General features: G+C 37.8%; 1 protein-coding gene and 1 pseudogene across 1 annotated transcript; one reads left to right on the plus strand and one right to left on the minus strand.

The window, feature by feature from the left end:
* Window positions 1-20,278: 20,278 nt before the first annotated feature.
* LOC107792941 (uncharacterized) lies at window positions 20,279-22,717 on the plus strand. The gene is made up of 2 exons (XM_016615206.2): window positions 20,279-20,539; window positions 22,167-22,717. The coding sequence occupies exons 1-2, from the start codon at window positions 20,414-20,416 to the stop codon at window positions 22,419-22,421; spliced, it is 381 nt and encodes a 126-aa protein (XP_016470692.1). The 5' UTR covers window positions 20,279-20,413; the 3' UTR covers window positions 22,422-22,717.
* A 4,873-nt stretch (window positions 22,718-27,590) lies between these two features.
* On the minus strand, window positions 27,591-35,908 carry LOC107799877 (isocitrate dehydrogenase [NAD] regulatory subunit 1, mitochondrial-like; annotated as a pseudogene).
* Window positions 35,909-64,984: the final 29,076 nt, after the last annotated feature.

Genomic DNA, 64,984 nt, shown 5'->3' on the forward strand with positions numbered 1-64,984 from the left:
AAATTTAAATCTGAACCCACTTTGAAAACGGAATAATATAACGTTTGAACTAGTCAAGATAATATCTTGAATCCGCCTCATAGTTTGGGTGTTGATGCATGGTTTTAGCGCTTTTGGGGAAAATTATGAGGAACCTTAGCAGGGTTTAGAAGAAGCAAGGAAAGAAATGAATTGCAAGGTAGTTTAAGCAAAGCCCACTTTGAAAACGGAATAACCTAACGTTTGAACTAGTCAAGTTAATATCTTGAATCCGCCTCATATTTTGGGTGTTGATGGATGATTTTAGCGCTTTTGGGGAAAATTATGAGGAACCTTAGCAGGGTTTAGAAGAAGCAAGGAAAGAAATGTGTATACGGTCGAAATAGATTTCGGCATTCGTACGTCTGATCGAGTTCGAAAGATAAGCGATCAGAGTGAGACTTCGAGATGGGTTCCGAAGATGGTACAAATAAGCTTCTAACCCAAGGGGCCGATCAATGTCGAGTTCGATATCATTATCAAACTCGAATCCAAATCGAACTATGATGCAAAGTAAAGCTATCAAGCTTATGATCCAGAGACTAGCCAATATTGATCCCGAATCAATTCAAGGGTCCAAGTCAGAATCGAGCTCAAGCCAAGATCGAGAGCTCGAGTCAGAATCGATCTCAAGCCAAGATCGAGAGCTCAAGTCAAGATCGAGCTCACAGACAAAAGCCGTTGCAATCCCACTAGAGGAGAGAATCTTGACAGGAATTGTGGAAAAGTTTATTTATCATGGACCTCCCACTGAGTATTTTAATTATATTTAAAGTAAGATCCCTCTACTATAAATGGCACGGTTATCATTTCTGTAAGGGCAGTTTTTTGAGGGAGCTCACATTGTAATTCAAGCACTATATCCTCTTATATTCAAGAGTTACTCTTTTCAGCCTCATAAACTGATTCATCTTGCTTAGTCCTAAAAATCGTCTTCTTTACAACTTTGTTTATTTTGCATTCTTTGCAGTCCATATTTGATATTTTCTTTTATCCTTACGATTTGTATTAAGCTATATCACATATCCTTAGAACCACGTATAAATTCAACTCTATCTGTGTTTCGGGTAAACAGTTTGGCACCCACCGTGGGGCTAAGGATAACAGTGGTTATTTGATATGAATCTAAAAAAAAATATGTCATTGTGTTTTGCGCTTGTTTCCAAAAATATCTTGAATTTCGGATTAGCTACGACTAACCACCTATCAAATGGCTTCACCAATCGACAACTGAGCCGGCCTTCAAGACGAAAATAACAACTTGACACCCAGTACTGAAAGACCACTTGTTAACGCCGTTGGAGCTTGAATCGGAGCGCCAATAGATATCAATTCGCATGTAGCCATTGAGGCGAACCTACATGCTGAACCCGAGAATAGCATCCATGGTGGCACTCGGTCTGCAGCTCGAGATACCCATAACTTCAAGGAAAACGACGTTAGCTTGCGTATGATTTTCGAAATGTTGCAAGCCCAACAGGCAGCAATAGCTCAGTTGTAGAGCCAAACCCAGCTACAAAGCAGGCCGGAGCCCAATCCACCTCGAGAAATCACCCACAGAACAGAGCCAGCCATAGTAAAGTCAAATGAGCAAGAATCGGGGACTACTCCCGAAATTGCTAAATTGCTCGAGGAACTCACAAAGCGAGTCGAAGCCAACGATCAAAAAGTAGAAACTTATAACTCTAGGGTCGATCAGATCCTGGGAGCTCCACCAATGATAAAAGGGTTGGATTCGAAAAAATTCGTGCAAAAACCTTTTCCCTCGAGCGCAGCCCCGAAACCAATACCCAAAAAATTCCTTATGCCCGAAATTTCCAAATATAACGGAACGAACGATCCCAAATTCCAAATATCGAATCTGTGTTGTTAAAAAGATTTGGAGAGACCCTCTCGAAGGGGGCAATGATTTGGTATCACAACCTACCACTAAATTCCATCGACTCGTTCGCCATGTTAGCAGATTCTTTTGTGAAAGCACATGTCGGCGCCATAAAAGTCGCAACAAGTAAATCGGACCTCATCAAGGTAAGACAAAAGGATAACGAGATGCTGAGGGAGTTCGTATCTTGTTTTCAAATAGAACGAATGGACTAGCCACCAGTCACAGACGATTGGGTTGTTCAGGATTTCACTCAAGGTTTGAACGAACGAAGTTCGACAGCTTCACAGCGATGACAGCATAACCTAATCGAATACCCAACCATCACGTGGGCCGACATGCACAATCGGTACCAATCAAAAATTAGGGTCGAAGATGATCAATTGGGGTCTGAACCCGCTGTTCGAAGGGATACTAATCAAGAACGAGGTCCGATCGGGGATCGATACCAACCGTACAACGGAAGCCACAGGGTCAGTGAATTGAGACATAACCTCGGGCAAAATAACAAAAGAAGTGATCGAGGTCAAGGGTCCCGGGGACTGATGAACAGAAGTAGGTTCGATAGGCCTGTCGGATCTAAGGAAGCACCTCTGTTATCGGAATATAACTTAAGGGACCAGTTTAATTGGAGTTTATTCCACTAAAAAACTGCAATTGAACTCCTCAATATGAATTTCGAAAATTCACTAACACTTATTTTAACTCCCCATGTTAAGATCACAAATACCAGTTAATTAAATTAAATCACTGACAATTTAATTTAATTAACTAATTAAATCTTCTATAATTCCGCTTAAAGTATTATCAACTAATTAAATTGTTACACCCTATATTTTTGTACGTAAAAATGCGTCGTAAGCAAACTAATGTAGGACCAAAAATGAGATAATATTTAAAAGTATATAAAGTAAGTTAATCATGTTACCTATGAGGTTACAAATATTTAAGATCATGAACAACAAGTACAAAGAGGGTTGGACAGTTCAGAAGCTAAAGCAATTGAATAAAACAATGTTTCGTCGAAAGTCGACAAGTTGGGAATGTTATAACATGTACCTTTGGGGTGAGACTAGGGTGATTAACATGATAAGGAGATTATGTTATGATTTATATTAGTCGTATGACATCCGTGTGTTATGTTTTAATGTCAAGCGAGTGGTGGAACAAAAGTCGATGAAAGTCATCACAAGTTACACTCATAAGTTTTACTGAAACTTTGGGTCAAATGTAACTGCAATTTTCTCCCAATATACTTAGAGTTATGGGGTGTTCCACCCATAAAATTAAATATCTATGAGTCTATTTTCCAATGCATTAAACCGTTTGTCAATACGACATCGGAGTAGTGAGATATGGGCATTTTTGCGATACTGCGCAAGCTGCTAGGTGACAAGTAGGTGTGTCACCTACTTGCTTAAATGAAAGCCCAAAAATGGGCCATTTCGGGTCGTCCAAAGAGGCCTTTTAAGGGCCTATTTTCTTCATATATTAGACTTAAAATAGAGCATAATAACCAGACATAAGCTCTGCAAAGAATCCTCCCAAAAATTTCCCACAAACCCTAATTGATTTTCTCTCCCTTTCAAGTTCTAATTGGAGGTAAAACCTAGAGTTTGAAGAACCAAGATAAGAGCTGAGTTATCCAACAAATAAGGTGAGTTTACTGCTCTCTTTCATCCAATTTTTCTTCTGTAAATTCATGGTAAGTCGTTCTATACTTGTAAGAACTCACGGGACGGTGATCGGAAGCCGTGAGTTCGAGTTATTCACTTGTAGCGGACTGTTTTGTGGACTGTTTTGTGTTGCTGTTGGGCTGCGTGTTTTACTACTATTTTGTGGAGTTTTGGAGGAGGAAGGGGATTTATAAACACCATATAAATGTAGGGTGGTTGGCTGGTCGTTCGTCATAACATTTTCGGGTCGTTTGACACTACTACGGTGGTCGTTTTGTGTACGAAGAGATTGGGGTGTGTTGGGCTGTTTTGTAGTATTTGATGGTGTATATAGGGCTGTAAAATGATGTATATATGTTGTTATTGTTCTGTTCTTGTATTGTTGGTGTTATCTTGAATTTGGAGGAAGTAAGGATTATAGGGGAGATGCTGCCCGTTTTAATACAAAATAAGTTTGTCGTTCGTTGTGCGATAGTTGTACCTTTCGTAACTTAACGATAGTATTATTATCATTCTTGTAGATTAAGGTGCAAAGAGGTGAGTTCAACTTGGTGATTGGAAAGATTGTGATAAGGTATGTTAAGGCTAAGCCCTTCCTTCATTTTGGCATGATCTCGTAGCTACATGTGTTAATAATGAGACATAAAGAGAAGTTCGTATTCATGAATTTATTCACATTATTCTAGTCTCATAAGTTACAATATTATTCCTTATCGAGACTTCATATTCAGTTTAGTTTTGTCTTTATTCAGTCAAGAGAGCAGAGGGTCTATATATATATACAGTATTACACTATTTTTACCACCATCGAGCTATAATCGGTGGGCAAGCCCCTATTGGGCAACCTCTGATTAGATGGTAAGTTATATATACCGAGCCTACTGTGGCCGAGCGCCTATGGGCGAGCCCAGGATGGCCGAGATACAGATCCCAGTATGGCCGAGCGCCTATGAGCGAGCCTACTACGGCCGAGCATTTACACGTACCGAGCCTTATAGGGCCGGACATTTATTTTACTTACTATATTGAAGGAGTTTAGTCACTATCAGTAGGTAAGTATATCTCCAGATCATCTTTGACTCCCAGTTACTTCCAGTTATTATATTATCAGTTCAGTTTTGATTTTCAGTTATGTTATTGCCTTACATACTCGGTACATTATTTCGTACTGACGTCCCTTTTTCGGGGACGCTGCATTTCATGCATGCAGGTTCAGATAGACAGACGAGTAGACCTCCTCAGTAGGTGTTTCCAGAGTTTAGCCTGATCGGTAAGCTCCACATCCTTCGGAGTTATCGGGTCTAGGTTTTTGTGTGCATCTTATGTATGTATTTATATATATAATATGGGTAGGTCGGGGCCCTGTTCCGATCATAATATATCTATCAGTAGAGGCTTGTAGACATATCCTGTTGGTTAGTACAGTATGTTGGGTTTGTAGGCCTGGTATGTATATTTGATGGTTTGTCAGCTGTAGTAGCTATAACGGCCTTTTCAGCCTAGCTTTATATTGATGTTTAGTTAGCGCTAGTTTCCATTCAGTTTTATATTTTGCTTCGCAAATTGTCTTGTAAGGTGGCCCCATGGCCAAAGTATGACATTATGTGTTCAGAGTCCCTTAGTCGCAATTTGGTATGCCAGGTTAGGTGAGGCACCGGGTGCTTGTCTCGCTCCTAGGTTCGGGGCGTGACAAACTCCTCTACAACCCCTCAGGGACCAATGCTTAAATGCACTAAGACATCGATTGTGAGAGAAACGCGATCTCGAACTCAAGATTGCACACCCATAGGAACTTTGTCCTTCAATGATGAAGATGCAGAAGGAGTCATACAACCTCATAACGATGCACTGGTAATATCTGTACGCATGAATAAAACTAAAGTTAAGCGTGTGTTGATTGATCCAGGTAGCTCGGCCAACATCATCAGATTGAGGGTCGTAGAACAGCTCGGCATGCAGGACCAGATCATACCCGCAACCCTGGTTCTAAACGGATTCAATATGGCAAGTGAAACCACCAAATGCGAGATAATTCTACCAATAAACGTTGCCAGAACCATCCAGGAAATGAAGTTCCACGTGATCGAAGGCGACATGAGATACAACGCTCTTTTTGGAAGGCCATGGATCCACAACATGAGAGTTGTACCTTCGACCCTACACCAGGTCCTCAAATTCCCAACATCGAGATCAGTCAAAATAGTGTACGGAGAATAACCAGCCGCAAGAGAAATGTTCGCCATCGAGGAAGCGAAACCAATATCCTCGCCTTTGCCAGTAAAGGTATCGGGCTTAGAAGGGAAACGAGATACCAAATAGCAATCACAGATATCGGCTTTGACCCAACCAGATAACCAGAAGATCGAAGAAGATGATGATCAGAGGATCCCTCGATCCTTCGTGATTCCCGATGACTCCGACGCCACTAAATCAACGATTGAGGAACTGGAGCAAGTCATACTAATCGAGCACTGGCCCGAACAGAAGGTATACCTGGGAACGTGGTTGAGGCCCGAACTCAGGAAGAAACTTATTCAATTTCATATCGATAATATTGATTGCTTTGCCTAGTCCCATTTAGATATAACAGGGATCCCACCAAACATAACGACACATCGACTAAGCTTGGACCCTAGGTTCAGACCGGTAAAGCAAAAGAGAAGATTCCAGTCCGAGGAAAAGCACGCATTCATAAAGGACGAGGTAACCAAACTTCTCAAGATAGGGTCCATTCGGGAGGTAAAATATCCCGAATGGTTAGCCAATGTAGTTGTAGTGCCTAAAAAGGGAACAAACTTAGAATGTGTGTGGACTATAAGGATTTGAACAAAGCATGCCCCAAAGATTCCTTTCTGCTGCCCAACATCGATCGCATGATCGATGCCACGGCTGTCCACGAGATCCTCACTTTTCTTGATGCCTATTCCGGGTATAATCAAATCAAGATGAACCTAGAGGACAAGACTTCATTTGTTACCAAATATGGAACATATTGTTATAATGTGATGCCCTTCGGGCTAAAAAATGCAGGGGCTACTTACCAACACCTAGTAAATAAAATGTTTGAAGAATAAATAGGTAAATCAATGGAAGTTTATATTGATAACATGCTAGTTAAGTCCCTGCGTGCAGAGGACCATTTGACCCATTTGCAGGAAACGTTCGAGATTTTGATGAAATACATCATGAAGCTCAACCCCGAAAAATGTGCTTTCGGGGTTGGTTCGGGCAAGTTCCTTGCCTTCATGGTATCAAATCGGGGAATCGAGATTAACCCTGATAAAATCAATGCCATCGAAGACATCACCATCGTGGACAGCGTGAAAACTATACAAAGGCTAACAGGACGGATTGCAGCCTTAGGCCAATTCATTTCGAGATCATCAGATCGAAGTCACAAATTTTCCTCTCTACTCAAAAAGAAGAACTATTTCGCTTGGACCCCAGTATGCCAACAGGCATTAGAGGAACTAAAACGATATCTATCAAGCCCACCACTACTTCACACTCCAAAAACAGACAAAAAACTTTGCTTGTACTTTGCAGTATCGGAAATCGCCGTAAGCGGTGTCCAAGTTCGAGAAGAGCAAGGTACACAATTTCCCATTTATTATATAAGTCGGACCTTAGGAGAAGCAGAAACTAGATATCTGTACCTAGAAATATTGGCACTTGCACTGATAAGCGCCTCTAGAAAGTTAAGACCGTACTTGCAATGTCACCGTATATGCGTATTAACCACTTACACGCTTCGTAATATTTTGCATAAGCCCGAACTATCAGGCCGATTGGCCAAATGGGCTGTCGAACTCAGTGGATACGATATCGAATATCAACACCGTACGGCCATCAAGTCTCAAATTTTAGCAGACTTCGTGGCTGATTTCACGCCAACCCTCGGACCCGAAGTCGAAAAAGAACTCCTGTTGAAATCGGGTACGTCATCGGGGGTATGGACCCTTTTTACGGACAGGGCTTCGAATGTGAAGGGGTCCTGAGTAGGCATAGTTTTGAAGCCACCCACGGGTAACACTATTACGCAATCTATTAAAACTACCAGGTTGACTAGCAACGAGGCCGAGTATGAGGCCATGATTGCAGGTCTCGAGCTAGCTAAAAACTTGGGAGCCAAAGTCATTGAAGCCAAATGTGACTCTTTGCTGGTGATAAGTCAAGTAAACAAAACCTTCGAAGTTCGAGAATATAGAATGCAAAGGTATTTGGACAAACTACATGTCACTTTGCACCATTTCAAACAATGGACTTTACAGCATATTTTACTAGAGCAAAACAGTGAGGCCGATGCACTTGCAAATTTGGGTTCATCGGTCGAGTAAGGTGACTTGAGCTCGGGGACTATCGTTCAACTCTCGAGTTTCGTGATCGAAGAAGGTCTTGCCGAGATAAATTCTATGAGCTTAGCCAGGGATTGGAGAAATAAGTATATTGAATACTTAAAGAACGGAAAGCTCCCACCGGACCCTAAAGATTCAAGGGCCCTACGGACTAAAGTTGCTCGATTCACGTTGGCTTCAGATGGAACGCTATACCGAAGGACATTTGATATACCATTGGCAGTATGCTTGTATCCAGGAGATACCGATTGCATCCTATGTGAGGTGAACGAGGGCACTTATGGGAATCACTCCGGTGCAGATCCACTAGTCCGACAAATAATCAGGGCAGGGTATTATTGGATCGATATGGGCAAAGATGCGAAGGAATTTGTTCAAAAATGTGACAAATGTCAAAGGTTTGCACCAATGATCCATCAACCCGGGGAGCAACTTCACTTAGTCTTATCCCCATGGCCATTCATGAAATGGGGAATGGATATCGTCGGCCCTCTGCCATCAACCCCATGTAAAGCTAAATTCATTATATTTATGACTGACTATTTCTCTAAATGAGTTGAAGCACAGGCGTTTGAGAAAATAAGAGGGAGAGAGGTTATAGACTTAATCTGGGATCATATCTGATCATGCCCAACTATGCCTTGTAAAAAGGACTAAGCGGTCGCTACAAATATAACCCGATTCAAGTCCGGAGTCGAATCACACAGGGAACTAACCTATTTACTACAACTTTAAATAATGCTAATGATAAGCTCAGACAACTTCCGGATGCAAGAGTTTTATAAATAATCAGTAAAATTTATTTAGCTAAGGAAAAATGACAATAAAATTAGCAATAATCAAGACTAAAATTGAATTCAAGGGTAAAAGGATCTAGGGCTATTGATTTCCCCAATTGCCGGATTAATTCTTAACTCTTTAGCTATAATCTCTCTGTAATACTCTATGAGGATTATGAGTTCCGGGCTACCGTAATTACCTCTCAATCAATTACGATAATTTACTAGAAGCATTCTCTCGAACTACTCTAGTTAACAATTTATGCAACTCCGAATTATCCCACCAAAGCTTCGTTATTTCTAACCCCACTTTTAAATTCAAGTAATTAATCTCTTAACTTACCCAAAAGTGGTGTTGTTCAACAACAATCTAACCAAGTGTTCTTTCTCAAGCAACACAAGGTAACTAGACACGATTAATCAAGGGCCCTTTCAATTAACCACAATACAATACGTAGTTGAACAATCATAGAACAGACACGACTCAATTATAACAAAATAAAGTCAAGACTTTATCCAACAATTGGTTCCATCAATCCTAGATAATAGATTTAGCTACTCATACTAATGGAAAATAAATCACTAAAATAATTCACAATCAACAAATAGAAGTATGAAGAAGATGATGAAAACTCTTAGAAATTATTTGTCTTCTCTCCCTCGTTCTTGCCTCTAAAATCTTCTAAAAACAGATATCCCTCACTTCTAGGCGAGTTTAGGTTTCATTTAGGTTTAGGTTAGTCGCCTAGGAAATTACATAATTAAACCTGCGTGTTTGGCTTTTGTCCGCCCGTCCGCAGCGCGGATTCGACCGCGGATCCGGCCGCGGATTTCCACATCCTCACTGCCATGAGTTCGCGGACCAATTCGCGGCCCACTTCGCGGCCGCGCACCTGGAGGGGGTCATCTCGCTTGCTTTTCTCGCTCCTTTTCGACCGGTCTAACCTTCGATTGGCCTTTCACACTCCATGTTAACTCCAAAACACTCGTTAGCTCCCTTCTAGCTCGGAGTAGCTCCTGCAAAGCATCAAATTATTAATTAGAGTATTTTGTTATCTTTTAGCATTCAACTATCAATAAAGTGAGGCTAAATTAGAGTGTAAGTAGTCTCTAAATTGCATAAATATAGCCTACTATCAACACCCCACGCTTAAACCATTGCTCGTCCCCGAGCAATCAAACCACACTCTAAGAGGCCTAACTTCACTGAGTGACTTCCCTACTCATCACACCAAGAATATTTCACATAAATTGAGGACGTTAGTGCAATATCTACACCTCAAGAGTTGACTCCCTCTAGCCACGCAATGTTCTTAACCGGCTTACTTATTCTAATTCATAGGTCCAGACTTACCTCTCCTTCATGAATCAAGTGCATGCTCACAACAAAAGAGACTCATTTCACAATCAGTAAAATTCACACACACTGAGGAACTTTAAAAGGAACAGAATTCACTCACCCTCAGAAATGACATTCTTGTGCCACAAAAAATGCACCATAGGCTTGCCCGTAGTGTACGACTCTACTAATTGAGCTCACTCAGTCTAGGATCAAGTAGGACTTTATTTGGATGTAATGTAGGCTGTAGGTTGGGTAGGATATATTTGGATATATAATAGTGACTACACCTCCCTAAGCACTTTAATACATTTATTTTACAATCAAGTCCACACCTAAGTTAAACCAATATTTTTCATCTTTAACACCACATATACTACCCCTACACTTCTTCTTTGAGCACAATCACCTTAAAAGCCACCAAATAATTATTACCGTTCAGCATGATACACTATTAACAATGTTCTTCTCTTTTTATTTTTCACAAGTGGCTTTTCCAACAAGATATAACTTTTTCCTTATTTCCCTAGTTCCACTTAAAAGCTCCATCAACACCCTACACTTTATCCTTTGTAAATTCATAGTATTTCAAGTGCTTACGAGAGGTAAAGGGTTAAAAAATGGTCAATTCAAACAAGGGATAGGGCTTGTAATGTGGTTGCCAAGGAAACAGGATTACAGGCTCAACGGGGTTAACTATGGTACATAGCAGATAGGTGGGTGGAGTATGTATATATATGGTTAGACAAAGAATTGCCTATATCACTTCCTAGACTAAACAAGACTACTATTTCGCTTTGCAGACACACGGGGCAAGTTCTAGGCGTTAAATGTCGTGCACAGAATATAACAAGCCTCACACACACATGGCACATGACTCATTCCAGATTAGATCATCAAACACTCAGATCAAGGTACTTCAGCCAAATTAAGAACATACATTTTAAGGCTTTCTTACAAGAGTCAACAAACGAGCCTAAGCGTCACACTAAAGTAACCGCTATATTCAAGGCATTACGAAATCAAAAGAGGCTTCCTATTTTAATTCTGCCCATAGCCCATAAGTTCCTAACTAAAAATAAAAAGCTAACTACACCCAGTTCAAATAAAACCCTTGAAAAAGAACCGTGGTTTAAAGAAAAACCAAGGGGGAATTGATACATTACTACAAAAGAAATTCTTTTGGGTTTTTTTTTCCCTTCGACTTTAGTCCCTCAAGAAATCCGTCGAATGATATCCATCGTCGGGCCAAGTCGAAATTGATTTATACAAATAAACTATGAAACTATCTACATACAGCAAAGTATCCCCCACCCCATACTTAAAAGGATGGCATGTCCGCATGTCACACAAAGTAAAGTAATGCAAGGTAAAGAAACTTCCCTGGTGGATCAGTCTTGATCGGATACAGTGCCAGGGTCAAGATGACATGATCTCCCCAGTGCACGCGGCCAGCCCATGATTTTCTTTTCTAACTTCGCATTTTGGGTAGCCAAAGTATCAACTCTAGTCCCCAATTCCGTGACGGAAGTGCGCAATCCTGCCATATCTTGTTCTAGGGCTGTCATTCGCATGATCTGTCTGCCCTGGGATGGTCCCTCAGCTGCGGCAACTTGTTCCTATGGGGGTGAGGCAGGTTCAACCTCCTCCTGCCCGTCATCTCCCTCTTCCGACTCATTGGAATCGTCACTATTAGTTGCTGCAGTCCATATTTGATATTTTCTTTTATCCTTATGATTTGTATTAAGCTATATCACATATCCTTAGAACCACGTATAAATTCAACTCTATCCGTTTTTCGGGTAAACAAAATGAATTGCAAGATAGTTGAAGCAAAGCCCGCTTTATTTGCTCCGCAAATATTATAACCAAAAATACCTTCTTTCTTTGCGAGATTCAAAAATAGAGAACGCTACGAAGCAAAAGAATCTGCTTTGCTGATTGAATTCAAGTACACTTGTAAGAGAATTTTCGTGTAACTTTATGTACTTATACATCTTATTATATGATATATATTAATGTCTCTCTTTTGAAACGAAAAAAAGAAAAGAAGAAAAGTTTGTGGTCAGATGAAAATGCATGAAGGATGCCTCCATGGCCAAAATAAATGTCCGTCCATTGAATGCAGAAAAGCTTTTACTGAACAGGTGTTGAACTTTAGACAAAAGTTCAAATGCTTGCTTGACTTTGGAAGCTGTAGAACTTCTTAATGTATAGCTTTTTGGATGTTGGCCGCCTCCTTTTTTATTTGCAACTTATCCGGATATGAATTTCACTAATATGATCAATTCAAATTTGTATCGCGTACGGCCTACTTAAAGAGAAAACGCTTTTTATATTGAATTTCTCCGTTGTTAGTGTTGGGCTCGACTAATCCAAAGATACTTTTACTATGATACGATATTGTTCGCTTTGGGAAAGCCTGTACGATTTTTATCAAAAGGTCTCATACCACTAAGAGATACATACATCTTATATGTAGTCTTCCAATATTTTCAACTATCAGTGTGGGACTTTGTTTGCACACCCAATAATTTTCTCATCGAACTAAGTACCACGCGATCCACTACCACGATCTATAGGTCAATATACGAGATTTATTGTGTGTCACTCACATCGTTAGAGTACTATGGCAACCGTAGTCTACAACTAGCTTCTTCTTGTTTGTGTACGTCTCTGAGCTCGTAAAGGGAACTAAATTGAGCCCCACACCATCACTCTATCATTATCATACATACTCGTCTCGTGAAACCTGGGAATTGATACTAATTGTTGGGTTCAAATATCCCAAAAATACTCTTAACATAGTGTGATATTGTACACTTTGGACCAAGTCCGTACGATTTTCCTTAAAATGCATCACACCATTACCAACAACAACAAACCTAGCGCAATCCCACAAGTAGGGTATGGGGAGGTTAGTATGTACGTAAACCTTACCCATACCTTCAAGAAGGCAGGGAGGTTGTTTTCGAAAGACTCTCAGCTTAGGAAAGATAAAAGGACGGGCATCAACAATCACACCAATTCTAAAACCGAAGAAAAAATATAAAGATACAAAACTAAAACTGAGTATTGTAATTAGAAGGACGAAACGAAAGCAACGACAAGTAATCACATAAATCAAGAAATACAAAACTAACGCTAACTCGTGTACTAAAACTACTGTTACAGACATGGACAACACTAGGCGACCTATTCTAACCCTTTACCTTTATTCTCAACTTCCATATCTTTCTATCCCTGGTCATGTCCTCAGTGAGCTGGAGCAATGTCATATCTTGCCTAATCACCTCTCCTCAATACTTCTTCGGCCTACCTCTACATCTCCTTAGGCCCTCCAGGGCCAACCTCTCACACCTCCTCACTGGTACATTTGCGTCTCTCCTCTTCACATGTCCAAACCATCTAAGTTTCGCCTCCTGCATCTTGTCTTCCAAAGAGGTCACGCCCACCTTATCCCGAATAACTTCATTTCTAATTTTATCCAGTCTGGTATGCCCGCACATCCATCTCAACATCCTCATTTCAGCTACCTTCATCTTTTGGACATGGAAATTCTTGACTGACCAACACTCAGCCCTATATAACACAATCGGTCTGACCACCGCTCTATAAAACTTACCTTTAAGTTTAGGTGGCACATTTTTATCATACAAAACACCTTAATCGAGCCTCCATATCATCCATTCCGCCCCAATACAATGTGTAACATCCTCGTCGATCTCTCAATTCCTTTGTATAACTGACCCAAGGTATTTAAAACTCTCTCTCCTGGGGATGACTTGAGAATCAAGCTTCATTTCTCCGTCCACATATTGAGTCGTCCCACTGAACTTGCACTTCAAGTACTCTGTCTTGGTCCTGCTCAACTTGAAACCTTTAGACTCTAAGGTGTGCCTCCAGATCTCTAACATCTCATTAACACCATATCACGTCTCGTCAATCAGAATAATGTCATCTGCAAATAACATGTACCACGACACCTCTCCTTGAATATGGTGGGTCAGCACATCGATCGCCAATACAAATAGAAATGGACTGAGGTCTGACCCCTGATGCAATCCCATCATAACTAGGAAGTGTTCCAGTCCCCTTATACGGTCCTTGCTCGAGTCTTAGCTCCATCATACATGTCCTTAATAACCCTAATGTAATCAACAAGAACACCTCTAGCCTTCAAACATCTCCACAGAACCTCCCTTGGCACTTTGTCGTAAGCATTCTCTAAGTCGATGAACATATATGTAAATCCCTCTTCCTCTCCCTATAATGTTCCATCAATATCCTAACAAGATGAATAGCTTCCGTAATCGAACAACCTAACATAAATCCAAACTGGTCCTTAGAAATATCCACAATCCTCCTCAACCTCAGCTCCACCACCCTCTCCTAGACTTTCATAGTATGGCTTAGTAACTTGATACCCCGGTAGTTGTTGCAACTTTGGATGTCACCCTTATTGTTATACATCGGGACCATTGTACTCCATCTCCATTATTCGGGCATCTTCGTCGTCCTAAAAATGATATTAAATAACCCAGTGAGCCGCTCCAAACCCGTCCAACCCAGGCTCTTCCAAAATTTCATCAGGATCTCGTTAGGGCCGGTCACTCTCCCCTGCTCATCTTAAACATAGCCCCTTCATCCTCCTCAGCTCTTATACATCTACAATACCCAAAGTCCCGACGACTCTCAGAGTGTTCTAAGTTGCCTAGCTTAATGTTCCTATCCCCCTATTCGTTCAAGAATTTATGGAAGTAAGTCTGCCATCTATGGCGAATCAGTGCCTCATTTTACAAAACAAAATTAAGTCTGCCATCTATGGCGAATCAGTGCCTCATCTTACAAAACTCTACCATCCTCCTCCTTGATTCACTTCATTTGGTCCAGGTTACGGGCCTTCCTTTTTCGCACCTTGGATAACCTGTAAAACTTCTTATCCACCTCTCTACCTCCGAGTTCTTCATACAAGCATTCAAATGCAGCGGTCTTGGCCGCAGTAACTGCTAACTTCGTTTCCTTCTTAGCCATCTTATACCGCTCCCTATTTGTCCTCTTCGCCTCCTCGTCCACGCTCTCCCGAAGCTTAAGATATGCCAATTTCTTGGCCTCCACTTTACATTGAACCTCAGTACTCCACCACCAATCCCCTTTAGGACCACCAGAAGAGCCCTTCGAGTCCCCCAATACCTCTTTAGCAGCATCCCTAATGCAATTTGCAGTCGCGGTCCACATACTACTCGCGTCCCCACTACTCTTCCGTGCTCTCATAGCAGTAACTTATCTCCTAACTCATGTGCTCTGTCATTTGTCAAAGCTCCCCACTTGATCCTAGGTAGACTAACCACAACCATCTTTCTACACTTCCTCGTGTTCTCCAAGTCCATGACCAAAAGTCTATGCCGAGTCGTGAGGTTCTCACTCAGGATGACCTTACAGTCCGCACACAGATCTTTATCAGACTTCCTTAAGAGTAGATAATCAATCTGGGTCCTGGCCACCGAACTCTGAAAGGTGGCCAAGTGTTCTTCCTTCTTCGGGAAACTAGAGTTAGCAATCACTAAATCGAAAGCCTTACCAAAATCTAGCAGGGACGTACCACCTTCATTTCTAACTCCGAAATCGAAATTGCCATGCACATCATCGTAGCCCCCAAACGTCACTCCAATGTGGCCATTGAAATCTCCTCATGTGAATAGCTTCTCAGTGTGCGGAATACTACGCACAACCTCGTCAAAATTCTCCCAGAAACGCCCTTTGACCTCCTCATCCAACCCCACTTGAGGGACGTACGCACTAATCACATTTAGAGTAAAACCCCCAACAACTAGCTTAATGCCCATCAACATGTCGTTCACCGTCCTAACCTCCACCACTAGCTCCCGAAGATCCCTATCAACCAAAATACCTACCCCGTTCTTGCTCCCCTCCACGCCTAGAGTACCAAAGCTTAAACTCATCACACCATTAAGAAATCTATATATCTTATATATGGTGTGTTTGGTATAACGGAAAATATTTTCCAAGAAAAAATATTTTCTTGAAAAACAAGTAGTAATCTTACTCATTTTCCGATGTTTGGTACGCAAATTAAGAAAAATAACTTCGCAAGACTATTCATAAATAATTTAGATACAATAAACATGAAGCCATAAACTTTCGAACCAATAACCTTCCTAACCCATAAATTTGATAAATTTCTGAACCGCTAAACTTTTGAACCCCTAAACTCTATAATTTCTAAACCCGCAAACTTCCAAATACATTAACCTCTGAACTCATAACTTTGGAACTCGCAAAATTTTAAACCTGTAAACCGAAAAAATGAAAAAACCAACACTGAAAATATTTTAAAAAAACAAATTTGCCTGGGGGTGCAGAAAAACGAAAAGAAAAAAAAAGAAGATTGAAAATTACAAAAAAAAAAGGTAAAAACAAATTGCAGGGTAGGGGGTGACGAAAAAGAAAAAAAACTGAAAGCTGGAAAAAAAAACTTTTTGGAGAGGGGGCGGGGTAGGCGAGAGAAGAGGAGGCGGTTGGGGTTAGATGTGAGAGTAGATGTAGTTTTTGAAAAATATTTTTCTAACTTTTTATAAAAAAGTTATTTTTCTCCAATTTCAGAAAAATATGATATCTAGAAAAATATTTTTCAAATTATTTTGTACAACTAAATAATAAAAAATGAGAATGTTTTTGGTAATACCAAACACACACATAGTCTTCCAGTCTTTTCATCCATGAATATATGACTTTGTTCACCTACCTAACTTTCAAATACTAACCCGGCTCTCTTAGTGCTTGAACCCGGCTCTCTAATCAATAGGGGAGAATTTTATCTATCTCAACTGCACGTGACTGTTGATAGGCTTGAAAGTTAAACATAGGGGGAGCATTGAATCTGGTTTAAATTCCGTGAAGAAAAGCCTCTCGCTCTATCTTTCCGCTTATCGCTTTCAATGTAAAGTAGTACTGTCGGCTCACGGAAAAGAGACCTCTCTGTCTCTAATCCAATGGTTACGATTCTCATAGAATCTTCTGACCGGCCAAGAATCCCGATTTTAAATGTCCCCTTTCTATTTTCTAGTGTTCAACTGTTGTTATGTGTAAGAGGAATTTATTGCGTTCAATTTTAGGATAATTTATAGTTTCGTACCAACCATGACTTTTCTATTTCTTTTGTCTTAACGTATTTAAAGATCAAGTAAAATGAAAGAAAAGGATCAACAAAAGATTGTGATAGTTGAATCCAAATAATTTTAGCTAGCATTTTGACATAGATTTGATTGAAAATTTAAAAAAATAGTTTTTAAAGTTATGTTAAAAAATAATTTTTGAAAATTAAAATTGTGAGTGAAAGAAATGATTTCACACATAAACTGCTCCAAACCAATTTTTTGGAAATTAAAAGTGTTTGTTCAAAAAAAATTCAAAAACTGATCAAGTTTCATGAACAAATAATATTTTTAAGTTTTTTTTTAAAACAAAAAAAAAATCTATATCGAAACGAAAACTTAAGGGAAGCACTCCTTAATCCATGCTAAGAATTTATTAACTCAATTGAATCCATACATATAACATTATATGTTCCCATGAATATTTTTCTCTCCGTTTTAATTTATGTCATGTAGTTTCACTAAACAAATTTTTTTTAAAAACAAATACCTTTTTAAACTTGTAATCTTAAAAGCTTAAAGGATAAATTTTTTTTTGTGCCTTTCAATTTGTGTGACTTTAAAAATATTTTCACTAATGATAAAAATAAGTAAAATCTTAAATTGTTTTCAAATATAAAAATATATATTTATTTTTTTAAACAAACAATCACAAAAGTATCACATAAATTGAACCTTTTAACTCATTGCACGTAAATAACAACTTAAGTTGCAAGGCATTATTCATGATAATAGATAAGGAGCAAAGTTGAGAACGTTCTTGTTCCACCTTTTGCTGTGTTTTATAAATGTACGAAATGACCATTGCGTTTCGATCCTTTCACGTGGATACAGGAAAATTAACTTAAGAAAAGTTTGAGAAATACTATAGTTTTGCTTTAGTTTTAAGGGCAGAACAATATTATTTTTATATAAAAGATCTTTGGGTCTTGAGGGAAGGTCTATCATAAATAGGGCATAAAATCTGTGCACACATTATTTTTTCCAGATTTTATATTGTAAGAATATACTGAATATATTATTATTGTATAAAAGATCTTCCAGTTGGTTGTTAGTGGAGCTTCTTAAATCTTAGCTTACTTATTACACAAAAGTTGAAATAAGGAATGTCAAATTTTGAATTTTAATGAGAGATGAGTGTAAGAAAATTTATTCACATCTATCATGAATTGGAATTGAGATAACGATGTACAATTTAATTGTGATATACACATAAAAGTTTATATTGAAAACGTGTGACGCAGTTATATATTGTTTGATACAATTAAGCACCTACTATAAAATACAGTATTTCTTATAAAAATAACCTATGTGCAATAAATTTTTGCAATCTGGACAGATTCAGGCTGTTTAAGATAGTAATTCATTTGTTTTTTTAAAAAAATTCCTTTAACATCTGAAAGTATGGAAAATTATTAAAACCCATCCTATATTTGTTAGAGTAAGTCATTAATTAATTTATTTATTTTCTACTCTCCAAGAAGCAAGAACTAATTAAATTAGGAAATTAATTTACGATGGAGAATTTAGTGGGTAGCAATAGTCAGAACGAATTAAAAGTTAAAACAGTCAAAAAGTAGAGGTATGACTCGAAGATGATTCGCCGAAATAGGGAGCAAAAGATAGTTTTGTGTCTCGAGGCTCGAGCTAACTCTATGTTGGCGCACGCCATAGTTTTTGGATTTTTATTAGGAACTAGAATAAAGTTTTCTCCATATTTGACTTGACTTATACTACACAAATCATGAAAGTAGCCATTAATATTTATAATAGGATAAATTATCTATATCATATTTTTTGAAATGCGATTCTTCCCTGGACTTTATAGGAACGCGGAATGCATATCTTGTGCACTAAACTGCCTTTTTTTATTCGATGTCCGATATTTTCTTTGGACCCCAACTAAATTCGAATTTGTACTTGAAAGTTTCATATTAGAGGATAAAACACTCTGTAATATAGGTGATTTTATAATCGGAGAGACCGAGACATCTAATTAAAAAAAAATTATTTAACACTCATCACAACCCTTATTGGTAACTCATCACGCCCATAAAATTATACCGACAATAAGCATAAAAAATAAAACATGACAGTGGCGGACCCAAGTGGTGGCTAGCGGGTTCAATTGAACCCGATTTACAAAAAAATAATATTGTGTATATGTATAAATTAGGATTACAGCTGTGTAAATTTTGCATAAATATTTTATTTGAACTCACTTGACAACTACTATTTTAACACTAAATTTATATACTTATAAGATTGAACTCGCTTGCACAAAATCATGGGTCCGCCAATGACCCAATGCACACGAGTATTCCCAAGTATCGTGGCGAGGATCCTTGTTTACTTGTCAATTTCAATTAAATAATTATTCACAATAAATATTTATACTAATATAATAATATCATTTACTACAAGTAATTAGGACAGAAGTGAGAAGTGACATAGCATACATTTTACGTTCACAAGTAATTGTTGGATATCTTTATTATGGGAATATTTCAATTTATAAATATTTATGTGTAACAGTTGGATATCTTTATTATGATATCTGAAATAGATTAATATAATCCCATTTAGATTTTGAATACCGATCAAAATAACCTTCGGTATATTGAGTAACTATTAAGATTTATTAAAATCAAAATAAAATAAAATGATAGTGTACATAAATTAGAACATGTTTGATATGACAAAAGTCATTTAAAAAAAAATATTCTCTATGATTTCTGGTTAGTGAACATAAATTGTTTTTTGCAAAAAAAAATATATTAATGAAAAATAATATTTAAATATGAGTTATAAAGCCTGATAATTGCAAGAAAAAATGACTTTGGCTTATAAAAATTTGATGGAATTAATCTTTTAAAATTCGTATTAAATTAAACTAAGTCATACTTATTTGAAAAAATTAACATGAAACCAAAGGAATAACAGGTAACTTGGGTGTGAAACTGGCAATAGCCGGTTTCCCGTGCGCCTAACAAGAAAAGACTCCTTTTGTTTTTTGGTCTCTCTCCTCTCCCTCTCACGTTAAATAGTAGAACCAAACAGCACACAAAATCACACACAAGCAATTCTTTGTCTCCCTGTTTTTTTCTGGTTTCTCACTTCTGTTCTTTCCCTTCTAATTTCCTATTTGTGTCAGTCCAAAGTTGTCTTGTCTTTGTTTTTGAAAGAGAGATGACAGGGATTTCAAAGGTGGAAGAGAGTGTAACTCTTGAACTTCTCAGGAAGAAAATGGAAGATTTTGCTAAAGAAAGAGACTGGGAAAAGTTTCATAGCCCAAGAAACCTTCTTTTGGCTCTGGTACTTTCCCTGTTATCTACCTTTTTATTTTATTTCTTTTGTTTAATGAAAAAAAAAATGAATTATTTCTCCACTTGTGTGTTATTTTTGCTTGCGCAGTGGTTATGTTAATCTTTCTAATCATCGTTTTAAAAAATAATAGTTTGTTTGTCTCCGTTTGTGATTTGCTATGAATGACCAAATATGTGTTTAAATAATCACACGCATGTTTATTAAATGAATATTTTTTTGAACCATTTCGGTATTTTTTTATCCCTGCAGAGTTATGCTAATCTTTTCCCTATCATTCCAATTTTATTAACGTCATATCTACCGTTTTATTAACTCTTTCTTTTTGTGAAATTAAAAAAATTACTCCTTTCGTTTCATATTAACAGTCATGTTTACTAAAAATAGTTATCTCAAATTATTTGTCATTTTAGAAGTTTAAGACAAAATTAATTGATTTTTTTTTTACCCTTAGTAATAATTGCTCTTGAAAATAGAGATAACACATAAATAGAATAAATATTCAATGAAAAAAGATTATATCTTAAGACATAAATAATAATAAAATAGTCTAATCCCTTTCCTAATTAATATTTCTTAAGAGGTGTGTAAAAGGTAAAGAGTTCAAGTCACGTTGGAGAAAAAGTGTAGAATTTAAACTCGTGATTTGTATGCTATGACTCAAAATTTATGTACTTGAATAATCACGCAACTAGTGATCCCTTGTTGATCCTCTACATTTTCCATGATTCGATAAATAAATAAATAAATAAAATTGCTATTTCCATTTTCTGCTGTTTTCCTTTAATCAATAAATAAAAAGATTTGCTTGTATGTGTAGAACTGTAGAAGTTGCTTAATTTCGAGTTACAAGTGGAAGTCTGTCTTTCTTCTTAAAAAATTATAAACCAAGAAAATATTTCAACTTGTAAGAGCTGGTTATTGCATCAAAGCAAGATAAGAGAAGCACTTGTCAAAAATTATGATTAAGTAATAGAAGTATATATGAGGGACGGGTAGGTCACTTATTTTTTACATTTAGTCTGCATCATTTTATGTGTTATTTTTTTTTCTTTTTTAATCTTTTACAAAAAAAGAAAAAGTGACACTTTTATATATTTGATAACTCTTTTAATTATAATTTTTTTAATGATATATTTTTATAGCCATGAAACTTTAAGATATACACTTCTAAGGATACTTCTAGGGCTGTTTGGTATGATGCATAAGGGATAATAAATTTCGATATTAAATTTGAGATGAGTTTATTCTACGTTTGATTGAGATAAAATTACGATAAAACTAATCTCAGGATTAGTTATCTCGATTGTGCAGTGTTATTTTTGTCCCCATGGAAGGTGGGATAACAACCCTGGTATAAATAATCTTGGGATAATTAATCCTGAAATAACTTGTTTTCCAACCAAACGACCCCTTAGTGGCCATTAAACACTATTGCCCAATCAAAAACTAACATATAAAAAGAAACGACTAATATTTTCTGTCAATAAGACAGTCATTACATTTGGAAAAAAGAGTAATATGATGACGATATAACGATCCCTTTATTTCCTTTAATTTTCTTGTTTCTTGTTTCTTTTTTTATTGGTTAGATTAATCCAATTACTTATATACACAGGTGGGAGAAGTTGGAGAACTCTCAGAAATATTTCAGTGGAAAGGAGAAGTTCCAAAAGGGTTGCCTGATTGGAATGAAAAGGAGAAATTACATCTTGGTGAAGAACTTTCTGATGTTTTGCTATACCTCGTTAGGCTTTCTGATATTTCTGGGATTGATCTTGGCAAAGCTGCTCTTCGTAAGGTTGAACTTAATGCCATTAAATATCCTGTTAATCTCTGCAAAGCTTCTTCAAATAAAGAAGCCGATAATTAAATTTATAGTCGAGGTACGTACAAACGGTCCAGAGAAATTTCTAGCAAAGTGATTTGCCTTTTTATGGTATGCTAAATATGGTAAGTTAGGTGTCATAAGAGTTGAACGAATAGTAGCAGTGGAAGTTTGTACTTTCATGGGAAGATCTTTGGCATTTATTCTCATTGATTTTGGACTGTTTTGGCAGTTGAAATCATATCTTTTTTTTACGCCAATCTATTCAATGAGCTTTCTCAAATCTGATAAAGTTCGTCTTACTTTTGATGCATAAGTGTAGTTCAGTTCAATTATGGTAATCTCCCCGCTTATGTTTTTCTTTAGTCGAGTGTCTATTGAAAATAGTCTCTTCCTAGATAAAGGTAAGATCTGCGTATAATGTACCCTTCCGACGGAGGCGGATGTAGCGTACTAGTTACGGGTTCAACTGAACCCATAAATTTTAACGCGGAGTAAAAATTTATATGTAAAAATTCATTAAAATTGCAAAAATAGTAGATATAAACCCATAACTTTAAAAATATAATGGGTTCAATGTTAAAAATCTTAAAATTAAACCCATAAGATTTAAATCCTGGATCCGCCTCTACCTTCCGAGATTTCATTTTATGTGCGGTTACACTGTGTATGTTGTTGTTATTGTTCCTCTCCGGACCGCAAGAGATTTCCTTTCACGTGTCATTATTTTAAGAGTTTAACTTATACTCCCTTCGTTTCATATTAACAATATTAACAATCGTGGTTACTAAAAATAGTTGTCTTAAATTATTTGTTATTTTAGAAGTTCTAGACAAATTAATTTTTCTTTTTCTTTTTTACCCTTAGTAATAATTATTTTTGAAGATGGAGATAATATATAAATAGAATAAATATTCAATGAAGAGAGATATTATCTTAAGACATAAATTATGATATAATAGTATAATCTCTTTCCTAATTAATATTTCTTAATGTGCATGTAAAAGAAAAACACGATAGATAATACGAGACAGAGGGAGTATACATGTAAAAATAAAAAAATATTCACATTACTAGTGTATTTTAATATATTATAGTAGATAATACGCTTTATTCGTGATGATGTTTAAAAAAGAATTAAATAGATTTGCCTGATTACATTTTAAATTGGGATCCCATATCTTGATGAAGGAGATATAATTCTAGTATTCAACTATTATTTGTAAATTTGGGTCCTAAGTTCGCTCAATTATTTAATTTATGATGATGTTTTATAATTTGTTGTTTGGAAGCGACAACATTGTCTATTCAGCACGAACGTAATAAGCCAGCCAAATAAAAGATGACCAAATCAAACAATTTTTTTTTAAAATAATGTACAATGTGTCCAAATGTTGGTAGTATTAAAGTATGTTTTTTGAACGACTTAATAGCATTGTTAGTTATAGATCATGATGTATGACGAATTAAAGTGCTACTATACATAGAGGTCTACTGCCTGTAATATTAGTGGCGGAGGTAGGGTATTATTTATGGGTTCGTCTAAACTCAATAGTTTTTACATAGATCATGATTTTGTATTAAGAAATTTATTAAATTTATATAAATACTTAATTACGAACGCAATAAGGCAACAACTAAAACATGATATGGATTCGACGTCAATTGCATAACTCATAAACTTAAAATTCTAATTCCGTCTCTGTTTAATATCATTTATCCATGACTTTTCGACAACTAACAATCTTTGTGGCAATTATCAAATATCAAAATTATGTCAACAAGGTCGGCATAACATACGTCTTAATTACTTCTGTCTTATATTGCTTGTTTTCATTTCTTACGTTACTATCTTGTTGTGTACTTGACGAATTGTTAATAAACATAACATTCATGAATAGTAAAACTAATACTACCTTCTATAATCTTGCATTGGTCTGTTTGGAAAGTCACCCGTTAATTGGAATTGGTGTAATTACTACGGTAATAATTATGTAACCTGGTAATTATACAGCCTAGTAATTACGACGACCTGTTTGTTTGTTACAACGTAATTATAGTGTAATTACAAGCGTACTGTTTGGTTGCACAAGTGTAATTACACAGTTAGATTAAATTTTAAATGAATTATCAAAACTTAAAAGTTAAAAATAATAAATATATGCCTATAAATAATTTTTTTATAAGTATATATGATATTAGATTTGGTATAATTGGTAATCATATATTTATAACTAATATTGTAAAAATAATTTATATATATATTTCAAATTAATAGTATTTAGTTTAATCAATTATAAAAACTAAAAACATACATTTTGTAAGAATATCATGGAATGTATGTTTGATAAAATAAATTAATATTTATAAATATAATGTCATAACATTATGCAAGTGTTTGACAAAACTAATCTATCAATTCTAACTAAAAAATGAATAATATGCAATGTGAAATAACAAGCCAATACCACTAAAACAAGTAAATTGGAACCATAAATAAAGCACAATTTCAAAATCCCAAAAAAAAAAACTTAATCATATGTCAAATTCCAACATAATAAAAATAAATTTCAATACAACTTAAGATTAGGAAACATAATAAGTTTATAACCTCATTCAACAACGAAATTCTACTTTAATAATATCACTCATTATATGTCAAATTTGTTAATGAATTATTATTTCTAATATTAGGAGATGTAGTTTCACAAACTAGAATAATAACGCAATTACGCTAAATAAAGAAATTAAACAAATAAGAAATAAAACACACGAGCAATTACATAGAATCACAAGAAGTAAATGTGAAGAAATAAAAGATAAATAATGGACAAGAAATATATTTTAAAATTAAAAAGAAATTAAAAACTAAAAATAAAATAAAAATAAAAATAATAGAAATAAAAAGTTATAAAGAAAATAAATTAAAATAAAAACAAAAATGAAGAATTTTAAAAAGTAACCTTATAATTGCACAGTGTAATTACCACCAATTTTACCTCCCCTTGAGAATTGGAGAGTGTAATTGCACCTCTCTAATTACACCCAATTACATGCTGACCACGTAATTACTTGTCCAAATAAACATGCTAAACTGTGTAATTACATCCAATTATACCCAAATCCAATTTCTAAGTGACTTTCCAAACATGCTCTTAGTGTTTTTGATAAGATGATGGACATTAATTAGGTTGGGCTCAACTTTAAAATTAGATCATGAGCTGAAAATCATTCACCACAAAACAACTTATTCTTTCAAAACGTGAACCACTTTATAAAACTTAATAATAGTATTATGTGAAATAATAATTAATTGATAGAATTCATGACCCGGTTTTGAGTTTGATGATATCACTTTATGTAAGCTTATAAGTTTTCATGTGAAAACCCTGCCGGTGGATTTTGTATCTGTCACATGAAATAGTTTAAGCGGAATTATAGAGGATTTAATTAGTTGATTAAATTAAATTGTCAGTGATTTAATTTAATTAACTGGTATTTGTGATCTTAACATGGGGAGTTAAAATAAGTGTTAGTGAATTTTCAAAATTCATATTGAGGAGTTCAATTGCAGTTTTTTAATGGAATAAACTTTAATTAATTATAGTAGGAATTAATTCATCCAAATTTTCGAATTAATGCTATAATTGGTAGCCTCTTACTATTTTTGTGGTCTCTGCTATACCTAGTAAAAACCTGGATTAACTTGGGTAAAAAATAACTTGGGAGAAAATTCATCTGGTAGAGTTAGAGTAGGATTCTAATTGCACAAGCAGAGTCCTACACGTTTTTGGAGCCCTCTTTGGCTGAAAAACGAGTCTACATAAGGAAGACATGTTTCACCCAATAACTCACTTTTTGAGTTGTATTGTTCTTGCCCACTCAAAATAATTTCGTCCAATGTCTTACTAGAACCATAGCAGAAAGACTGCAGCCCTGGATTCTTGCTTTGAGGAGGACCTGTGCAACGCTTTCAAGAGGTTAGTGGTTTCTAATCTCGTAATTATATCATTGTCTAATTTACATGTATTTGATGTCTGAATTGTATGCTTGCTTCCGGTGCGCATGTTCTAATATGCACAATTACAAGTTCTAATGTACTTATGATCTTTTTGGCGCTCCAACTCAAGCACAGAATTAATATTAAATAAACAATCATCGAAAGGATACCACGAAGCAAGATCGAAACCATCTTTTCCTTTTTTTTTTTGTCTTTTCCCTTCATTCCATTCACTGAAAATTGATCATTTTAATTACTATCATATTATTGCATCTCAATAATCATAAAAAACGGTTACAGAAAACTTGTCATCTTTATTGCCAACTTAATTTCAGGGACATCAAAAGACAGACGTTGCAAAAGAGACAATTCTGTTCCTATTTTTCTCTTTAAAAGATTAAGATTACACAAGATAAGAAACATTTGCGTGGAAGCATAAAAAAGCAAATGCAAATGCATCATCCATTTTATCCACGGCAGAGCTGCAAATTCTTTGAAGGAAGTTGGGTTGAAGATGAAACGTATCGTTCTTTATACTACAACTGGAGAACTACAATTCTACAAATTCTTTAGTCATCCTATGTTCTAACGTAAATGGTTAGAAGAAACTTACCACATACAACAACAACAACAACAACCCAGTAAAATCCCACAAATCCTATGTGCATGTGCCTCTTCCCAAGTATACTTCACAGAAGGTCCATCAATGAGAGAAGTTCTTCCTCTAAAAACATTTGCTGCAAACTTATGGGTGTCAATGGAACATATATAGTTTGCTTAACATTCAAGCATTGATCGCAATGACTCAGATTGAAGATTCATTGAAACCTGACACGAGTGGCGAGGCCTCTGAGTATTTATGTGTTTAATTTGAACCGAATTGGTAGCATAAGTAAGATTGAAGAGTAACATCTGGAACCTTTCAGAACTATGACATATATTGGCAATGTGAAGATCAGATTAGAGTTGACAGAGCAAAAAAAAAAGTTCAAATATTTCTTGTTTCTTCATAAAAAAGGTAAAGGAATGAAGTGAGAACGAGAGCAAGAAATAAAAAAGGAGGTCCACTACACATGGCTGAATAAAATAAAAATAAAACAATAAGTGAGTGATGAAGAAGAACAAGAAGACATGCTTTCCACTAACCACGGAGAAAGAAGAATAAAAATAAGAAAGATCAAAGAAAGTATGTACCAAAATGGACCAAAATATCACCACGAAGCAAAATTCCTTTAAATAATATGGACAGATCAAGAAGTGATCCTTTACAAGTTTTTTATGCACCAGCAATCATGCATCAAATTTGAATTATTAACCAATGATAGTACTAATAAAAATTGTAGCAGCAAAATTATAGAAAGCAGATTCTAACAAAACTGCAGCTGCTCGAAAAATAGGCCAAGTAGATCTCTGGTCAGTGAACAAAATTTCTTAACTATTTCCTGAGTATAGTGCTGATTAGTCTAGAGCAGCTATAATTGCATCAACAACTTCTTGGGTAGTGCAATCTCCTCCAAGGTCCTTTGTCCTGACTTTTGCCTCTGCTATTACACGTTTTACAGCTGTTTCTAAACAATCAGCAAATGATGGAAATTCACGATGTCTAAGCATCATTGCTGACGACAAAAGAAGCGCCACTGGATTTGCTTTCTTAAGCTTCAAAATCTTTTCATTGCCAACATTCCCAGCTGAAGCACCTTGCTCAAATACTGCTTGATCAGTCCCAACATTACCTTAGAAAATCACAGCCATACATTAAATCTCATAAGCAGCCTAATGCTTGAGGAAGAAATCCTGATAATATTCTAATTGTTCCCTGAGAGATGCTATAAATGATCTGTAGAATAGACAAGCACAAGGCACTTAAATTTTTCTTCCAACAAAGAAGTTAGAACAAGTACTAATGAGCATTTGTTAAAGTCACAGGAGAAGTAGGCACTCATAAAGAGGCTTCTAGTGCATTTTGTTAAGTACTAGCAATTAGTCGGAACTGTCACATAATAAGCAAAAGGGCACTAACCAATTCAACAACAATACAACAATAACGACCCAGTGAAATCCCACTAGTGGAGTGTGGGGAGAGCAGTGTGTACGCAGACCTTACCCCTACCCCGAAGAAGAAAAGAGGTTGTTTCCGAAAGACCCTCGGCTCAAGAAAACGAAAGGAGACAATATCAGTATCACCAATAGAAACCATAGGAAAAATAACATCATGAAAATGAGAAAGTAGATGCAAAGCAAACTTAATAGAGAGTACATAGACGCGACACTATGGAAAACAAAAGAGTAGCAAGACACAACATTGCCACTAGCTGACATCGGCAAAAACCCTACCATACTAGCCTCACAAAGGTACGAAGTAAGGTAGACTCAACTACCTCCTAACCTACAACCCTAATACTCGACCTCCACACCTTCCTATCAAGAGTCATGTCTTCGGAAATCTGAAACTCTCGCCATGTCCTGCCTGATCACCTCTCCCCAATACTTCTTAGGTCGTACTCTACCTCTTCTCGTGCCCTCCAAAGCCAGCCGCTCACACCTCCTTACAGGAACATCTGGGCTTCTCCTTTGTACGTGTCCGAACCATCTGAGCCTTGCTTCCCGCATCTTGTCATCAATGGGAACCACGTCCACCTTCTCCCGAATATCTTCATTCCTGATCTTATCCATCCTAGTGTGTCCGCACATCCACCTCAACATACTCATTTCTGCTACTTCATCTTCTGGATATGTGAGTTCTTAACAGGCCAACACTCAACCCCATACATCATTGCCGGTCTAACCACCGCTTTGTAATACTTACCTTTGAGTATCGGTGGCACTCTCTTATCACACAGGACTCCAGATGCTAACCTCCACTTCATTCACCCTACCCCAATACGGTGTGTGACATCCTCATCGATCTCCCCTCCCCTCTGAATAACCGACCCAAGCTGAGCAGGACGAAGACGGAATACCTGGAGTGTAAGTTCAGCACTGAGCCGAGGGAAGTGGGCGTGGAAGTGATTCAACAACCAACCAGTAAATACCTCGTATTTGGATGGATATCGTTATACTGGAAAGTTCTTTATTACTCAGTCATGGGGGGGGGGGGGGGGGGACAAAGAGATGTAGAGGAGGGTCAAGCATAAACAAGTCTAATAAAGGGTGATCACTTAGAAGTTAGAACTTAACAAGGCTAACAGAAAGATTTAATCTCAAGAGATATCGAAACCCACAAAGTAATTGACCAACTACATTTATGTTAGACATGCTAGCTGAGCAAACCAACGGTGAAGTTTGAAAGAACATAACGATCTATAAATGCATCCAAAATATAAAAGGAAAAGAAAAGGCCAACATGAAATGTAATTGAGCAGCAGTATCATTCCCTTGGAGCTAGTGCAACCTGGGGTGGATGAAGTTAGGCAGCACGGAGATACCTGCTTGGCCCTCACCAATATACCTACTCAGGATGATGCATAGCGCAGTAGACAAGAGTTGGATTAGTGGCTGTACCCATTGGAAGAATGGATGGGGAACTGTCTGAATTTTACACATACACATTGCTGTGTCAATCCCCACATTCCAACAACATTGGCTTGTGACGTGACAAGGCTTTAGGTAGAGCGTGCTGCTTTATTTTTATTTTATTTTTAAAAAAAAAAGCTTTTTAAAAAATTCGCTATCCCATAGAGAATAGAAATATCTATTCCGAAAGCAGCAGGTCTTTCTCCTTCCTTACACCAAGTAAATATGCCTTCCAATAGTGGTGGATCCACAGGTCCATCTCTTATGGAACTTTATAAAAATTCATAGATTTTGATGACAGAGAAGCATTCAACTTTTCTAAAGCCAACTCGAGAACATTGCAATCTCCACAAAAGAATATGCTCAAGCTGAATAGAGCTAGAACATCTTCTTCAAACCTTGCAAAATGCACCTTTACCTGTTTGGTCAGCTTGAGCACATTCTTTTTCACCCAGCTACACTCCAATTTCTTTTCCGCTCGTCGCCTGCATGCACTTTTCTTTTCTATCATCTCTGTAATAAGGGAGGAGTAAATGTAACGACACCAGCATTGACCCTGGTTCATCAATTAGTTGCACAGTTGTTGTAGCCATCTCCTCTAATCCTTGGCTCTCTAGTATGCCGTTGACAGTGTGACTTCCTTTCCTAATTTGTCAGCCAGAGGCAGTTAATTTTTGTCACCTAGCTCTATTCCTTAGCTTGAGCTAATCGTTATGACTTTGGTCTGCATTCTTTATCCCCGAACTTCACTATCTTCAATGGCTCGAGAAAAATCTCTAACGAATATCATGCTTCTAACTAGACCTCTATCTACACCTCCATTGGTTCAACATATGATTCACCTATACGAAAGCCAAAAAGTTTGTCCTCGCCACATGGATCAGGGCCTAGAATTTTAATTCCTTTTTTGTGCTGAGAGGCTGAGACGACTTATCCGTCCGTGGTTGATGCCTTACAAATTGGCCTTGATTTCAGCACCTGCCTGCTTTCCATTTTTAATGGAAATTTTTTTTCTTGTGGCAGAGTCAGCCCACTTACAACAACTTCGGTTGTTAGTGTTCCCCCGCTTCCCATCAGTAAGCAAAAGCTTCCGATCTGGCTGAGTTAATCTCAGTTCGAATTCCCCACTTGTCCACAAGTTGCTTGGCTCTTTATAGTTTTTTGATGAAGTTGCTTAGCTCTTTGTAGTTTTAAGGGCAAGTATTCCAGCTGGCCATCTCTATTTGTAGAAAATGCATTTTAGAGTGACCTCTCTGACGCCTTATGTTCTGCACCCAATTCATCATCTTAGACCAAATTGACACCAAGTATATCCAATTGCTTGCCTCAAATGCAGTGTCCCCGGAATTTTCTTGTCCGAAGCCCTAACAAAAACTCTAGCCTATCGGAGGTTTCTCTTGTTCCTTGAAACCTTGTTAAGTTCCAAATAACCACCACAAATGTCTCCGTCTATTCAGACAGGATATTCATCACAAGTGCAATGGAAGCCCGCCAGTGACTTGGTTTAGGATTAGGCTGATGACAGTGCGATCAGAGACCACTAGTCAAGGAAGAGCTTCTGACCTTCGAAATACCATTCACCCACCTTGACTCTCTGTAATAGCCTTCACAGGTAATCGGCAGAGGAAAAATGTGTCAATTCATCTTATGAGCCCATCTCTACACCTCCAGAACATGAGGCACCTCTGTATGTAAGCTCCGAATTTTCAAATTAAACATTTATTAAGATGATTTAATCCTTAGCTACTGAATTTTCTTCTATTGAAATTCAATGACCCTCCTCCACTAATTTCATATGACTTTAGCTCTCATTTCTAGCCAGCTACTAAGAGCAGCAACCTCTCTTCTAACCTAATGTGCATAAGGTTGTGTTAACCTGCTACCCTTTTTCTGATGAATCTTCTGTATTTAGGTTATGTCTTCCCAGCCTGAGTCCACTATCTCTGGTATGATTATGTTTGAGCTCCTTTTGCCTTGCACAGCTTGAATAAGAACATACTGAATAAGTGGTAGCTATAGTTGTAATCTCAATGTGCAAAGATTTCCCTGACCTTTCCCTGACCTTCTGATGCCAATCCGGTTGTACTGCAAGTCCAACAGATGATGCGATTTCCCTAAACTGTCATCCTGCTTATTCCTTTTCCTTTTAGTACCTCGAAACAGCTCAATCTTCTGTTACTGTAATTTACTACTTCTGTCTGCCAATAAAATATGAGTTTTCTATTCATTTAGAACATTTGTGGATCAATTTTCTGCAGTATAGCTAGACTTAAGTTACCAAGAAAATCCATCTACAAAGAAGCTAGTTGTTTTGGTTGCTGGGAAGTTAACAGGTTAGATCACCGGAATTATATTTGATAAATTGTGACTTACAGATTAGCCACCAAGTTAAGGGTGTCTTAACTTAGTGAAATCTTAAGATCAAACTGTCATTTATAGACAAAAAAAAAAAGGGCTGCTAATGCTAGCAAGAATCAACAGCTTAGCATAATACAGAGATGTAATCATTCAAAATGTCTGAAGGATTTACCTCCTGGCATGACTCCTGTTCCACCAGCTAAACCAGCAGCTGTATTTGCAATTAGGTTTCCGTAGAGGTTGGGTGTCACCTTGCAATGGTTGAAGTTCAGCAAAAAGCTTATCAGCTATGTCAAAATTAGGAGACAAGTTAGAATCGGGCAGCTAAATACACACCAAATGATTGCTTCTGGATCGATGCAGGAAAGCTGATGACTCTTAACCTAAAAACCACAGTGAAAAAAGCCGGGAGGGTAATACCTACCTTTGCTAATCTTAATTTTTTCTATCCATGCTCTCTCACTGATATCCTATATTTTGATAAGGCAAGCTTTTATAGGTGTATAACCAGCAACAAGCATATGCTGGAAGCCTGGACATTGCGACCAATCAAGCTTCTGTTAGTTGTAACTTGTAACAGAGTATGTAAGGAGTTTAAAAAGTCAAACATGACCTCAACATCCTGAATAACGTTTATATTTGCCAGCTTATCCCAAAAAGATAGAAAAAGTATATATTTGAATTTAAGCCTAAGTATATTCTGGCATTCCTCTCTCTCCAGATAGTCCACCAAATAGCTGCTGGGATAGCATTCCATAATCTTGTCCGAGTACCTCCCAGTCCCCTAACTGTAGAAATATCAAAACAGTTCTAGGCATAGCCCACTTGAGTACAGCAGAGTGAGAAACATGTCCCACAGCTGACCAGTGATTCTAAAATGCAGAAATAGACGACTTGCATCCCCTTCTCCGTAAGTTGCACTGAATGAAGCAAGCATTTCTTCTCACCAACCAAGCTTACTGATATCGTATTATTTTACAAGAAAATCAAAGAGGCCACTCAAGGGAAATCCCAGGTGCAAGATTATCCTGGTAACTCAATTGTAAATGAAGGAGAAGGGAAAAGACTTCAATATTTTTGCAGACCTTGTCACTTGGACTCTGTTATTTCATCACATCACTGGTCTCGACAGTTACCAGTAAGAACACAAAATTAAGAGGTCAAAATAGATGCTAGAGACAGAGTGCCAAAACTAGGCCCTTTGACTATGCAAGCAACCTAGTGAACATTCCTAACTTCCAATATTATTTGCTTATTAGTCCATAGCCAAATACCATATGTACTAGTCTCATATCAGCTTCAAGCAAGTTTCTAACTTCAAAAGTCAAGCAAATTATCCAACTGCACACAAACAGCAGACAGGACAAGCTCTCAGCAAGCCAATCCTCTCCTCAAGGACTAAACTAATGGATGACATTCACCATTAGATTTCTTTTAGTAAATTTGAATGACACCATTAGATATCAGATGTAAGAGAAGCTAGAATTTTAAGGACGGTAGTAAAGAGAAAAGCCACGGAAGCATATCCCCGTATCATGACATCAAATTGTTCTGGCCTTGAGACAAGTTGCATGCAGCAGTTATCCACAATAATCTCCTCGTACTGTATTTCTGGATATTTAGCTGCAACTTCTCTACATGATTCTAGGAATAGACCATCTGCAAGTTTCATAATGTTGACTTTGTGCACAGCTGTAACCTTCTTTCTTTTGTTTACATCAGCATACTCAAATGCAAATTTTGCTATACGCTCAGAACAATATTTTGTTATCACCTGGAAAAGGGAAAACATGAAAGTCCAAGTCATGGGACAGGAGAATTTTACAGAGGAGTCGATAAATATGAGGAACCACAAAGGAACATTGATAAAGAAAAAAGAACAACTACTTTTTTAGAAGGATCAACAAGCAGGCATATAAGAGTAACATTTAAACCATATAGGCATAAATTGGTCAAGTTACAAAATGAAAATTCATATGAAGAAAAAATCACGTGCATCTCGCTTAGCTGGCCCATTTCTCTACCCTTTTGACGTGACCAGGTAAAGATAAGCACTAACAGTGTAATTCTTCCTCATGCACAAACCACAATCAAACAGGTTCAACTGCAGCTGATAATGTATACACTTCACTCAAGATTACATCACCTATCAAGGATATTAATATGATAATAATGTCAAGGATATATAAAATGAAGAAGCAGCAAAGCTTCAGGCAAAATGCACTCTCCAGCACGAGGATGGAGCACAAAGAGTATTTCCCAAAAAAATGTGCACCGTGTTTCCCAAAATGGGGCCTTCCATACTAACCTACTAAGGAATGAGTGCATTAGTGTGCACCCTGCGGTAGTGGTGCAGCCACCCTATGCCAAGGGTGGTCAAGCGCATATCCTTGCCAAAAAATTATACTGCGTATATAAGTTAATACTCCCTCCGTTTCAATTTATGCGAACCCATTTGACTGGGCACGGAGTTTAAGAAAAGAGAGAAGACTTTTGAACATGTGGTGTAAAATGAGGCACATATATTTTGTGTGGCTATAAATCATTGTATAAAGGTAAATTGTTGCCAAATAAGGAAAGGAGTCATTCTTTTTTGCACGAACTAAAGAAGAAATAGGTTCACATAAATTAAAACAGAGGGAGTACTACTTTATATGATTATATATTAGATCTTGAACATCCTTAACACGGTTGAATGAGGCAGCCCAACGGTTCAGGGTGTTTAAAGTGTTGTTCACCGGTTCTCAAAGTTATGCCCATTTTATTTGCCAAAATTAAATGGAGACAACCATGTGTGGTTTATTTTTTATTTATTGCTTAGCTAAATGTTACGTAGTTTGACCTAAAAAATTTAGTACACCATTCATCGACAAAAAAGAAATTATTAACTTGTTTAAGTTTGAACACCCTTGACGGAATTACTGGCTACGCTGCTGCCATGCGGTCCTACATGGGGCCTTATGCATACAATAATGGGCCAAAACATGATTACGATCTAAATCTCAAGGATAACTGCACATTCAAAACAAGGCATCAGAGTAAATGCACATAAGAGCCACCTATATGTGCAGTTCTACTAAAAGTAGCGCATGGTCCCTTTTTTAGACACAGTAAAATTGGATACAACAACAAGAACTATGCCTCAATCCAAACTATGAATCCTCAATATCCATTCGCACCTCATCAATTTTTTTACATCTTCTCGCATAGGCAGAGGTAAGCAAAGATTATGAATCTAACGGGCTCGCATAACATACTAAAATGAAAAATTCTCAAAACGAAAAAGTGCAGTACCTTAAGGCTCTCAACGACACCAGGAACAACCTCATGCTCAAGGCCAGCATACTCTCCCTCGGTATTCTCCCTAATCACAACAATATCCACATCCTCATGCCGCGTAGGCAACCCTGGGAAAGTGAAACAATGCACAATAGAAGCGTACAGATCAAGCTCTTTCCTCATTTGCACATTCAGCGACCGGTGTTTTTAACCCTCCTTTTAAACAAACCTTATTCTTCTTAATCGAATCAATTACTTCCTCCGGAATACACTTCATATCACCGCGTACTTCGTACCGCTCGAAGTAAACGGGTGCCTGCATCACTTGTTCCACTGAATCGGTTACCAGTGGACCAACGCCGTGACTGCTCGTGGCGAGGCGTTAGTGGTGAAACAGCGATAGGTGGATTGTTGGATCAGTTTTTTTAGGATTTTTGAGCCATGGTTTGATTTTGATTTGTGTTGAAATTTTTTCAGTTTTGGTCAGTGATAAAAGCCATTAAATACGAGAGTCCTAACTCCTAATAGGCAAGGAAAAAGAAAAAATTGGAATATTGAGAAGAAAGAAAGAAAGCGGAGATGCGCGCCACACTTTGCGCAAAAAAAGCTGAAGAATAGCCGGTTTCGAGAATCCATCATATGACCAAACAGCATCTCATTCCATAACACACTTCCTCAAACTAATATTTTCTCCACAACTATAATATTTTCTCAATTTCATTTTACTTCGGCACTATTAATCCGTTTGCAAAAGGAATATTTCATCTTTTATTTTTAAAAATAATTTAATGTTTTAACCAAAAATTTTAATTTTAATTTGTTCATTTACTCCTAATTAAATGATTTATAGTCACATAAATCTTATAGTAACATGTTTAAAACCAACTACGATACATATATTAAAATATAAAAAAAAAGTAATTGCTTATTATTTTTTTGTAAATAAATATCTAGAGAAAAAAATAATTAAAAGTTTATAAAGCAAATCTAACATATCATCCCAATTTAATTAATGAGAAGGTTTTTTGTATAGGGTAAAATATGTTCATATTTAATGATAGCATAAGAAAGCGATACGTGGAGCCGAAGACAAAAGACAGTTGGATCTGAAGGCAACGATCTTGTTTGCTACCAGAGATAACGATATTATTAAAGGCAAAATAAATGTCTGTCACCTGGTATCATTCAATGAAGAATATTCTATAGCATTAAGTATGTAGTCTGTTACAGAGAATATGACATTCATTACCTACCGTTACACATTCTTCAATGGCCCTCATAATTGTCATTTAAGAGGGGCTTGATCCTAGGACCTTGTTCCCTAGGTGCAGCTTAGGGGTGGCAAACGGACGGGTCGGATCGGATATGAGCGGGTCGAAAACGGGTAATTTAAAAACGGATAAATTATCCGACCCGACCCATATTTGATACGGATAAAAAACGGTTTATCCGGCGGATAATATGGATATTCATACTATCCATGACTTCTTAAATATAATCACTTTTGGTAAAATTCCTAGTCTCCCAAACTTGAAGAACCCCAATTTGAGGCTTTACAAATGTAAAAGATAAACTCATTAGTTATCTATGGGTTATTCATTTGGTTATCCATTTTCTAAGCGGATAATATGGTTCTTATCCATATTCGACCCGTTTTTAAAAAATTCATTATCCGACTCATTTTTTAATGGATAATATGAGTTGATAACTGTTTTCTTTTAACTATTGTGCCACCTTTAGTGCAGCTATAAATAGTGAGCTCTATCATCGTTGTAAGGACACGAATATTTTGACAAGCATATACTACACTGTGCAAAACTCAATACAATTTTACCTTCTTGCTCATTTATATTGTTATTATTGCCTCTGGAAGTCCTACTCCCGGAATCACAATTCCTGTTGTTTTATCTCAACTTCAAGGCTAAGTCTTACATTTTTGTCTAATTTATTTATCATTTTATGATCAAATCGATTTACTTGTCTATAAACCACGTATAAATTCAATTGTACCATTTTACGGGTAAATAATAGTAGTATTGCACTCTGATGTAATATAGTTAACTTCATTTGTCTAAATTTCCCATCCTTACACTATACCCTCAAATCACTCTAAGGTTGAATCCATCAAGTGTCAATACAAACGTGAGATTTTCTTACGCCATCGGCAATATTAGACTACAAGTTTAACAAAAAGAACAAAAATGTTCAATTTAGATGGTACATAAATAAATTTAAACGTTTTTCCTTTCATTTAAATAAAAATTGGAACAGAAAAACATAAAAATGAGCAATAGATTATATTCATGACAAACTTAACAGTGATTCTATGTCAAATGAAAACAGGGATAACTCCTGATTGTTTTTTCTGTTTTTAGGGTTCCTGATTTTGGCTTCAAGCTTTTCCCTGTAACAAATTAAAAAAATACCAATTAAAGGTTGAGATTATAAAACCATTAAAGAAGGAAAAATAACTGAAAAGAAAACCCAGTAATTCCTCCTTATTTTGTATGTTTATGACTGTATGTTATGCATTCAGCACTAGCATATTCTTTCATTTATATTTTATTGCTTTAATTTCTTTAATGAAAATAATGGTTGGTTGACTTTAACTGCCCCTCATCAATGGTCAACCAGTTGGGTGACCCAAACTCTTTGCTCGACCCAATGGACCGACGGCCCAAAGGACAAAACCTTTTGGAATCTTTACCCAAATAGTCGGGTTCGAGCCGTGACAACAACCACTAATATTTATATTAGAGTAGATTATTTATATCACATCCAATAGAATCCGATCTATCCCAGATTTTATGGGAACACGGGATACTTTGTTTACCGAATTGTTCTTTTTAATTATACATATGTTACATATTCACCAGTTATTTTTAGTTTAAATAGTTGGGTGAGCGTCTATTTATGTTAATTTCTAAAAGAAACTTAGCAATGTGACACTTTGGACAGCATAGAAGCCAATAATGTGGTACACTAATGAACAATAATGTAACCCAAAATCAATAATGTCTGGGATGCGCTAAATGGTAAATCATAGGAGTCATTAAACTTGTAAAAATTGCATGGGGCGCCCTATTTGGTTGCTCATTTTTAACTTATACCCGTTTTATTTTTTGTTTGCATCCGTACTCATTTTTTTTTGTTAAAAGTAATTTAAAAAGATGATTTTGCCCTTCTTTAATAAAAGACTATTGAAAAACTGCAGTATAAAAACTTAAGCATGTTTAGGATGAGGTTTTAGCAAATAAACTAAAAAACTTCAACTTGTTTAGACTGAGGTTTCAGATAAAACTCAGGACAAAACTGTAGACTGCGTTACAAAACTTCAGCGTGTTTTGGTATGAAGTTTTAGCAAATGAACTAAATAACTTCAGCATGCATTAGCAAAAACTCTTTAGAAAATTACATACTGCAAGACAAAAACTTAACCATGTTTAGTCTGAAGTTTTAGCAAATAAACTAAAAAATTTTAGCATGTTTAGTCTGAAGTTTTAGCAAATGAACTAAATAACTTCACCATGTTTTGTCTGAAATTTTAGCAAATGAACTAAATAATTTCAGCATGCATTAGTAAAAACTCACTAGAAAATTACATACTACAAGACAAAAATTTAAGCATGTTTAGTCTGAAATTTTAGCAAATGAACCAAAAAACTTAAACATGTTTAGTCTGAAGTTTTAGCAAATGAACTAAAAAACTTAAACATGTTTAGTCTGAAATTTTAGCAAATGAACGAAATAACTTAAGCATGTTTAGTCTGAAATTTTAGCAAATGAACTAAATAACTTAAGCATGTTTAGTCTGAAATTTTAACAAATGAACTAAATAACTTAAGCATGTTTAGTATGAAGTTTTAGCAAATGAACTAAATAACTTCAGCATGTTTAGTCTGAAATTTTAGCAAATGGACTAAATAACTTCAGCATGTTTAGTCTGAAATTTTAGCAAATGAATTAAATAATTTCAGCATGTTTACACTGAAGTTTCTGATAAAATTCATGACAAAACTGTAGATTACAGGATAAATAATTTTAGCATGCATGCAAGTGTGATTCTGAAGATGAATCTGGACAAGTTTCTGATTTTTTTATAAAGTTGCTGAGAGGAGAGGAGAGGAGGAGATCGTTTTATATCTTTTGTCAAGGGTGTAATTGTCATGTTATTACAGATTTTTTGTGAGATGACTACCAAATCAATAATTTTAAAAAATATGATACATGTTAAAAGGTGACACAAATATAGGGTACGACTGCAAATCCCCGTTAAACTTTCATGGAAGCACTTTGTCTTTGAAAACAAAACTTCGTAATAAAAGCACGCGTAAATTTTCAAAGCATAAATCCACAAGCCCTTGAATTACAATTTCATCGAAATTTTTGCTTATCACCCCATTCACTTGTTTCCACCAACGCGTTTGATCATGCATGTTCACTTATTGTATCTGAAAGAAAAAAAATCAATTCGTTGTCCTATCTTTCAAGACATAAATCTTGCAACAAAAGGGAATGTATAAAAGAAAAGTTTTGTAATTCACTGATGGAGCCGTGCGAGGGCCACTATGTAGGAATATTTGTTTTATGTAGCAACTTTGCATACAACTTGACAATAAGAAAGCTAAGTAATTTTAATAAGGGTGATTGACACAGTTACTCACAAAAAAAAAACTATTTATTCTTACTTCCCTATTTGTTTTTCTACCATCAAACTAATTACATTTCCTATCCATAGTAGTTTTTGTGAGAAATTTTCTCTTTTTCTCCAATTCTTTTTTATTTATATGCCTCTTTTCTTTTTTCTTTTTTTTCTTTCTTTTCTGTTTTTCTTTTTTCTCGTTTTCTTCTTATTTTTTCCCTTTTCTCCTTTATTCATTTATTTTTGCTCAAATCGTATTATTGTTATTTTTACCATAACTTATTTCACACTCAAATTTAACCCCTTCTTTATTTTTTTTCTTTTTATTTATTTTCTTTATTTCTTGTTCCTTTTCTAATTCAACTTGATTGCCATGCAAACCTTGATCTCCCTCCCTACAAATAACAGTACACGCTCTACCATTAGCAGTAACACAACCAGTTATGGAGCAAGAAAACATAATCTACGGCCACCAAATCTCCATATATACTAGTTAGAATAGAAATGATAATAAAATATTGAAAAATATAATAAAAATATAAGTAGCAAAAAAGACTTCTAGTACCATATGATACCAATATGGTATACATGCATACCAACCGAGTATATGATTGTTCAAGAATATTGGTACAACTATCTGCGACTATACTATTGTACAAAAACATTAAAGGATGCAATAAAAGTATGAGAAAATTACATGCTCGCATTGCAAGCTAAATTGTCACGACCCAAAATCTAACCATGGTCGTGATGGCGCCTATCGTGTTACTAGGCAAGCCTACTTCCCAAAATATTACTACTAAACCTATTATAAGAATTTAATAAAATATTTTAACATTTAAATTTTTCATAAACTAAATCAACTCTAAATATAATATAGAAAAATACGGAAACGAGCCCCAAATATTGGGGTGTCACTAAGTCATGAGCATCTAAAACTATGAACTAAGATATATAAACTGTCTAACTGTCCAAAAGAAGAAATGACAAAAGGAGTAACAAGGTCCTGCGGACGCTAGCAGCTACCTTGCAATCTCCACAGATAGTCGACATGAACTCAATGATCGCCGCGCTCTAACTCACCTGGATCTGCACATAAAGTGCAATGTGTAGTATAAGTATAACCGATTCAGTAGTAACAGAAATAACTAAGGAACTGAGCAGTAGTGACGAGCTAAGTAAAACAGTCCAATTATTTATTTTCACAATTTAAAAATAAACAGAAATAAACAAGTAAATTCCATAACTCAATAAATGCCACAAAGAAGTTTAACAGATAAATGCAGCAACAACACAAATAAATACAACCTCACAGCAGTGTCACTCCATCACTCATCACTCACACTCAGCACTCAACACTCAACACTCAACACTCTGCGCTCACTGGGGGTGTGTATAGACTCCGGAGGGGCTCCCAAAGCCCAAGCGCTAAGCACGGATAACTCACGTGCCATCATATCAATACCTGGATCCGCACGGTCAACTCACGTGATACGCGGATGTCACGATCCCAAATTTCCTCCGTAGGAGGTCGTGATGGCACATAGTCTCTAAGACTAGGTAAGCCTAACAATGCGGAATAATCATAAATATCTTAAATAATTAAACTACAATTCAAATAATTACAACTCCCAAAACCTTGTAGAAATAAGTCACAAACTTCTAAAAATTTATTCTCAATGTTTCTATGTATTAAGATCTAAAGAAAAAATAAGGAAGCAACATAAAATGATAGAAGGGGACTCTCGAGTCTGCGTACTCTGGCAGATATACCTCGAAGTCTACGTGCGTAGGTAACTCACTAACGTTTAGACTGGTAAGATGTACCTGGATCTGCATAAAAATATGTGCAGAAGCGTAATATGAGTGCATCACAGCGGTACCCAGTAAGTGCCAAGCCTAACCTCGGTAGAGTAGTGACGAGGTCAGGTCAGGCCCTACTGGAGAATAGATAATGACATGAAAAAATATTTAAATAATTTAATAAGATAAAATGACAATGAAAATGAATCAAATAGTATGTCACATTTAATAACACCAAATAATTGCAAATAATATCTCGTGGAATCAAAACAGAATTCCTTTCAACTTTATGAAAATCACAACAATTAATCGAAGGCAACTATGGCCATAAATCAATATCAACAAGGGCACTACTGAGATACCGCCTCGTAGTCCCAAATCATAAATAAATTCACAATATCTCATTTTCTTATCTCACCGCGGGAGCCTTCACAATTTATTTTAAAGAAAATATTTTTTTCCCGAAGTAGCATCCCGCGTTTTAGCCATTATTATCACACCGCATGACTTCTATTAGTTCCCCCTACTAGCCACGCGTATCAAGCCACCTTTATCTCACTGTATGTGTTTCAATACCCAGACCTTATACCACCGCATGCGTGTCAATATCACAATATATCACAATTTGCACCTCAAGTGCTCAAATAATGTAACTTGCCGAAATAATTCAACAATAATATTTTTTCACAATAAAGTGCTCACGGCTCATGCCAAAATAAATCATCAATAATATTTGTCCATAATAAAGAGCTCACGGCTCCATCACAACGAGTACAAAAATCTTACAAATTATTCAAGAATAAATAATTCAGGAAAATAATATTTCAAAATCTTTAATACGTTGCTTCAATATCAGATTTAAAAATATCAAATATTTCATATTAATAATGTTTAATTTAAAGAAAATCACCCTTCAAATAATGCACAGAATAAAAGAAATCAAGTTTCAACTAAACAGGTATAACAATTAGCAGGAAAATGTCAAACAAATTTAAGGTATATATCTTAGATCAATGATAAAGAATATAACAAGATAAAATAATTTAATAAATGCGCAACAATGATCTACACAATTTAAAAATATAATCTTTCATATTTAGCCCGTGTACATACTCGTTACCTCGTGTACACTACTTTCAACACATTTCATTACTCACATTAATATCAATTCTAGGGGAAATTTCCCCCACACAAGGTTGGATAAGCCACTTACCTCGACTTACTCCAATTTAACCAAGTAGTATGCTTTTTCCTCGATTTTTCCCATTCCGATCGACTCGTATCTAGTCATAATTAATTCGATACAGTCAACAAAAATTATAGAATCAATTCCATAAGAAAATACTATATTTTTCAATAAAATCCAAAATTAACTCAAAAATGGCCCGTGGGGCCCACGTCTCGGAATCCGGCGAAAGTTATGAAATATGAACGCCCATTCAACTACGAGTCCAACCATACCATTTTTACAAAAATCCAACATCAACTTGACCTCCAAATCTCAAATTCTCATTTTGAAATCCCTAAGCCCAAATCCTCTAATTTCACCTCAAAAATATGTAATCTATTCGAAATATTCAATAATAATCCAATATAATTGACTAACAATGATCACATGGGACTTAGCGCAAGTTTCCCCGTGAATTCTCTCTGAAAAATCGCCCAAAACCGTGTTAAAAATGTCCAAATGACAAAAATATCGGAACCCCTATGTTTTTGTAATCTGGTCAGTGCTTTCGCATCTACGGACAAAATTCTCGCACCTGCGGGCAGTGAAATACTGCATCTGTGAAAATTGCTCAGCCCAGCTGCCTTCGCTTCTGCGAGCTTTGGACCACATCTGCGCCTTCACAGGTGCGGAAAATTCCATCGCACCTGCGTACCCGCCCGCACCTGCACCCTTCCTCTCGCTTCTGCGCAAGCGCTTCTGCGCAACATGAGCCGCATCTGCGGCTCCAACTTGGCAGCCCTTTGTCCGCTTCTGCGAGCCACAGCTCGCTTGTACGAGTCCGCACCTGCGGTCAGTCCTTCCACAGGTGCGATGACACCAGAAGCTGCAAATTTCAGAATTTGCCTAAGTCCAAAAATTGATCCGATTTCGATCCAGATCGCACTTGGGGTACTCGGGACCCCGTCCGAAAATACCAACAAGTCCTAAAATATCATACGAACTTAGTCGAGCCTTCAAATCACATCCAACAATACTAAAACGCGAATCACACATAGATTAAAGCCTAATGAACTTTGAAATTTTTAATTTCTACAAATGACTCCGAAAACCTATCAAATCACGTCCGATTTACCTCGAATTTTGCGCACAAGTCATAAATGACATAACGGAGGTACTCAAATTTTCAGAATCAGATTTTGACCCCGATATCAAAAAGTCAACCCCTCGATCAAACTTCCCAAAAATTCAACTTTCGGCATTTCAAGCCTAATTCCACTACGGACTTCCAAATAAAAATTCGATCACACTCCTAAGTCCAAAATCACCATACGGAGCTGTTGGAATCATCAAAATTCTATTTCGGGTTCGTTTGCACATAGTTCGACATCCGATCACTATTTGAACTTAAACTTTTAATTTTTCATCAAACTTTCATATCTCGGGCTAGGGACCTCGGAATTTGATTCTGGGCATACGCCAAAGTCCCAATTCACGATACGGACCTACCGAAACTGTCAAAACACTGATCCTAGTCCGTTTGCTCAAAATGTTGACCAAAGTTAACTCAGTTGAGTTTTAAAGCTCTAATTCATATTTTAATCCATTTTTCACATAAAACACTTTCCAGGAAAATTTACGGACTGAGCACGCAAGTCGAGGAATGATAAGTAGTACTTTTCGAGCTCTTAGAACATAGAATTAATTATTAAATTTAAATATGACATTTTAGGTTATCACATTCTCCACCTCTAAAACAAACATTCGTACTCGAACGGAGTTAGAAAAAGTACCTGAGCTGGTGAATAAGTGTGGATAACGGCTGCGTATATCAAGCTCGGTCTCCCAAGTCGCCTCCTCGACCGGATGACCCCTCAACTGAACCTTCACGGAAGCAATGTTCTTTGACCTCAGCTTTCGAACCTGCCTATCTAAAATAGCCACTGGTTCCTCAACATAAGATAGATCCTTGTCCAACTGAACCGAACTGAAGTCTAACACATGAGATAGATCGACGTGATATTTCCGAAGCATAAAAACATGGAATACCGGATGAACTGCAGAGAGACTAGGTGGTAGCGCAAGTTTGTAAGCCACATCTCCAACTCTTTCAAGAATCTCAAAAGGCCCAATATACCTAGGGCTCAACTTTGCCTTCTTCCCGAACCTCATCACACCCTTCATAGGCGAAACCCGGAGCAATACCCGCTCACTAACCATGAATGCAACATCACGAACCTTCCGATCCGCATAACTCTTTTGTCTAGATTAGGTTGTACGAAGTCGGTCCTGAATCAACTTAACCTTTTTCAAGGCATCCTGAACCAAGTCTGTACCCAATAGTCTAGCCTTGCCCGGTTCGAACCAACCCACTGGAGACCAGCACCGCCTACCATACAAAGCCTTATACGGGGCCATCTGAATGCTTGACTGGTAACTGTTGTTGTAAGCAAACTCCGCAAGTGGTAAGAATTGATCCCAAGCACCCCCAAAATCTATCACACACGCACGAAGCATATCCTCCAGTATCTGAATAGTGCGTTTGGACTGCCCGTCCGTCTGAGGGTGAAATGTTGTACTCAACTCTACCCGAGTACCCAACTCACGCTAAACTACCCTCCAAAATCGTAAGGTAAACTGTGTACCTCGGTCAGAGATGATAGATACTGGTACACCGTGAAGTCTGACAATCTCGCGAATATATACCTGAGCCAGCTGCTATGAAGAGTAAGTAGTAATCACATGAATGAAATGAGCTGATTTGGTCAGCCTATCCACAATCACCCAAACTGCATCAAACTTCTGCTGAGTCTGTGGGAGCCCAACAATGATATCCATAGTGATCCGCTCCCATTTCCATTATGGAATCTCTAACTTCTGAAGTAATCCACCCGGTCGTTACTGCTCATATTTCACCTGTTGACAATTTAGACACTGAGATACATACCCCACTATGTCTTTCTTCATCCGCCTCAACCAATAGTGTTGTCTCAAGTCCTGATACATATTTGCAGCACCCGGATGAATGGAGTACCGCGAACTGTGAGCCTCCTGGAGAATCAACTCATGCAAACCATCCACATTAGGCATAAATAACCTGCCATGCATCCGTAATACATCGTCATCTCCAATAGTTACTTCCTTAGCATCACCTTGCTGAACTGTATCGTTAAGGACAAGCAGATGAGGGTCATCATACTGACGTTCCCTGATACGATCATAAAGAGAAGACTGAGAAACCACGCAAGCCAAAACTCGACTCGGCTCGAAAACATCCAGTCTAACAAATTGGTTGGCCAAGGCCTGAACATCCAAGGCTAAAGGCCTCTCTGCTACTGTTAAGTATGCTAAGCTACCCAAACTCTCCGCCTTACGACTCAAGGCATCGGCTACCACATTGGCCTTCCCAGGATGATAGAGAATGGTGATGTCAAAATCCTTAAGCAACTCCAACCATCTCCGCTGCCACAAATTAAGATCATTCTGTTTAAACAGATGTTGTAGACTCCGGTGATCGGTGTAGATCTCACAATGGACACCGTACAAATAATGCCGCCAAAATTTTAAGGCATGAACAATAGCTGCTAACTCCAGGTCATGTACAAGATAATTCTTCTCATGCACCTTTAACTATCTGGAAGCGTAGGCAATCACCCTACCATCCTGCATTAACACTGCGCTGAGACCAATACGCGATGCGTCACAATACACAATATAAGATCCTGTACCTGTAGGTAATACCAATACTGGGGTTATAGTCAAATCTGTCTTGAGCTTTTGAAAGCTCTCCTCACATTCCTCGGTCCACCTGAACGGAGCACCTTTCTGGGTCAATTTGGTCATAGATGCAGCAATAGAAGAGAAACCCTTTACAAATCGGCGATAATACCCTGCCAAACCAAGGAAACTCCGGATTTCCGTAACTAAGGACGGTCTGGACCAACTCTGCATTGCTTCAATCTTCTTTGGATCTACCTTAATCCCCTCGCACGAAACTATATGACCCAAAACTCCCACTGAATCAAGCCAGAATTCACACTTTGAAAATTTTGCATATAACTTCATTTCTCTCAAAATCTAAAGCACAGTCCTCAGGTGTTGTTCATGATCTTCCCGACTCTGGGAATACACCAGAATGTCGTCAATAAACACAATGATGAAGGAATCAAGATAGGGCTGAAATACACTATTCATTAAGTGCATAAATGTTGCTGGGGCGTTGGTCAGCCCAAAAGACATCACAAGGAACTCGTAATGATCGTACCGAGTCCTGAAAGCAGTCTTCGGGATATCTGGCTCCCTAATCCTCAATTGATGATAGCCTGAATGTAAGTCGATCTTAGAGAATACTCTGGCACCCTGAAGCTGATCAAATAGGTCATAAATACGTGGCAATGGATACATGTTCTTAACTGTAACCTTGTTCAGCTGGCGGTAATCAATACACATCCGCATAGAACCATCCTTCTTCCTTACAAATAAGATAGGAGCACCCCAAGGCGATACACTGGGCCGAATGAAACCCTTATCAAGCAACTCCTGTAACTGTTCTTTTAATTCTTTCAACTCTGTTGGGGCCATACGGTATGGTGGAATAGAAATGAGCTGAGTGCCCGGTAACAAATCAATGCCAAAGTCAACATCCATGTCGGGTGGCATACCCGGAAGATCCGCTGGAAATACATCAGGAAAATCCCTTACTACAGGAACTGACTCTACAGTAGGAGTATCAATACTAACATCTCTCACATAGGCCAGATACGCAACACACCCCTTCTCAACCATTCATTGAGCTTTAAGAAATGAAATAACCCTGCTAGGAACATGATCTGAGGTACCTCTCCACTCTAGCCGCGGTAGACCTGGCATAGCCAATGTCACTGTCTTGGCGTAACAATCAAGAATAGCGTGATAGGGCGACCACCAATCCATGGCCAAAATAATATCGAAATCCACCATACTGAGCAATAATAAGTCAGCTCTGGTCTCAAAACTACTGATAACAATCAAACACGACCGATACACACGATCCACAATAATAGATTCACCCACGGGTGTAGATACATAAACATAAGAACTCAAGGAATCACGTGATACGCCCAAATACGGGGCAAAATAAGATGACATATAAGAATAAGTGGAGCCTGGATCAAATAAGACAGACACATCTCTATGACATACCGGAATAATACCTATGATAACAGAATCGGATGGAACAACATCTGTCCTAGCAGGAAGGGCATAATATCTGGCTTGGCCTCCCCCTCTAGGGCGACCTCCACCTCTAGCCGGATGTGCAGGTGGAGTGGCAACTGGTGCAGTAATTATGGCCTGAAAAGCCTGAGGACCATGTGGAATAGGTGGGGCCTGAGAAATCCGTGGAGGTGCACCCCTTCTAAGTATGAGGCAATCCCTCATGATATGACGAGTGTCACCACACTCAAAACAAGCCCTCGGAGGACGTGGCTGCTGGGACTGGCTCGGGCCTGATCGACTAGACTGTCCGCTGAAAGCACCCCGTACAGGAGGTACAGAAGACACTGGTGGTGCATAATATGTAACCTGAGGTCTGGGAGTAGTCGGAATACCACTGGAAGCTGGAAGTGCTGAATGAATAGGACGGCTCACACAACCTCTACCATGACGGGTTGCAACTGGGGCACGAGAATTATTATATGTGCCAGAATCTTGGGGTCTCTTAGCTTCTCTCTCTTCCCTCTCCCGAGTCTGCATACATTCCAATCTCCTAGCAATTGACACCACCTGTTGGTATGTGATATCCATATCTAGCTCTCGGGCTATACTGTATCTGATACTAGGGTGGAGACCCTCAATAAATCTGCGAACCCGCTCTCGAACAGTAGCAACTAAGGCTGGTGCATGACTAGCCAAATCACTGAATCGGACCGTATATTATGACACGGTCATAGAACCCTGGCGCAGCTGCTCAAACTTTACGCGTCGTGCATTTCTAAGACTCTGAGGAACATACTCTCTTAAGAACATATCTGAAAATTGAGTCCAAGTAAGTGAAGCTGCCTCAACCGGACTATCTAATTCATATGCTCGCCACCACTAGTAGGCTTCTCCTCTAAACTGGAATGCCGTGAAAGAAACCCCACTGGAATCCACAATACCCATAGTACGAAGGATACAGTGACATTCCTCCAGACCAGAAAACCTTGAGCATCCTCTGAAGCTAAACCGCTGAAAGTGGGAGGGTGGTACTTCTTATACCTCTCGAGCCTGAGTTGCTCCCCCTCTGAAACTGCTATCCTAATCTCAGGCCGAATTGGGACAACTGGCTGCACTGCTATAACCTCTGGGGCATGGTCAACTTGGGCTCGTGCCTCTAGAGTACGGGCGGCGGGAGTCTGTGCTCCTCCCCCGGCCTGAGATGTGGTTGGAGCAAGTGGAATTAACCCTGTCTAAGCTAGAGTGCCAAACATGCTCAAAAACTGGGCAAGAGTCTCCTGAAGTGCAGGAGTAGTAACAGGCGTCACAAGTGTCTGCTTTCCAACTGGAGCTACTGGTGGCTCTAGTGCAGCAGCTCGTGCAGGTGCTCTAGCTGCACCACGTGGTCTTCCTCGGCCTCTGCCCCGACCCCGGCCTCTTGCGGCTCCAACAGGGAGGCGGGTGTCTGATCATCAGATCTAGTTGTACGTGTCCTCACCATCTGTGAGAGAATAGAAAGACAATTGTTTAGAACTTTGAAATCAACAAAGGCGCACGATAAGGAATCAAAGAAGTGAATATTTCCTAACAGTTCCATCGCCTCTCGAAGATAAGTACAAATGTCTCCGTACCGATCCGCAAGACTCTACTAAACCTGCTTGTGACTCATATCACATATGAACCTAGTGCTCTGATACCAACTTGTCACGACCCCAAATTCCCTCAGTAGGAGGTCGTGATGGCACCTAGTCTCTAAGACTAGGTAAGCCTAACTATGCAGAATAATCATAAATATCTGAAATAAATAAACTACAATTCAAATAATTACAACCCCTAAAACCCGCTAGAAATAAGTCACAAGTAAGGAAGCAACATAAAATGATAGAAGGGGACTCCGAAGTCTGCGGACGCTGGCAGATATACCTCGAAGTCTCCGTGCGCAGGTAACTCACTGACGTCTAGACTGGTAAGATGTACCTGGATCTGCACAAAAAGATGTGCAGAAGCGTAGTATGAGTGCATCACAGCGGTACCCAGTAAGTGCCAAGCCTAACCTCGGTAGAGTAGTGACGAGGTCAGGTCAGGCCCTACTAGAGAATAGATAAAGACATGGAAAAATGTTTAAATAATTTAATAAGATAAAATGACTATGGAAATGAATCAAATAGTATGTCACATTTAATGACACCAAATAATTGCAAATAATATCTCTTGGAATCAAAACAGAATTCCTTTCAACTTTATGAAAATCACAACAATTAATCGAAGGCAACTATGGCCATAAATCAATATCAACAAGGGCACTACTGAGGTACCGCCTCGTAGTCCCAAATCATAAATAAATTCACAATATCTCATTTTCTTATCTCACCGCGGGAGCCTTCACAATTTATTTTAAAGAAAATATTTTTTTCCCGAAGTAGCATCCCGCGTTTTAGCCATTATTATCACACCGCATGACTTCTAGTAGTTTCCCCTACTAGCCACGCGTATCAAGCCACCTTTATCTCACTGCATGTATTTCAATACCCAGACCTTATACCACCGCATGTGTGTCAATATCACAATATATCATAATTTTTTCACAATAAAGTGCTCACGGCTCATGCCAAAATAAATCATCAATAATATTTGTCCATAATAAAGAGCTCACGGCTCCATCACAACGAGTACAAAAATCTTACAAATTATTCAAGAATAAATAATTCAGGAAAATAATATTTCAAAATCTTTAATACGTTGCTTCAATATCAGATTTAAAAATGTCAAATATTTCATATTAATAATGTTTAATTTAAAGAAAATCACCCTTCAAATAATGCACAGAATAAAAGAAATCAAGTTTCAACTAAACAGGTATAACAATTAGCAGGAAAAGGTCAAACAAATTTAAGGTATATATCTTAGATCAATGAAAAAGAATATAACAAGATAAAATAATTTAATAAATGCGCAACAATGATCTACACAATTTAAAAATATAATCTTTCACATTTAGCCCGTGTACACACTCGTTACCTCGTGTACACTACTTTCAACACATTTCATTACTCACATTAATATCAATTCTAGGGGAAATTTCCCCCACACAAGGTTGGATAAGTCACTTACCTCGACTTGCTCCAATTTAACCAAGTAGTATGCTTTTTCCTCGATTTTCCGATTCCGATCGACTCATATCTAGTCATAATTAATTCGATACAGTCAACAAAAATTATAGAATCAATTCCATAAGAAAATACTATATTTTTCAATAAAATCCGAAATTAACTCAAAAATGGCCCGTGGGGCCCACGTCTCGGAATTCGGCGAAAGTTACGAAATATGAACGCACATTCAACTACGAGTCCAACCATACCATTTTTACAAAAATCCGACATCTTCAAATGTCAAATTCTCATTTTGCTCTCTGAAAAATCGCCCAAAATCGTGTTGAAAATGTCCAAATGACAAAAATATCGGAACCCCTCTGTTTTTGTAATCTGGTCAGTGCTTTCGCACCTGCGGACAAAATTCTCGCACCTGCGATCCTGCATCTGCAGTGAAATACCGCATCTGCGGAAATTGCTCAGCCCAGCTGCCTTCGCTTCTGCGAGCTTTGGACTGCATCTGCGCCTTCGCAGGTGCGGAAAATTCCATCGCACCTACGTACCCGCCCACACTTGTGCTCTTCCTCTCGCTTCTGCGCAACATGAGCCGCATCTGCGGCTCCAACTGGGTAGCCCTTCGTCCGCTTCTGCAAGCCACAGCTCTCTTGTGCGAGTCCGCACCTGCGGTCAGTCCCTCTGTAGGTGCGATGACACCAGAAGCTGCAAATTTCAGAATTTGCCTAAGTCCAAAAATTGATTCGATTTCGATCCGGATCGCACTCGGGGTACTCGGGATTGTATTCATTTATACATGTACATTGACCCAATGAACTTAGATTAAAGCACGAATCACACATAGATTAAAGCCTAATGAACTTTGAAATTTTTAATTTCTACAAATGACTCCGGAACCTATCAAATCACATCCGATTTACCTCGAATTTTGCGCACAAGTCATAAATGACATAACGGAGGTACTCAAATTTTCAGAATCGGATTTAGACCCCGATATCAAAAAGTTAACCCCTCGGTCATACTTCCCAGAAATTCAACTTTCGGCATTTCAAGCCTAATTCCACTACGGACTTCCAAATAAAATTCCGATAATGCTCCTAAGTCCAAAATCACCATACGGAGCTGTTGGAATCATCAAAATTCTATTCCGGGGTCGTTTGCACATAGTTCGACATCCGGTCACTATTTGAACTTAAACTTTTAATTTTTCATCAAAATTCCATATCTCGGGCTAGGGACCTCGGAATTTGATTCTGGGCATACGCCAAAGTCCCAATTCACGATACGGACCTACAGGAACTGTCAAAACACTGATCCTAGTCCGTTAGCTCAAAATATTGACCAAAGTTAACTCAGTTGAGTTTTAAAGCTCTAATTCATATTTTAATCCATTTTTCACATAAACACTTTCCAGAAAAATTTACGGACTGAGCACGCAAGTCGAGGAATGATAAATAGTGCTTTTTGAGGTCTTAGAACACAGAATTTATTATTAAATTTAAAGATGATATTTTAGGTCATCACAACGGACGCTAGCAGCTACCTTTCAATCTCCACAGATAGCCGGCATGAACTCAACGATCGCCGCGCTCTAACCTACCTGGATGTGCACATAAAGTGCATGGTGTAGTATGAGTACAACCGACTCAGTAGTAAAAAAAAATAACTAAGGAACTGAGCAGTAGTGATGAGCTAAGTAAAACAGTCCAATTATTTATTTTCACAATTTAAAAATAAACAGGTAAATTCCATAACTTTGTAAATGCCACAAAGAAGTTTAACAGATAAATGCAGCAACAACACAAATAAATACAACCTCACAGCAGTGTCACTCCATCACTCATCACTCGCACTCAGCACTCAACACTCAACACTCTGCGCTCACTAGGGGGTGTGTACAGACTCCGGAGGGGCTCCCAAAGCCCAAGCGCTAAGCACGAACAATTCACGTGCCATCATATCAATACCTGGATCTGCATGGTCAACTCACGTTCTACGCGGACAAATCATACGCTATGGTATCAATACCTGGACCCGCACGGTCAACTCACGTGCTGCGCGGATAACTCACGTGTTATGGTATTAATATCCTCATAACCAGGCCCTCGACCTCACTCAATCATGTACCTCACTAGCCTCACCATCATCAACAAATAAGGGAACACAGCCCACATCAAGTATCACAACATATTAGCAAATAATAGAGACTAAGGTAAACATGTACAATAATTTCTATGACTAAGTACAAATAATGTGAGCATGAATAAATCCTAAGCATGATCTCTAACATGAAGGCAAACAAGTTCAACAACAAGTAACTACGTAAACACAGATGATGGCCATGAGGCCTCACGTGACGGACCAAGTCTCAATCCCTCGAGGTATACATCCACATGCCTGTCACCTAGCATGGGTATCACCTCCAAACAGTCACATGATATCAAATTCTTCGGGTTTATACCCTCAAAGCCAGAGTTAAAACTGTTACTTACTTTAACAATGTAAAATTCTACTTCGGGATGCCCTCGTCTCTGGACTCGGTCTCCAAAATCTCCAAAACTAACCATAATCAGATTAATACCATCGACATAGGCTAACGAATCGAATTCCACAATAAAACTACAAAATATGCCAAAATCCGGAACCGGCCAAAAACCCGGCCCCCGGGCCCAGGTCTCGAAACCAGTCAACAATGATAGAATCAAAACCTTCATCCTCTCCCGAGTCTAACCATATAAAGTTTATCAAAATCGGACTCCGTTTGATCCCTCAAATCCCTACCTAAAACTTTCCAAAACTCAAGCCCTAAATTTCCCTTTAAAATCATCAATCAAATTCCAAAAACGAAGATGGATTCATGAAATATAACCAAAACCAAGTAGAGAACACTTACCCCAATCCCTATGGTGAAAATCGTCCAAATCCGAGCACCCCAACTCAAAATATGACCGAATGAACAAACCCTCATTTTATATATTTTTTTGCCAGTTATTCTGACTTGTTTCTCATTCCAAACAATCCTGAAACTCATATTTTATACCTCCAATAGATTCCTTGTGAAATTATAGTCAAGTTAGGCTTTTGAATCACTCAATTTGACCTTATAATGAAGGAGATATGTTGGTTTCAATATTTGCAAATAGTGCAGATTTTTAAATACGCCGTCAGTGGCAATTTCATAATTAATCTGAAAAAACTGGCAATCTAATTCTTAGTAAAATGACCATAAAATTCTCATACGATGTCCAAATTCGATGATTCTTTTTCTTACGGGTCCGTAATTAAGATACGGGTCTAATGCTTCAATCAAAAAAGAAATCAGAGCTCATTTGTTCAATATGATATCATTTATGCTTGAAGAAACGACGTCGAAACATAAGAAAAACGAGCGCAACACAACCCAAATCTATCTGAAACTCGCCCTAGGCCCTCGAGACCTCAACCAATAATTCCAACAAGTCATATATCACTACCCGAACTTATTCGAACCTTCGGAACACCCAAAATAATACCAAATCAACCTCGGATTCAAGCCTAAGAACTTCTAAACTTTCAACTTTCGCCAATTCACGTCTAATTCTACCACGGACCTCCAAATTATATTCCGGACACACTCCTAAGTCTAAAATCACCCAACGAAGCTAATCGAATCATAAAAATCCAAATCCAAATTCGTTTACTTATAAGTTAACTTCTGGTTGACTTTTCTAACTTAGTTTTCTAACTAAGAGACTAAGTGTTCATTTCACTCCAAAACTACTCTGAACCCAAACCTACCAACTGGATACAACTCAACACAGCTGAACAATACATAAATAAGCATAGATGGAGGAAATGAGGCTATAACTCTCATAACAAATGACCGGGTCGTTACATAAATATTCACAAAGCAACTTGCTCATTCCGTATACTAACATGGTATAGTTGTATGGGGTCGTTCCAATAATTGTTTATAACTATAAAAACTGTTACATAATACACATAATATATGTCCATCGGCACAAAAAAATTCCAGCACTACAAATCATGTTCGTATAAATAATTCCAGAACAGAATTCACTAAAAAATGCAGGTAAAACAACCAAAAAATGTTTAAACTACCATATACAGTTTTACTGGTTAATTTTCGGCAATTATATGACTATACTACTATTACATAACACACATGCATAAAGAGAAAAATAAAAAAATAATGTATCACATATTAATATAATAAAGTATGTCAAGATATTGTATTATATTACTATTATTAAAAGAAAATCAAATAGTGTATCAAATCAATGCAGCTAATACAACCAAAAAAGGACCCAACTAGCATATGATACCAATATTGTATATAGCTATACTAATAGGGTATATAGTTGTACGGGGTCGTTCCAACAACTACATATAACTATAAAAACTATTACATAATACACAAAATCTATGTCCATAGGTACAAGAAAATCCAACGCATCAAAACATGATCATATAAATCATTTCAAAATAGAATTCACTTAAAAATATAGGTAAAACAACTAAAAAATATTTCAACTACCATATGATACCAATATGACATATAATTATACCAATAGGGTATACAGTTCTACTAATTAATTTTAGGCAACTATATATGTCTATAATACTATTACATAATACACATGCATAAAGAGAAAAATCAAAAAAATAGTATACCACATATTAATATAATAATATATTTCAAGATATTGTACTATAATACTATTATATAAAACAAACGCATAAAGAAAAAATCAAAATGATTACATAATACACATGCATAAAGGAAAATTAAAAAAAATCAAGATATTGCACTATTCTATTATTACTAAAGAAAAATCAAACAGTGTACCAATTAAATATAGCTAATACAACCAAAAAAGATTTCAACTAACATATGATACCAATATAGTATATAGTTATACCAACAGAGTATACAGTTGTACACAAAGATTTTAAAAAAGATTTTTTAATTCAATTATTAAACTGAAATAATATCAGTTGTCACATAATCTAATTAACTCAATTTTGTACATCATCGATTATACTAAAATTTAGATGTGTTATTTTACCTTAAGCTTAATCACTTCCGTTGAATGTGAGTTCTACTAAAAAGGTCGTGATGACAACTCCTTTTTTACGCAGAGATAGATGGACGGGTAATTAATTTTGGTGGAATATGTATGTATTGTAATTATTTTTAAAATGGGTATAAACGGGTAATCATTTTGACTTGAGTAGGTAGTTGGAAGAATATGAAGAGAAAATGAATTGATGTCGTAAAAGGAAGAAAGAAAAAATGGGAAAAAAACAGGGAAACATATAAGCCAGCTTTAACTATAAAATAACAAAGGAAGAATGAAAGGTAGGTCGGGTAATTAATATGGGTGGGGTAGGTGAATATTGTAATTATTTTGAAAATGAGTAAAAGCGAGTAAATATTTTAGTTTTTGTGGGTATATAGTGTAGTTTCCTCTTTTAATAACCCAAGTATAGAGATGGGCAAGTCTTGGGGCAGCCCAAGACCTATCTTCCCAAGCCCATTAGTGGGGCCATATAAACATAGATATATCTCAATTTTACTTAGAAAATAATTCATAATACCTCTCTCTCCATTGCAACGTGAAGGAACTCCAAAATATCATCCCAAGATATCTCTCAAAGTTATCCTAAGGTTCAAGACCAAATCCACAAGTTGGTAAGGTGATTTCTCTCTTTGAAGATCAAGATCACCTAGTTATCTCTCTACTTTGTTGTTTGGGGTAAATAGCTTATTTGAGCTTGAAGTAAAGCTTAGTTAGATGAGTATTCTTGCTGCCAAGGTAAGGTTTAACTTCTCCTATATGTATTTAAGATCATATATGTATATTTAGTTGATTAGATAAAGGAAACTTGTGAAATAAGAATACTATTGCTATTATGGTTGATGTGTTTGGAAAAATAAAAGGCTTGGAAAGTGCAAGTTAGAACTTGGTTATTGGGTGAGATGGTGTGGACTATTTTGGTGATGTATTGTAATGAATATGAGGTTAGATATTGATATATATATATATACACACACACACATATATATATATATATATATATATATATATATATATATATATATATATATATATGTTTGTTGACATTCTGGACATGTTGGTCTTGTTTGTGGATTTGAGGAAAATGAAAAGAATAAGGGGAGGTGCTGTCCAAAATTTCGTAGATGAGCTAGTCGCTCATTTGTGTTGAGTTCTAGCTTCCGTAATCTTAACAATGGTCCCTTATTGTTTGTTGTAGATTGAAGTACTAATGGGCTGAACCGACGTCGTGTGGTTAGGTAAACGACAAAGGTATGTTAAGACTATCCCTTCTTTTCTTTTGGCATGATTCATATGATACAAACGAAACGAGCAAATGCGCAACTTTCACAAATGACACTATTCTTAAAAGTACTAGGGGTTCCTATGTTATAGATTCTCCATGTGTCATATTATTCTATTGTTTGTTCATGGGTCTCAGAAAATACGTAAGTTGATAAAGTTTATTTTATGATATTAATCGATGGCATAATGATCTTATGACATTCCGATAGATCTTATTGACTTACTTCTCATGCATTGTATTCATTTATCCATGTACATTGACCCACGACCATATGGCATTATACACGCATATATTATATGTATATGGGGTATGGGGAAAGGTTATGGCCTTATATACGCATCACCACCTGATCAACTGGTATACCTTAATGATTTCGCCCACATAGGCCGAGATGATATGATGGGATGCCCTCAGAGACTTGATGATGTTATGTACTCATATACCTATGCATGGTATGACATTTGCATGCATATGCATGACATTACAATGTTTCACGATTCACAGAGATATTCAGACTTACATGCTGAGTTTTTTATACCATGTTTCTTTCATGTCTTACATACTCGGTACTTTATTTGTACTGACGTCCCTTTTGCATGGGGACACTGCGTTTCATGCCCCGCAGGTCCCGATAGATAGGTTGATAGTCCTCCTAGTAGGCTATCAGCTCAGCAGAAGGTGTTTGTGCACTCCACTTACTCCGAAATTACCTATTTGGTCAGTATGATTTGGACATGTATTCATTGATATGACGGGGCTTTGTCCAGACCTTTATGACGTTTATGTACTCTTAGAGGCTTGTATATAGATGTCATATATATATGGATATTTGTATAGCTTTATCAGCCTATGTTTTGAGTGTACAAATGATCATGTCGGCCTTATAGGCCCGTACGTCACGTGTATAAGTTTCTATATCATATTGGGTTGTCCTATGTCTAGCACCCTCTTATGTTTATTCTGGTTATCTCATGACGGCATTTTCGAATCATTTGCCTATGATAGTATAATACGGAAGATACGTTACGCTGGTATTCGGTTGAGTAAGGCCTCAGTCCCGTTGCAGCCTTTCGGTTTGGGTTGTGATAAAAGTGGTATAAAAGTAGTTCTGTTCTAGGGAGTCTACAAGCCATATCTAGTAGAGTCTTGTTTATGGGTGTGTTGTGCACCATACTTATAAGCATGAGGCTACAGGGCATTTAGGGTTGTCACTCTTTCTTCTTACTCTAGATCGTGTGGTAGAGCTCAGTTGTAAGAATTCAAACTCCTAACTTTTATTTCATTCGTACTATAATGATACCTACATCCAGAAAGATAGTTGGTAAGAGACTTAGCTGTGGAAGAGTTGGGTCAGAGGAACTCGATTTTGCATCATGCTTATGATGAGTAAATATGAGGTCTTCAGCAGATCATGTGTGTACTAAGACGTATAAGCTTCTTGATAAGGAGCCCTAAGGCGTGAATATCTATCCACCCATATGGTAAGAAACAACGAGAGAATCAGAAGGTAGTTGCAAGTTTCAACAAGTAAAAGAAGCAAGGTAAAGAAGGGTACGAGGTACCAGTTGCTAGGCAAGCCAACAACGGAATTCCCACCGTCGGGACTGTGATGGCGCCTAACATTTCACTTGCTAGGCAAGCCAACGTTAGAGACTCATTAAACCAATCATTATTCCATTCAGTGATTAACAAAAAATTAGCTAAGATAAAATACAGTAAGTGCGGAATAATATCAAATTAACTACTACCACCCGGATCTGGAATCACAATTCACGAACATTCTAGAATTCACTACAAGTAATAGTCTGTAGGAAATACAACTATTTGGATGAAAGAAACAATAAAACAGAAAAGATAGGCGGGGACTTCAAGGTCTGTGAACGCCGACAGATCTACCTTGAGCCTTCGAATAGCGGGTCCAATAGCAAAAATCTCGATGAACTCGAGCCGGTACCAAAATCTGCATAGAAAGTGCAGAGTACAGTATCAGTACAACCGACCCCATGTACTGGTAAGTATCGAGCCTAACCTCGACGAAGTAGTGACAAGGCTAAGACAAGGCACCTACAAATCAACCTATACAATTTAACAGTGTATATATAAGTAACAATAATGAAAAGCTTGACAGGTAATATCGGGAGGGGGAAACATGCTGAGGGAAATACGAGATAAAGAACTACAACAGAATAATCACTCAAACAACCAGTGTACTATAAATCAACAGGAACAACGAATACAGTAAAGGAAAACAAATTGTACGGCATCACCCTTCGTGCTTTTACTCTCAACCTCACCATAAAATCAATAGAAACTGCACGACATCACCCTTCGTGTATTAACTCTCATATCATGGCACGACATCACCCTTCGTGCATTAACACTCATAATACGACACGACATCACCCTTCGTGCGTTAACACTCACAATATGGCACGGCATCACCCTTCGTGCATTAACACTCACAATATGGCACGACATCAGCCTTCGTGCATTAACACTCTCCCTTACTATAATGCAATGAATAATTAACAACAGGGATATATAATAACAAATACAAGCCTTACTTCGACATTTGGTTCCACAATATCAACCTTAACTTCAGAGTCAATATTTAATTATCACTAGGAGATCCATAAACATGATGAGAACAATCAACTTAACAACACTAGTCTAAACACGTAGCAATCAGGCATGGGAAAAAGAGACAATATGAGCAAACGAGAGAAACAGGGAAAACAAGTAAATTGGTGGTGGATAAGTACTCGTCACCTCACATATACGTCGTTCACATGAATTTCACATAGCAAATAGTCTAAGGTTTCTAATTCCCTCAAGTCAGGGTTAACCACGACACTTACTTCGCTCCGAAGGCCACTCAATACTCAATCACATCTTTTCCTCTAGAATCCACCTCCAAACCACTCGTATCTATTCAAAAACGACTTAATAATATCAAATATTGCTAAAGGAATCAATTACATTGCATAAATTTAGATTTTCCCAAACTTCCTCCAAAAAGTCAAAAATCGACCCCGAGCCCGCTTGGTCAAAACCCGAGGTTCGGACCAAAATCCATTTACTCATTCACCCCTATGCCCGGATATATAATTGATTTTGGAATCCGACCTCAAATTGAGGTCTAAATCCCTAAATTTCAAAATCCATAGTTTCTACCCTAAGCCCACAATTCTACCATGAGAACTCTAGATTTTAGGTTGAAAATTTATGAAATGTAATGGGTAATTGAAAGAAAATGGTTTAGAATCACTTACCAACACTTTGGGGAAGAAAATATCTCTTGAAAATTGCCTCTAGCCCGTTTGGTTTTAGAGAAGTTGAAGAAATGGCTTAAGTCCCGTTTTGGAACTGTTTTATGAACTGGGCGACACTATCACGTTCGCGAGGACACTATCGCGTTCGCGAAGAGCAGAGTTTGCCAAGCTTACGCGTTCGCGAGTCCTCCTTCGCGTTCGCGAAGGCTACTCCCCCTGGCCTTCGCGTTCGCTAAACCTTGCTCGCGTTTGCAATTAAGGAAAGACTGACCCCTCCCTGAGATCCCTAACAATATGCATTCTCGTTGAGCTGGTCACGTTCGCGAAGGGTAAAGCCCCTATCGCTTCACGTTCTCGACCAAGCCTTCGCGTTCGCGAAGAAGAAAATTCAGCCATCCCAGTTTCTACTTCACGTTCGCGAGAGTGCCTTCGCGAATGCAAAAAAGGAAACCAGAAGGCACGTGGAACTGCAGAAAACCAGATTTTCCTAAGTTCAAACATCCCTTAGCCTATCAGAAACTCACCCGAGCCCTCGGGGCTCCAAACCAAATATTCACACAAGTCTAAAAATATCATACAAACTTGCTCGCACGATCAAATCACTAAAGTAACACCTAGAACTACGAATTTAGCACCAAATCCAATGAAATTTTCAAGAAAGCTTTAAAATTTCTATTTTTACAACCGAACATCTGAATCACGTCAAACCGACTCCGTTTCTCACCAAATTTAACAGATAAGTCATAAATATTATATTAGACCTATACCTGGCTCCGAAACCAAAATACGGACCCGATATCAACAAGGCAAATATCAATCAATTCTTAAAAATCATTAAACTTTCAGACTTTTAATTTTCATCAAAAATTCATAACTCGAGCTAGGGACCTCCAAATTCGATTCCGGGCATACGCCCAGGTCCCATATTTCGATACAAACTCACTAAGACCGTCAAAATACAGATCCAGATCCGTTTACCAAAAGTGTTGACCGAAGTCAACTCAACTGAAGTTTTTAGGCAAAAATTCTTATTTTTATCAGTTTTTAACATATAAGCCTTCCGGACCAATACCCGGACTGCGCACGCAAATTGAGGAGGGTAAAAATGAGATTTTTAAGGCTTAAGAGCGTAGAATCGAGTTTTAAAATGTAAGATGACCTTTTGGGTCATCACATTCTCTACCTTTAAAACAACCGTTCGTCCTTGAACGGACATAGAAAAGTACTTGAGCTGGTGAAAATGTGGGGATATCTACTCCGCATATCGGACTCGGACTCCTAAGTAGTTGCCTCAACCGGTTGACCTCTCCACTGCACTCGAACTGAAGGGTAACTCTTTGATCTCAACTGGCAAACTTGCCGGGCTAGAATAGCCACCGGCTTCTCCTCGCAAGTCAAATCCTTGTCCAACTGGACAGAGCTGAAATCTAACACATGGGACGGATCGCCGTGATACTTTCAAAGCATGGACACATGGAACACCGGACGAACTGATGATAACCCCAGTGGCAACGCAAGCCTGTAAGCCACATCTCCCACACTCTCCAGAATCTCAAAAGGTCTGATATACCTAGGGCTCAACTTGCCCTTCTTTCCGAACCTCATTACACCCTTCATGGGTGATACTCGAAGCAACATTATCTCCCTGACCATGAATGCAACATCACAAACTCTGCGGTCGGCATGACTCTTCTGCCTGGACTGAGCTGTGCGAAGTCGATCCTGAATAATCTTGACCTTATCCAAGGCATCATGTACTAAGTCTGTGCCCAATAACCGAGCCTTCCCCGACTCAAACCATCCGACCGGCGATCGACACTGTCTACCATATAGTGCCTTATATGGAGCTATCTGAATGCTCGACTGGTAGTTGTTATTGTAGGCGAACTCTGCAAGGGGCAAGAACTGATCCCACGATCCTCCGAATTCTATAACACATGCACGGAGCATATCCTCCAAGATCTGAATAGTGCGCTCGAACTGTCCATCTGTCTGAGGATAAAATGATGAGCTCAACTCAACCCACGTGCCCAACTCACGCTGTACTGCTCTCCAGAAGTGCGAGGTGAACTGCGTGCCTTGGTCAGATATGATAGACACGGGAACACCGTGAAGTCGGATGATCTCGCGGATATAAATCTCGGCCAACCTCTCTGAAGAATATGAAACTGCAACAGGAATGAAGTGTGCTGACTTAGTCAGTCTGTCCATAATGACCCAAACGACATCGAACTTCCTCTGAGTCCGTGGGAGTCCAACAACGAAATTCATAGTGATACGCTCCCACTTCCACTCATGAATCTCTATCTTCTGAAGCAAACCACCAGGTCTCTGATGCTCGTACTTTACTTGCTGACAATTTAGACACCGAGCTACATATGCAACTATATCCTTCTTCATCCTCCTTCACCAATATTGCTGCCGCAAGTCCTAATACATCTTGGCGATGCCCGGATGAATAGAATACTGGGAACTATGGGCCACCTCAAGAATCAACTCACGAAGTCCATCCACATTAGGCACACAAATACGACCATGCATCCTCAAAACTCCATTATCTCTAACAATAACCTGCTTGGCACCACCGTGCCACACTGTGTTTCTAAGGACAAACAAATGAGGATCGTCATATTGCCGATCTCTGATGAGCTCAAACAAAGAAGACTGAGCAACTGTACAAGCTAGAACACGACTGGGCTCAAAAACATCTAACCTCACAAACTGATTGGCCAAGGATTGAATATCCAATGCAAGCGGTCTCTCACCAATTGGAATATATGCAGGGCTACCCATACTAGCTAACTTTCTACTCAAGGCGTCGGCCACCATATTGGCCTTCTCAGGATTATACAAGATGGTGATATCATAGTCTTTCAATAGTTCTAACCATCTCCTATGCCTCAATTTTAGCTCATTCTGCTTGAACAAATACTGCAAGCTCCGATGATCCGTGAATACCTCACATGGCATGCCGTAAAGATAGTGCCTCCAAATCTTCAACGCGTGAACAATGGCTGCCAGCTCTAGATCATGAACATGGTAATTCTTCTCGTGAACATTCAGCTGTCGCGAAGCATATGCAATAACATTGCCACCCTACATCAATATCGCACCCAGACCAATACGGGATGCGTCACAATATACTGTATAAGATCCTGAACCTGAGGGTAATATCAATACCGGTGCCGTAGTCAAAGCTGTCTTGAGCTTCTGGAAGCTCGCCTCATACTCATTTGACTACCTGAACGGGGCACCCTTCTGGGTCAACCTGGTCAACGGGGTTGCTATGGATGAAAACCCTTCCACGAATTGACGGTAGTAGCCCGCCTAACCCAAGAAACTAAAGATTTCTGTAGCTGATGTGGGTCTAGGCCAGTCCTGGACTGCCTCAATCTTCTTAGGATCCACCTGAATTCCCTCTACCGATACAACATGACCCAAGAAAGCAACTGAACTCAGCCAAAACTCGCATTTTGAGGACTTAGCATATAACTAGTTGTCTTTCAGAGTTTGAAGAACGATCCGAATGTGCTGCTCATGCTCCTCTCGGCTGTGGGAGTAGATCAAGATATCATCAATAAACACAATTACAAAGGAATCCAAGTAGGGCTTGAATACTCGGTTCATCAAATCCATGAATGCTACTAGGGCATTTGTTAGCCCAAACGACATCTCTAGAAACTCATAATGCCCATACCGAGTCCGAAAAGCTGTCTTAGGGACATCAGATACCCTAATCCTCAACTGATGGTAGCCAGATCTCAAATCAATTTTCGAAAATACATGGGCACCCTGAAGCTAATCAAATAAATCATCAATCCTCTGCAATGGGTACTTGCTCTTGATGGTGACTTTGTTCAACTGCCGATAATCTATACACATCCTCACTGATCCATCTTTCTTATTCACAAACAACACATGTGCACCC

The sequence above is a fragment of the Nicotiana tabacum genome, chromosome 22, assembly GCF_000715075.1.
Source record: "Nicotiana tabacum cultivar K326 chromosome 22, ASM71507v2, whole genome shotgun sequence".
Lineage (NCBI taxonomy): Eukaryota > Viridiplantae > Streptophyta > Magnoliopsida > Solanales > Solanaceae > Nicotiana > Nicotiana tabacum.

Coding starts and splice junctions, on each gene's coding strand:
- LOC107792941 (XM_016615206.2), top strand. CDS start 20,414: ATGACAGGGATTTCAAAGGTGGAAGAGAGTGTAACTCTTGAACTTCTC. Junction 20,540..22,166: donor GAAACCTTCTTTTGGCTCTG/GTACTTTCCCTG, acceptor TTATATACACAG/GTGGGAGAAGTTGGAGAACT.